General features: G+C 45.1%; 4 protein-coding genes and 1 long non-coding RNA gene across 9 annotated transcripts; 1 reads left to right on the top strand and 4 right to left on the bottom strand.

The window, feature by feature from the left end:
* Nucleotides 1-7,095: 7,095 nt before the first annotated feature.
* LOC149452225 (E3 ubiquitin/ISG15 ligase TRIM25-like) lies at nt 7,096-12,267 on the bottom strand. The gene has a single exon (XM_089689604.1). It carries the CDS (start codon nt 11,856-11,858, stop codon nt 10,308-10,310), a length of 1,551 nt encoding a protein of 516 aa, XP_089545730.1. The 5' UTR covers nt 11,859-12,267; the 3' UTR covers nt 7,096-10,307.
* Nucleotides 12,268-13,668: 1,401 nt separating this feature from the next.
* Nucleotides 13,669-16,447, bottom strand: LOC149452224 (uncharacterized). The gene is made up of 2 exons (XR_016314900.1): nt 14,057-16,447; nt 13,669-13,943 (listed from the first exon to the last, which is right to left on the bottom strand). It is a non-coding gene; the product is annotated as an uncharacterized LOC149452224 (long non-coding RNA).
* A 699-nt stretch (nt 16,448-17,146) lies between these two features.
* On the bottom strand, nt 17,147-22,395 carry LOC149452223 (E3 ubiquitin/ISG15 ligase TRIM25-like). Its single transcript, XM_089689603.1, has 2 exons — nt 18,355-22,395; nt 17,147-18,318 (listed from the first exon to the last, which is right to left on the bottom strand). Exon 1 carries the CDS (start codon nt 21,962-21,964, stop codon nt 20,414-20,416), a length of 1,551 nt encoding a protein of 516 aa, XP_089545729.1. The 5' UTR covers nt 21,965-22,395; the 3' UTR covers nt 17,147-18,318; nt 18,355-20,413.
* Nucleotides 22,396-32,733: 10,338 nt separating this feature from the next.
* TMEM220 (transmembrane protein 220) lies at nt 32,734-47,559 on the bottom strand. 3 transcript variants are annotated; one of them, XM_089689602.1, is made up of 7 exons: nt 47,343-47,559; nt 45,067-45,096; nt 39,576-39,636; nt 37,282-37,405; nt 35,601-35,660; nt 35,342-35,475; nt 32,930-33,068 (listed from the first exon to the last, which is right to left on the bottom strand). In XM_089689602.1, the coding sequence occupies exons 1-6, from the start codon at nt 47,472-47,474 to the stop codon at nt 35,343-35,345; spliced, it is 540 nt and encodes a 179-aa protein (XP_089545728.1). In that variant the 5' UTR covers nt 47,475-47,559; the 3' UTR covers nt 32,930-33,068; nt 35,342. The 3 variants fall into 3 exon arrangements, 2 of the variants coding, with proteins under 2 accessions (XP_089545727.1, XP_089545728.1); XR_016314899.1 differs by having other exon boundaries at nt 32,932-33,068; nt 35,224-35,475; XM_089689601.1 differs by lacking the exon at nt 35,342-35,475 and having other exon boundaries at nt 32,734-33,068.
* A 6,369-nt stretch (nt 47,560-53,928) lies between these two features.
* Nucleotides 53,929-66,780, top strand: ADPRM (ADP-ribose/CDP-alcohol diphosphatase, manganese dependent). 3 transcript variants are annotated; one of them, XM_089689599.1, is made up of 4 exons: nt 53,937-54,064; nt 58,389-59,000; nt 61,237-61,353; nt 65,534-66,780. In XM_089689599.1, exons 2-4 carry the CDS (start codon nt 58,424-58,426, stop codon nt 65,827-65,829), a joined length of 990 nt encoding a protein of 329 aa, XP_089545725.1. In that variant the 5' UTR covers nt 53,937-54,064; nt 58,389-58,423; the 3' UTR covers nt 65,830-66,780. The 3 variants fall into 3 exon arrangements, with proteins under 3 accessions (XP_089545726.1, XP_089545725.1, XP_089545724.1); XM_089689598.1 differs by having other exon boundaries at nt 53,953-54,136; XM_089689600.1 differs by lacking the exon at nt 61,237-61,353 and having other exon boundaries at nt 53,929-54,136.
* Nucleotides 66,781-71,393: the final 4,613 nt, after the last annotated feature.

Below are 71,393 nucleotides of genomic sequence, written 5' to 3'. Positions count from 1 at the left end.
TCTCTCATCCCCCCCCTCTCTCTCATCCTCTCCTCTCTCTCTCTCGTTCTTCCCCTCTCTCATCCTCCCCCTATCTCACCCCCTCTCTCTCTCTCTCTCATCCTCCCCTCTCTCTCTCATCCTTTTCCTCTCTCTCTCTCTCATCCTCCCTTTCTCTCTCATTCTCACCCACACCATTCCTCTCTATCTCACTCCTCTCCCTTGCCCCTCTCTCATCTTTCTCATCCCCCCTCTCTCTCCCCCCTCACCTCCTCTCTCTTACCCTGCTCTCTTTCACCTCCCCTCTCTTTCATCCCCACCATTCCTCTCTCTCGCATTCCTCCTCTCTCTCTCTCTCTCTAATCCTCCCCCCTCTCTCTCACCCTCCGCTCTCTCTCTCTCTCTCTAATCCCCCCTCTCTCTCTCACCCCCCCTCTCTTGCTTCCCCTTCTCTCTCTCATTCTCACCCACACCATTCTTCTCTATCTCAATCCTCTCTCTCTCACCTTTCTCATCCCCCTCTCTCTCTCTTCCCCCCTCTCTCTCACCCCGCTCTCTTTCACCTCCCCTCTGTCTCATCCCCACCATTCCTCTCTCTCACCCCCCCTCTCTCTCATCCTCCCCCCTCTCTCTCTCGTTTGAGGCATTTCGTGTGGTCATTTTGCCAGGGTTGAATCGGTCGGGGTCTAATGCTACGAGTGGTTAGGGGTGCCAGGGAGTCAAGGGCAGCTGACAGTGAGTCGTTGAATGCAGTAGTGGCCAGGTCGGGGCATGACAGAGGGAGGATGCTGTCATACAGACGGTCAGCTGCTGGGTGGAGATGGGTCGGGTTCAGATTGCGGAGGTTGCGGGTGATGGATAGACGCTTCGGGGGGGGGGGGGGGGAGTTGAGGGAGGGGGAGAAGGAGAATGTGAGGAGGTGGTGGTCAGAGAGGGGGAAGGGGGTGTTAGTGAAGTCGTGGGGGGTGCAGAGGTGGGAGAAAACGAGGTCTAGGGTGTTTCCGTTGGAGTGAGTGGAGCACTGAGTGTACTGTGTGAGCGCAAAGGAGGAGGTTAGAAGGAGGAGTTGGGAAGTAGTGTTGGCGTTGATTGGGATATTGAAGTCATCTAGGATGATGGTCGGTAGCTCAGAGGAGAGGAAGAAGGGAAGCTAAGTCGTCAAGGAAGGGGGATGCGGAACCAAGAGGCTGGTAGATTACCGCAATCTGTAGGGGGGTGGGAGAGAAGAGCCGGATGCAGTGGGCCTCGAAGGGGGAGAAGGATAGGGAGGGGGGGTTAGGGAGGACCTGGAAGGTGCTCAGCGGTGGTAGGAGCATACCGACCCCTCTGCCTCTGCGTCCACTCGGTCTGGGTGAATGGGTCCAGAAGAGGCCTCCATAGGAGAGGGCAGCAGGGGAGGAGGAGTCAGTGGCTTGGATCCAGGTTTCAGTGACCGCTAGGAGGTTGAGGGAGTGGGAGACAAAGAGGTCGTGAATGGCGGTGAGCTTGTTGCAAACCGAACGGGCGTTCAGGAGTGCAACCGAGAGGGGTGGGGTGGATGTGGGGAGGAGGGGGACAGATATAAGATTGAAGGGGTTGCGGTGGATGGCGTGAGTAGGGGGGTGCCGGGAGGGGGAGTGGCGAGATCGAGGGCCAGGGTTCGGGAGATGTCACCGGCGGTTAGGAGAAGGAGGAGGGTGAGGAAAGTGGCATGGGATCGGGAGGTGCAGGAGCACGTGGGTCAGTTTGTGGTGGCTTGTGGGTCGGCGGGGGAGTGGAGTAATAGGAGGAGGTGGTGAGAGCCGTAAAGGGGGGAGGGAAGAAGTGAGGGTGCGATGTAGAGGTGTTTTGGGGGAGTAGGGGGGTAGATGGAGGCAAGTTTGGGGATGGAGGAGAGGAGAACGAGGAGTGCAGGTGGCATGCTAGGCTGGGCAGAAAGCTGATCGGGTCGGAGGGGAGGGAGGTTTCAGTCAGGACGTGAGGATGGGGAGAGTCCTTTATGCCATGTCAGAGTTCATCGGTGTCCAATCATAGGAGGGGAGAGGGAGAGGTGGGCGGCTGGGGCCGCAGCTGGCTGGTTGCAGTCTGTGGGTGCTGTGGCTGGACGAGCCGTGGGACACAGTGATTGGAGGCGTTGTGGGCCCAGCGTCAGGGGTGCTGGAGGCCCGGCGGCGGGAGGCGTTGAGGGGATCGGGTGTGGATGGATGGTTTTCAGGGGCGCTTGATTGGAGACAGGCTGGAGTGCAGTGGGGTCTCTTGTTGTGGTGTTTAACATCTAGGGTTCTAGTCTTTAAGAAGAGCTGTGTCGAGCGGTGTGGGTGGTCACTAGGTGGGCGGATTTGAAGCTCTGTGTGACTGGTACTTGTCCTTTGGGTAGAGCTGAGTTGGGGTCGGTGTGTGTGGTGTCTGGGCGATGCGGAGGCTTGCTTGGCAGGGTTCAGGGTCCAGGTGGAGGTCCCAGGGTGGTGGGGTGGTGGTGGTGCTGGCGTGCGGGTTGCCTGTGGTGGTCCTTGAAGCCTTGTGCGCTGCTGTGGATCCCTCTAGGTGCTGGTGGCGCCCCCTGTGTTGGTGGTGGCAGTTTTGGTGGGGGTGATGGCTGCTTGCCCCTCGCACTGGGGAAGAGCGGCAGTGTGACGGCCCTCTCAACCCCTCTCCATCATCCCCCTCTCTTCCTCTCTCTCCTCCCCACCTCCTCTCTCTTACAACGCTCTCTTTCACCTCCCCTCTCTCTCATCCCCACTATTCCTCTCTCGCCCCCTCTCTCTCTCATCCTCCCCTCTCTCTCTCTCATCCTCCTCTCTCCAGGCTCCATGCACACTAGCGTTTTTATAAAGCTCCTATAAGCTACATAGTGTTACCTATGTGTCCATGCACACTACTTTAGGCTTTTAGCATTTTTTTGAGTTTCGGCTTCTAGGACCAGAAAAAAAAAATTGTTTTTGTATCGTTTTTCAAGCAGAAAAAAACGCTAAATGCTTCTGAACGCTCCTACATGCTACTAAAAGGATCAACTGTGGGTGAAGGATTATAATTTTTTTCTTTTTTAATGTTTGAACTGGATGGACTTTTGTCTTTTTTCAGCCAGACTAACTATGTAAGGCTACTACCAGCTTTTTTTCTAGCTTTCTCTTTTTCTACATGTACTGTAAAAACGCAAATAAAATGCTTAGGCTGGGTTCACACTGATGCAGTGTGGAATTTGCAGCGTTTTCTGTGCAAATTCTGCATCAGAATCATACCCCGTTCATGCAAACCGCTGCGGGTGTGTACGTTAAGTTAACAACACCCCGAAATCGGTGCGATGTGCAGAATCGGATCGCATAGGTGTGAATACCCAGTGTGGACCAAAAAAAGGGTCCTGCACCTTTCTGGTGCGGGTGCTGTGCGATTTGAGCCATACAAAAGCGCACCGCACACCAATCGCATGTGATTTACACACAAATGCGGTGTGGTTGCTGTACGAATCACATATGATATACCGCACCGCACATATGTGAACCTGGGCTTAAGCAGAGACACAGGAGAATAAAATGGTTGTTGCACTTTTTTATGTTGCACAATATTTGCTTTTCTTATGAAACACAAATCCAAATTCTAAGCAATAGAATACAGATAGGGAAATGCTATTGCCGAGGATACGGGGCTAAAGCAGGCCAAAGACGATGTGAAAAGCGAACGTTCCATCGATCATAAAAACGATAATAGCTCATACGATTGTGCTATCATTTGTTTAGTTTTTCTAAAAAGAAATCCAGCATGTTGGATCAGGCACTTTTGATTGCGGCAGGAAAATTGTGCATCGCAGCTGGCACACTAAGGATGCGAAAAATTAACAATTTGAAAATTTGGTTCAGTTTTCGACTCGGCTGTGACCTGCTTTACCAAGTGTCCCCCATGGGACTTGTCACCTCCCTTTTCTTTCCTGTATTGTCTTCATTGTTAACACCTTTAATTGAATTAGCACAATAAAAGATACATAATTTTTCTGTTGGTTTTCTCTGTTTATCTTTTCAGATCTATTGGCTCCCCTCCATTTCACATCCTGGTCATTGGTAAGAAGTCACAGAAAACAGCAATTACCAGAAGATCCTCACTGATCCTGGGGCAGTGAAATAAAGTAATTAAAAGCTGACATTTGAATGTCAATTGAGCAACCAATGGGGGTGAAGTGTTTTCCATTAGGCTGCATTTACACTTGCAAATGTGCCCAACAGCATTTCAATGATTGAACCCCAGTGGGGGGTGTAGGCTATTATCTTTGGGATGCAGCCTCATTGAAAGCAATGAGAAGGTGCTGGCTCCAGCAGCTAATCTCCCTCAGCCACTTGCATGTAATCACTATGCAAGGACCACCTCTGAGTGACCAGCCCTGGATGCAGAAGGTCATTGACCTCATGCATGGCTCTTCCAAGTGGCATTGCCCCCAGAACTATACAGGTACCATCAAATGGGAGGCCACTCAGCCACAGCTCAAGGAACCCTTAGCAACCTTTGGAGGAACTCTGGTAGAGAATGTCAATTGAGCAACCAATGGGGGTGAAGTGTTTTCCATTAGGCTGCATTTATACTTGCAAATGTGGCCAACAGCATTTTAATGATTGAACCCCAGTGGGGGTGTAGGTGATTATCTTTGGGATGCAGCCTCATTGAAAGCAATGGGAAGGTGTGGGCTCCAGAGGCTAATCTCTGTCACTTGCATGTAATCACTATGCGGGGACCACCCTTGAGTGATCAGCCCTGAATGCAGACAGTCATTGACCTCATGCATGGCTCTTCCAAGTGGCATTGCCCCCAGAACTATACAGGTACCATCCAATGGGAGGCCACTGAGCCACAGCTCAAGGAACCCTTAGCAACCTTTGGAGGAACTCTGGTAAAGAATGAGGGCAGTACGGTGGCTAAATGGTTAGCACTTCCACCTGGCAGTACTAGGGTTGCTGGTTCAAATCCCAACCATGGCACCACCTGCCTGGAGTTTGCATGTTCTCCCTGTGCCTGTGTGGGTTTTCTCCCACACTCCAAAGACATGCTGGTAGGTGAATTGGCTCCCATCTAAATTGGCCCTAGTATATAAATGAGAGTAAGGGACCTTAGATTGTACACCCCTTGAGGGTCAGGGACTGATGTGAATGTACAATATATATGTAAAGCTCTGTGTAAATTGACGTCGCTATATAAGTACCTGAAATAAATAATAATATAAAAAAAAATTAAGAATGACTGATCTAGATGCAAAGATCTTTAAATCCTAGATTGTAAGCTCCAAGGATCAGGGCCCTCCTATCCCTCTTGTATTTAGCTGTATTGTCTCCTGTTATATTGTAAAGTGCTGAGCAAACTGTTGGTGACATAAATCCTGTATAATAATAACCCCTTGTCCCCCAGAGGATTTCCCCCCCTTCCTGACCAGGCCATTTTTTGCTTACTAGACTGACTAGATTGTAAGCTCCCAGGATCAGGGCCCTCCTATCCCTCTTGTATTGAACTATATTGTTGCTGTATTGTCTCCCGTTATATTGTAAAGCGCTGAGCAAACTGTTGGCGCCATATAAATCCTGTATAATAATAACTGACAATTGCGCGGTCATTCAACACTGCACCCAAATTAAATTTATGTCCTTTTTTTCCCACGAATTGAGCTTTCTTTTGGTGGTATTTGATTGCTTGAGCCTTTTTTTATTTTTCTGCTCTATAAAAAAATTTTGAGAAAAAAATAATATTTTTGACTTTTTTGCTATTAATCATGTCCAGTAAAAAGAATTAAAAAATCAAATGTCATCATAAATTTAGGCCAGAATGTATTCTGCTCCATGTCTTTGCTAAATCCCAATACGTGTAAATGAATTGGTTTACGTGAAAGTTATAGAGTTTACAAATGGGGGTATAGATACTGGGATTTTTATTTTTTATTTTTACTAGTAATGGCGGCGATCAGCGACTTATAACGGGACTGCAGCAGACATTATGGCACTGGGGGGGAACTGACTTGGTGTCACTGGCATCCCCAGATGTTAGTAAACAAAACAGTTCTCCCCGTCGGAGATCGTTGGAAATCACCGGGCGCTGGCGACTGTGTTTTTATTTTTTACTAGCTATGGTGGCGATCAGCGACTTATAGCAGGACTGCAGCAGACATTATGGCACTGGGGGGAACTGACTTGGTGTCACTGGCATCCCCAGATGTTAGTAAACTAAACAGTTCTCCTCCCCGTTGGAGATCGTTGGAAATCACCGGGCGCCAATGACTGGGTTTCTTTTTTTTTTTTATTAGTTATGGTGGCGATCAGCGACTTATATTGGGACTTCGGCGGGCATTCTGACATCCCCATTGACACCAATACAACGATCAGTGCTAAAAAAAAAAAAAGCACTGACACTGTGCTAATGGCAGTGGGCAGGAAGGGGTTAACATGAGGGGCAATAAAAGGGTTAACTGTGTGCTGGCAGGGTTTTACTATGGGGCGGTGTCAGTGTGCTTCACTGTACTCACACTGCTTTGGATGGCTGTGTTGTGCACAGCCATCCAAAGCAGTGTTCCCAAGCTGACAGGGAGGAGAACGGTTAGTAAACAAAACAGTTCTCCTCCCCTTTAGAGATCTTCAGAAATCACCAGGCGCTGGTGAGTAATTACAGTCTGGGACCCGGTGATTGACGGGCGCGAATGGCAGCACAGGTAGGGCGCATGCGTGGCTCTTACGCGCCCTCTACCTGGAAATGCGAAATCACATATATATATGTGATTTTGCGCACATGTGCCGCCTTGTAGCAGTACTTCTGCTATAGGGGCGGAAGGGAAGCGGTTAAATGGGAGCAGAGGTAGCAAGAAATGTGGAAGGGACTAAGATTAGACATCTGAGCAGGAGCTATACATTGTCAGGAGGAATGGGAATGGTGAGAAAATGTGCAGAGGGAGGTGTGAAATGAGGAAGAGAGTTTTAGTCACTACTGTCAGCTGGAGAACAGCGCCCCTCCACATGACATCACTGCGCCCCACACCACTGGAAGGCCTCTTTCACACTGGCTTTAGCTTGTATAATAGCAGTGTGAACAGCGAACATTGACAAAGGATTTGCAGAGTTTTCAGCAAGAATATTTCCTATCATGTAACATGGAATAAAAAAAACAAACAAACATACATCATTATTAACATCTTGTTTATTAGAAAATGTATTCTTTGTGTCCTTACTCATACGCTTACAGCACATTCATAAAATGTAAGCCCAACATGGCGCCTGCGGTGTTCCCTGGAGTTCTCTCTTCTTATTGCAGCAGAGAGGAACCCCATGTCTGGAAGACAGCTGGCTGTAAGACTTTGACAGATCATGTGAACACTACATGTTCTAAGGCCTCCTGTACACATGAACTCTCCTAGACGTTAAGCTCTCCTGGCAGCAGAAAACCACTAAACGCGGCAAAAACGCGTATATACGCCGTACAGCGTTTAGCCACATCTAGCGCTTGGACGTTTTTTCATTTGCTTGACCATAGTATTTTCCATTGACATAAATAAATGCCCAAGCACTAAATGCGGCTAGCGTTTAGATGCGTTTTTGCAGCATTTAGTTTTTCTTTTGGTCAAAATGTTCCTCTCCTGACTGCATTTAGCACTTGGACTTTTATTCGTTTGATTGGCCAGAGTACTTTTCCATTGACATGAATAAAGTTCCAAGCGCCAAAAGCAGCTAGCATTTAGGATATCCTTAGCATAAGGATAATACACTATGTTGAGTTTTTTTAGTTTTTGAGGTATATGAATATTTGGACATTACTTGAAGATTGAAAATAAGAGAGATATTTTCTTGGAAGAAAAAAAGAGGACTATAGTTTTTTTGGAATTGCACCTGTGGACATTTGGATAAGGAGGATATTTATCTATTTTTATTTTATCTTATTTTATCATTTATTTATTATTCTTTATTTTATTTATGATAATTCTTTGGATGTATTAATATAATTTGGGAAAGGAAAAAGACTTTCTAATTTATAGTTTTGTCAGCTTTCAAGGGTGAAAGTGAATGTTTTTCCTTGGGTTTATTTTAATAATTTAAAATTAGAGTGTGCTAATTTAGTTACTTATAGCATTTAGATGGGTTTACGTGCATTTTTGCAACATTTAAGGTTTTGCAATGGGGCAGACCTGGGAACCACAGTGTAGAAGTTCCAATACCTGAGATTCTGAGAAAGAGAATACAATATTACCATCATGGCCTTTAAAGATGAAGTTTAGGTATAGCTTTTCTTGCAGAATTACATTGGTCCATGTTGGGATGTAAGTATGCGTGTACCGAGCTTGGCTGATCCCTGTGGATGTGCATAGTCACTGTAGTAAGCACCGCTACTACACTGATCCCTGCTAGTTTCCGTGTCCAGTGCTGAGTGGCTACATAGTGAACACAGGAGGTTGCTCGCTCAGCGTGCTTTGAATCCACTGAGAAAATGCAAAAAGTTCTCTAATGACCCTAGGTCATTAACCCTGGTTCACATATATGCGGCCGTGCGGGCCGCGTTTTGCACGGGCACGAGAGCCCATTTATTTGAATGGACTCCTGTGCCCGTGACATGCAGGGAAGAAGTCCCTGCAATTCTTTGGAAAACGCAGCCCGCATGGGAACCTCGGTTCCCAGTACGATTGAGTTTTCCAGTGCGGGTGGCATGCCATAAGAACTAATGGTACCTGCCCGCGGGGCCGCATTTCTCTCTGCGGATGCACGGATTTTCGTGCGGATCCGCAGCGGCACCACCCACACAGATGTGAACCTAGGGTCATTAGAGAACTTTTTGCATTTTCTCAGCATGCTCTGATTGGACAAGCTGGAGAGGTGGAGTCGGAGCTGACATCACCATCTACACCTCATCCAATTCAGAAAACGCCTTACATTCATTAAGAAAATTGCAAATCCTTGTATGAATGGCAAAGAACCCTAAAGTTAGTGATTATCACTGTAGTAGCAAAACTTACTACAGTGATTATCTGCTTAAACAGGGATCAGCCAGGTTTGGCACATACAAGTTATACATACATGGTATGTTACACATACATGGTCCAAATCGGACCAATGTAACTATGCTAACAAGCTATACCTACACTTCAGCTTGTTCAGATGCTTTTCAGTGCGTTTTTGAACTGCATGCGCAGCGTTTGCCATGTATTCCAATGGCCCTAAGTTTACACCAGTGCAGTCAGTTTCAGTGCTTTAAACAAAAATACAAGCTGCTGCTTTTTTTTTCCATCTGGAATGCATGAAAACGTGTAAATGCACCAGACTGCATATATTATTAATGAAAATAAAGATTTTTCAAATGTCAAAATATTAAAAAAAAATAAAAAATGGAGGAAAAGACATACTAGACTGCATTGAAAACACATCCAAAGCAAGCATAAATGTGTATGCAGGAACACATCCAAAACACTGAAACTGGTGTGAACAAGCCCTATAGCTAAACTCCAGGTATGATCTTTATTGCATGTTTACATTGGTCCAGCTTGCCACAATGTAAGCATGCATAGCTCATACCTAAGGGGAAGCTGGGGAAGTAGACATTCACTATTGTAGTTGGTGCTGCTACAGTGATCGCTGGTATTTTCTGGGTCCTGTGCCAAGCAGCTTCCCTACTGCACGACGAGCACATGGGGTTGCTCGCTTAGCACTGCCGCCATTTACAGAATGCCTGGTTTTGTTTTTTCAGTAAATACAAGCAAGGCCTTCTCTGCTTGGACAAGGTGGAGAAGAGAGGTAGGTTCAGGGGCGTATTTACCACAAGGCAAACAAGGCATTTGCCTAGGGCGGCATTTTTCATGGTGGCAGCGCTGCCCCCTGGAAGAAGGGACTGAAGAAGGGACACAGGCGGCATGGGGATCAGGTGGGATCTGAAAGAGGCTGTGGGCTGCTTGACGGTATATGCAGAGCCCGACTCTCCTCTCATTCCCAATAATGTCCGGAGCCGTGAATATGAGTGTCTTTCTCTCTCTCTCACCGGGTGGGGAAGGTGGTGCATGGGGGGCAATGGAAGGCTCTCTCCACGGCGGGGTGTGGGGGATGGCCGGTTTTTGTGTTGCCTAGGGCAGCACAAATCCTACATACACCACTGGGTAGGTTGGTACCCTCAGGATCTCCACCTTTTCCAATCAGAGAGCACTTTGTATTCACTGAAAAAATACAAGACATTCTGTGAGTGGGAAAGTGCCAAGTGAGCAGCCCCTCTGGTATGAGCAGGACCAATGTAAGTACGCAACAATGACCATACTTTTGGAGTTCAGATTTAAGTCTTTAGCATCCACCAGACGTTAACTCAAACTAAATCATATTTGCACGAACTGCACAGAATGAAACATGCAGCAAAATATATCCCTAGTTTATAATGGTTATCGATCCTTTCCAAACAGAAATGGCAGCATGGAGGGGCTCGGTGAAGATGGTGGTGAAGGTGTGGAGATGTCTGATCGGGTCACTCAGCTCATAAAAGGAGATCCGCCCGGCCTCATAATCCAGATAGATCCTGAATTTATGGCTGGTAGGCTTGTGTAGAAATGGAATGCGTTTACAATCATGCACCTTATTATACTCATCATGGTTACACCTTTGCAAACACCAAGAATCCTTATTATCCCCAATAAATGATTTCCTTCCCATACTGGGATAGCACAGTCCAACTCTCCAGCTATTCGAATAACTCGTGTCCACCTCCCAGGAATGCCGCCCTGAAGAATAACTTCTCCTGCTTAGAACCTGAAAGTTTTTAAATCTTTTTGGAGTTCCTGGACGATCTAATTTTGCTGATGACCAAAATGCAGTTTTTAAATCCCTTGAAATCTGTATATCATTAGCAGCTGTTTGCTCATCAAGTAAAACACCTTCTGGTTTCTGTATACAGATGTGAATGTCTTTTATAAAGTCAGATAATTGGTGTAATCTGTCTGTGATGAGATCCTCATAGAAATCACCTTCACTCGGAATCATTGTGTCCATATGATCTTCCTGCTCAGTATGGCAGATGTCCTCTCCATCTGAGTTCTGGTCCTTCAGGATGGACATTGGGTCGGTGCCTTTATACAATTTCTCAATGTGACTCATCTTCCTGGAAATCTTGTCCTTCTGTTTCTCCAGCTGTTGGATCAGATTGGACACAGACTCTGATATCTTCTCTGCCTGTGTGGAAATCTCAATCAGGACTCTCCGCTCAACTTCTTCTAGCTCTCTTCTGATATCTTGAAACAGAACATTGACTCTCTGTGTTACATCAGCTGCTTTTACTTGTACGTCTGTCCTGCGTTCCTGCAGACTCTGGACCTGTTTCTCAGCCCATGCATTATTTAAGGTCAACATCTCCAGATCTTTCCTCAACTTCTCTTTCTTCTTCTCAAAGGCTTCATCCAGTTTCTCCACTTGGTGTCCTTTGTGTTCTCCAACCGCAATACAGTAAACACAGATACAAACCATGTCCTCAGTGCAGTAATACTCCACAATCTTACTATGGATAGAGCATTTTCTGTTCCACGGGGTGTTGGTGGGATCAGATAAGACATGTTCTGGTGACTTGGCGTGGACTCTCAGATGTTTTCCACACAGAGAACTTTCACAGAGCAGGCAGGATTTTATAGCTGGTACAGGAGAATCCACACAATACGTACAATAGATTCCCGTATCTTCCTGGAGAGGCTGAGAAATGAGGAACTTCTCCGCTATGTTACGTAAAACTCTTGCACTAGAGAGTACAGGTCGCTCTCGGAACTCCTCTCTGCACTCCGGACAGACATAAAGTCCAGACGCCTCCTGAGAGTCCAACACGCTGTCAATACATTCCCGGCAGAAGTTGTGTCCACATCTCAGCGTTACCGGATCCGTATAAATGCTCAGACAGATGGAGCAGCTCAGCTCGTCTATCAGATCAGCAGATGCCATTGTAGTCGGCAGGAGGAGTCTGTTCAATTTCTGTCAAACAAGACACACAGAGTAATATCCAGGAAGAGTCAACGGAGCTCTACTTGTGCTGCTCACCTTTCAAAGACCCAGTCCATGCACAACTCCAAGATCTCAAACATATTTTAAACACGGGTTGCAGATCTCATTCCCTTGTTTCTTTGTAGCAGCTCTGGGTGGATTAAACGCATTCCAAGGCTGCAATTCCCCAAATGATCATTTCCTTTGTATCGGTTTAAACAATGATCTCGTCGCTCTTTGGATCGTTCGTTGTCTCCTGCAGACCTTTCTCGTTTGTCTGCAGACTTAGCTGCTTCCAGCCATGTTCCCGGGAACTGCACGGCAATTTATTTTTATATGTTCCAGCGAGGACCTTCTTGTCATGTGATCTCTGCCCCACCCCCCACAGAGGGAATTAAAGGTACAGAGTTGCAGCTAGGAATTAAAGTGAAGGTGACGCGGTATAACGCGGGCAAAGGGAGAATGTTACGGCTCTGACCAAACTTCACAGCAGACGGAGGCAGCAAACCCAAACAGGGTCTATTTCAAAAACTGTTGAGCAACCAGGAATCACAGATATGATCACAAATACAGGCGTACCTCGGGTTACGAATTTAATGCGTTCTCCGGGATGTTACGTATTGCAAAAAATTTGTAAACTGAAATGCGGTTTCCCATAGGAATGCATTGAAAACCAATTAATCCATTCCGGAGGTCAGCTTTTTTTTTCTTCACTATAGCTCAGAGAATCAGCTGTCACTTTCCCCCCAGCTAAAAGAAAGAAAGTTTCCTTTTAGTTTGTTTCCCAGAGTTAAAAGAAGCAATATTTCCTTTATTTCAGGTACTTATGTAGTGCTGTCAATTTATGCATCACTTTTACATATATATTGTACATTCCCATCAGTCCCTAATCCTCAAGGGGTGTACAATCTAAGGTCCCTAACTCACATTCATACATACACATACTAGGGACAATTTAGACAGGATCCAATTAACCTACCAGCATGTCTTTGGAGTGCAGGAGGAAACCAGAGTACTGGGAGGAAAACCACACAGGCACAGGGAGAACATGAAAACTCCAGGCAGGTAGTGCCATGGTTGGGATTCAAACCAATGACCCTAGCACTGCCAGTCGGAAGTGTTAACCATTTAGCCGCTGTGCTGCCCATAGCCACTGTGTGTTTCCTTTTAGTTTGTTTCCTTTAGCTCCGGGGAAAATGACAGCTAATTATATGAGCTATAGTGAAGAAAAAAAAAAGTTGGCAATTGCATTTAAAAATTGGCACCAACATACACTTCTTATTGCAAAAAAAATTTGTAAAATTTGTAAACCGAGGCAGTATTTTCATTGGATTTTCATTCGTAAACCAAAAATTATGTTAACCGAGGCACACCTGTAATCCCTAGACAGCGAGCAATCTACCACATTCAACTTCGATCGACTACCAGATTTCAGTTGATTGTGAAGTTGAAAACTGCCAATAAATGGACAGCCTTGACCACACACATATGTGGCTTCAATGCACTGGGCCTTATGCAGTGGGGCTAGAGTTGCCACCTCATCCCTTTAATCTCTATCTATCCATTCAGTTGTATCCAACCCTTGGCGATTGCACGGACCGTCATCAGTAAGCAATTTTTTCCATGAATTCTCTTAGCAATTATTTTGCAGGGTAGGTTGCCAGGTCTTTCCCCAACCCCCACTAAGCAAAATGGTAGTGTGACAAGAACACCCCTACCTGGAAAAAGAAGGTTACTAGGTGATCCACGCGGAGTAATATGAATTCAAAAATATTCCAAACAATACTTTATTTGATCACATAGATCATAAGGAGGTTAAACATGAGCACGGTGTACATATGAAAAAAGTAAATAAAATCATGTTAAAAAGCACTAGGCGTCTTCAGTTTCGGGTCATCTTAGCAAATAGAGTACCATAAGGCAGAGTTATATAGTGGTGATATAGTTATCCTGGGTTTCCATGGGTTTTCGTCTTGTATTCAAATGAACCATGTATTCAGCAAATGTGTTCCCAATATATATCAGGTATCTCCTGGTATGAAAAAGCTGGAACACAGAAGTACATAGTATATATATAGAAGTATGAAAACCAAAAAACCAAAACACATCCAAGGTTCACCAAGCCTCCCTCTGCAGTAGTCAATGGATACTACTATTACCTTCTCAATAGTGAGATTAACAGGCCAACTTCTCAAATGTAGGGACTTCCTGGATAGCCACCCCAAGTGAAACAGGGTCCACAGTACCAAATGATTCTGAGGATATATATAGAAAAATAGTGATATATAAAAATCATGGGCATCAGGTCACCCTGAAAACAAGACACACATAAAGTGGGTATATTACCATAAATGAAGATCAAGAAGACTTCTGTCGACTTGAAATAGGATCAGGTCCTTGATGCTTTTCCAAGATACATGTGGGGGTGGGGAGCCAGGTAGTCACAATACATGGATTCCAGACACATAAACTGTGTATATAGCATATGACAGGCCATGCAGGCCTGAGTTTTTATACCCAATAAAGGGTTTCCAAAAATTACTCAAAATGAGAAGATTATTGCTCCATATACTATGTGTATAGCATGTAACAGGCTATACAGGCCTGAGTATTTATACCCAATAAAGGGTTTCCAAAAATTACTCAAAATGAGAGGGTTATTGCGGTTTCATGAGGATATGGCTATGTCACAGCACAACACCTGGATAGGATAGCGTATAGCGGTTTCCCCAACCCCCACCATGCAGGAGATCCCACAAGGCCAGGAACGAAACTAGGACAATTTAGACAGGAGCCAATTAACCTACCAGCATGTCTTTGGAGAGTGGGAGGAAACCCACGCAAGCACAGGGAGAACATGCAAACTCCATGCAGGAAGTGCCATGGTTGGGAATTGAACCCATGACCCATTTACTGCATGGCAGACGTGCTAACCACTAAGCCACTGTGCCGCCCCATCCCTTTAATACCGAACACATATTGATTACACAGCTTCTGTGGCTGATTAAGGTGGCCATTAAACTCACTTGGTGCCTTATCTGCATTAAATTTGCCCCAGAATCTGTGTAAGTAACAGCTTCCCATCCGTCCTATAGCAGAAGTACTACTACAGGGTGGCACGTGTGCGTAAAATCACGTATATATATATATATATATATATATATATATATATAGGGCCCGGGGTCAGTAGGGGGCCCCATAAGATGCCCCTGGTACCTTTGCATAGGCTTTTTTGGGTGTGGTTTGAGTGTGGGGGCAAGGACACAGGGGCCCCATGATCCCCTATTGCCCGGGGGCCCCATGAGTTGTCAGTCGACCCTTGGTCTGCACCTATCCATGTTTTTTGCATATGTTGTTTTGACACTTGGATGAGGGTCATATGTCCATTCATCTTCTGATTCCAATTCATTTATTATTTATGATTTGTTTTTTATGCACTGAGTAGCGCAGCACCAATTAACTTCTCTTATTGTTCTCACTATTTTGGAATATAGTTAGGTATCTGCGGCCATTTGGGGGTCGTTATAGTTAGGTTGGCAGCGCAGGAGGACTGTTCCTATATTTTAGAAGATATCTATTACCATTCACAACCTAATGAAAGCCCAATTTGTCCTGAAAAAAAAACCCAAGGTATAATTCACCTGGATGTACAAAGTAGTTGCGTTGATATGTATGGATTTATTAACACATCAAAGTTGCAAAATTGTGCTTAGGTGTTAGGATTTGTTTTACCCTTTGGTGTAAAGGGGTTAATAAAGTTTACTTAAAGGTGGAGTTCCACCTGAAAAAAATAAAATATAAGTCAGCAGCTACAAAAACTTACCTGTCCCTCGGTCCCGCGGTGTCCTCACAAGGGCTGGTTTCACCAGCCATCTTCTCTCCCCGGCATCTTCGGTGTGGGCACCCGGCTGTGACAGCTTGCAGCTTCACAGCCCGGTGCCCACTGCGCATGCGCTTTGTGAATGGTCCCGTAGTCTTCTGGGATCTGTCACGTGTCCCACAAGACTATGGTGGGGGGGGGAGGACAACGTCCGCTTTCGATCGCCTAATAAAACTTTACCTGAAGGCTGCAACAGTACAGTCTTTGAACTGTTAGGTCCCTGACTAGCTATTCCTGGTCTTCCCAGGCATGTAGAAGTCCATTAGTGGCAAAGTCCAATGCAGGTAGGTTCCCTTAGGGCAATGGTAAATGTAGGTTACTCCAGGTTACTCCAAGCCAAGATTGAGGTTGGCTTTTCTTCTCTTTTCCAATGCCATCTCTCTGGCTCCTCGAACCCAGCCCTCCTTGAACAAGGTGGAGGGCAGAACCCCAAAATGCCCAGGAAACCGGTAAACCCAGTATTAACCCTTCCCCACCTGGGCAGCCTAGACTCTCAGACTCTCCATCTAGCCCTCTCTTATAGGCACCTGCCTACACCCTTATTGGTGGCCCTGGACATATGCATACACTTACATTGCACAAATCTGGACCAATGGAAGTATGCTATAAATATCATACCTGGAGTAGCTTTATAAAACAGTGATCATCCACCAGGGAAATTTCTTGGGGGGGGGGGGCTCTGTGGGGGGTCTCTGTGCACACTACAAGTGGTGCCTGCACACTACAGCTAACGTGGTGCCTGTAGCATGCCACCTGCTGCACATTTTTGGATGTGTTCAGAAAGTGGTCATGGTCCAGAAAGCAGATGTTTCTTTACCATGTGTGACTTGCAGTGTGTCACCTTTCCCACAAACGATGAAAACAATAGAGCTTGGAAATACTCTGAAGAGATTGTGGAAATAAAGTATGCCCGATTGGTCCCAGCAATGCTAACTTCCAGAAAGTGCAAGGGTCAGCAATGATAACTCCCAGCAAGTGTCGGGATCAGCAAAGATAGCTTCTAGCAAGTGTCATGGCCAGCAATAATAATACCCAGCAATAACCCCAGCACATTAGCAAAGCACAATGATTAAACCCCTAGGATGGCACAATAATTAAACCCCCAGCACGGCACAATAATTAAACCCCCAACACAGCACAATAATTATCTCCCAACATTGCATTCCATCCAATTACATTGGTGGCCAGTGTGCTCCTTACATTGATGGTCAGTGTGCCCATTACATTGGTGGTCAGTCAGTATGCTCCTTACATTGGTGGTCAGTGTGCTCCTTACATTGGTGGTCAGTGTGCCCCACCAGCCACTATGATCACTTGCTACATAAGCACCCTCCAAAGGCAGCTCAACTCTCCAATAAACACGGCAGTGTAATCCAAAGTGGTTTTATTTGTCAATATGCAATACATGGATGATAACGGGTCTTATCAAAGTGTGAATGAACGATAATCCTGTACATCTCGTACCCACAGTGAAGGCTAGAAACTAAGGGAACAAGAAGAATTGGAAGGGAGGGGTGTAGCTAAGGGCTTAGTCAACTAATGCAAACATGCAGGTAAACTGGATTGTACCACTTTATGGACATTACAAATTATAGTTGCGCTGAACTACTCCTGGATGTTATTACAAAGGTCCTTGTCATGTTTCACATGACTGTCATATGCCTTTAAGTGTTCTTTGTATTTTGTCTCTGCTCCTCCCTTTCCTTTAGTTTAGTTCTTGCTGTATAAATAGCCCCACCCCTTTTCCCAGTAAGGCATTTCAGCTTTAAGCCTCCTGTCATGAAGCAGATCACATTATGATCTTTTGACCTATCAAATGTTCATTGTTGTAAGATTCTCTCAGTTTATGGAATAAACTTAACAAGATCTAAAAGGTGTCATCTAGATCAAGCCACTGCCTGTGTTATTCAACTAAGATTGGAGTTACCGCTATCTCATCATAGTTGTTACAAGTTACAGAGATCACACTTTCAATGCTTAGATTGGAGAGACAGAACAGTCCTTACACACATGCATACATACAAGAACAAGGCAAACTGATGGATACACGATAAGCGTTACAGAACACTCCTCGTCTGAAATTGTCAGACTTCACGATTAACCTTTACTAACCTTTACTCGATTTTAGTCCATACTACAAGAAGTAGTCACATTACTAACAAGAGGCTGACACTGCAATGTTGTCAGGAAAATCAAGTGACTGAAAATCTGCTGCTCTGGATTAAGACATAGTCCTCATAGTCCTTAGTGTGCTTTATGGAATCTTCTTGTTCTGCTGGGATAAAACATTCTGGATTGTGACTTTCTCTCATCGCTTGTTCAAGGAATTCACTAGGGCAGCTGCTTCCTCCCTTTTCATTTGGAGAATCTTTGAGCTTTCATCTCTGCCTCTATTTTATCAAAGGAGTTCTGCACTTTAGTTGCTTCCACATTGGCGTGGGCCTCTATAAGCTTGTCACTAAATATGGCCACTGGCTGAACAAGAGAAAACTGTCCATGGCCAGCTTAACAAACTCCTGCACTGTATTGTACATTACACACCTCTGCACTATAAACACAATATTGTACATTACATACTCCTGCTCTATATACACTATATTATCCAGTTCACACCCCTGCACTACAGTATATACACTATATTATCCAGTACACACTCCTGCACTATGTATGCTATATTGTCCGTTACACACTCTTGCACTATGTATACTATATTGTCCGTTACACACCCCTGCACTATGTATACTATATTGTCCGTTACACACCCCTGCACTATGTATACTATATTGTCCATTACACACTCTTGCACTATGTATACTATATTGTCCATTACACACTCCTGCACTATGTACACGATATTGTCCATTACACACTCCTGCACTATGCATACTATATTGTCCATTACACACTCCTGCACTATGTATACTATATTGTCCATTACACACTCCTGCACTATGCATACTATATTGTCCATTACACACTCCTGCACTATGCATACTATATTGTCCATTACACACTCCTGCACTATGCATACTATATTGTCCATTACACACTCTTGCACTATGCATACTATATTGTCCATTACACACTCCTGCACTATGTATACTATATTGTCCATTACACACTCTTGCACTATGTATACTATATTGTCCATTACACACTCTTGCACTATGTATACTATATTGTCCATTACACACTCCTGCACTATGTACACGATATTGTCCATTACACACTCCTGCACTATGCATACTATATTGTCCATTACACACCCCTGCACTATGCATACTATATTGTCCATTACACACCCCTACACTATGTATACTATATTGTACTTTACACACTCCTGTACTATATGCGACAGAAACACAGGGAGGGGAAGAGCCAGGCTGTGTGTGCATGACAGGGACTGCCCGCCTCTGGAGGGGTGACACCACGTGTTACCGCACATCCGTTCCATCTTGCGGGGATCATCGGCTTGCTTTAAAACTTTTTGGTGTCACCCCGTGCGAAAGGTGTCACCCGGTGCGGCGCACACCCCACTAGGGACGTCAGTGTATGTTGGTCCAATCTGGACCGATGTAACTATGCAAAAAAAAAGCCATATCTAAGCTTCAGCTTTGAAGCTGAACTCCATGTGTGATCTCTTTTGCATAATTACATTAGTTCAGTATACATTAATATAAATATGTACTGTATATCTGAAGCCACTGGGGAAGCAGACATTCGTTGTAGTAGTCGGTGCAACTACAGTGATAGCCAGGGCTGTCTTAATGTATGGGCACTCCAGGGTACTGTCCAGGGGCCCCAGGTGTATAGGGGCCCCATGATAATCTTGCATTACATCATACTTGCTAGCAGTCCCGGATTTGCTGGGACAGTCATGATTTTTACTAAACTGTCCGGGGATGGCACAGGGAGCATTCCAGAACCTGTACTGTGCCCTCCTGATTTCAGTATTGTGCCCTCCTGACTCCCTATGTACTGTGCCCTATTGCCTCCCCTCCTTGTACTGTGCCCTTTGTGTTGATTAGTATTTAATTTAATGCACATTTTCTTATTGTTTAAAATCAATTTTTACCAAACTAATAAATATATGTCTATTTATACTTTAATTCTTGAGAGTAGGTGCGTAAATTGGGGCAGGCTGATAGGGGCTGCAGCACATTAATTTTCCCAGGGGCCCATTATGCTATTAAGATGGCCCTGGTGACTGCTGCGATCTTTTTAGCCCTGTGCTGATCAGCTTTCCTACTGCACACATGGGGTTACTCGCTTAGTACTGCTGCCATTCACACAATGCCTTTATTTTTTACAATTAATACAAGGCGCACTCCGAGTGGACAAGGTGGAGAGGAGAGGACCAGTGGCATCATGATCTTCATCTTGTCCAATCACAAAATACCTGGCAACCAGTGAAAAAATATAAGGCGTTTTTAGAATGGCGGCAGTGACAAGCGAGCAGCCCCCCCGATATGAGATATGTACAGTATACCTACACTGGTCCAAGTTGGACTAATGCAAGTATGAAACAAAGATCATAGAATTCATTTTTAATTCTTTAGCATCCACCAGACATTAACTCAAACTAATTCAGATTTGCATAGACCTGACAGAATGAAACATGCAGCAAAATGTATCCCTAGTTTATAATGGTTATTGATCCTTTCCAAATAGAAATTGCAGCATGGAGGGGCTCAGTGAAGATGGTGGTGAAGGTGTGGAGGTGTCTGATTGGGTCTCTCAGTTCATAAAATGAGACTCGCCCGGCCTCATAATCCAGATAGATCCTGAATTTATCACAGGTAGGCTTGTGGAGAAATGGAATACGTATACATTCATGCACCTTATTATACTCATCATGGTTACACCTTTGCAAACACCAGGAATCCTTATTATCCCCAATATATGATTTCCGGTCCATGCTTGGATAGCACAGTCCGACTCTCCAGCTACTTGAATAACTCGTGTCCACCTCCCAGCAATGCCGCCCTGAAGAAAAGCTTCTCCTGCTGAGAACTTGATAGTACTTAAATCTTTTGGGAGAATCTGGACGATTTAGTTTTACTGCTACTAAAGATGCAGTTTTTAAATCCATTGAAATCTTTATATCATTAGCAGCTGTTTCCTCATCTAGTAAAACACCTTCTGGTTGCTGTATACAGATGGGAATATCTTTGATTAGGTCAGATAGTTTTTGTAATCTTTCTTTGATGAGATCCTCATAGAAATCGCCTTCACTCGGAATCACTGTTTCCCTATGATCCTCCTGCTCAGTATGACAGATGTCCTCTCCGTCTGAGTTCTGATCCTTCAGGACGGTCATTGGGTCGGTGCTCTTACTCAATTCCTCAATATGACTCATCTTCTTGGACAGCTGGTCCTTCTGTATCTCCAGCTGATGGATCAGATGGGAAATAGATTGTGAGATCTTCTCCTCCTGCCTGGAAATCTCACTTATGACTTTCTTCTCAAGTTCTTCCAGCTCTCTCCTGATATCTCCAAACAGGGCAGTGACTCTCTCTAGTACACCGGCTGCTTTTTCTAGCATGTCTGTCCTGCGTTCTTGCAGACTCTGGACTTGTTGCTCAGCCCATGCTTTCTTTGAGGTCATGATCTCCAGATCTTTGCTCAACTTCTCTTTCTTCTTCTCAAAGGCTCCATCCAGTGACTCCACTTGGTGTCCTTTGTGTATTCCAACGGCAATACAGTAAACACAGATACAAACCCTTTCCTTGGTGCAGTAATACTCCACAATCTTTTTATGCATGGAGCATTTTCTGTTCCCGGGGGAGTTGGTGGGATTACACAAGACATGTTCTGGTGACTTGACATGGACTCTCAAATGTTTGTCACACAGAGAACTCTCACAGTGCAGGCAGGATTTTATAGCCGGTACAGGAGATTCCAAACAGTAAGTACAATAGATTCCCGTATCTTCCCGATAAGGCTGGGAAATAAGGAACTTCTCTGCTATGTTACGTAGAGTTCTAGCGCTAGACAGTACAGGTCGCTCCCGGAACCTCTCTCTGCACTCCGGACAGGTATAAAGTCTAGATGCCTCTTGACTGTCCAGCAAACAGTCAATACATTCCCGGCAGAAGTTGTGTCCACATCTCAGTGTTACCGGATCCGTATAAATGTTCAGACAGATGGAGCAGCTCAGCTCGTCTATCAGATCAGCAGATGCCATTGTAGCCAGCAGGAGAAGAAATAAAACTGAAAGTTTGTTCTATAAGTGATAAACAAGATGCATAGAATAATATATGAGAAGAGTCACCAGAGCTGCACTTGTCCAAGCTCACCTCTCAAACAACCAGTCCACTTAGGTACTCCAAGACCTCAAATGTTTTAATTACAATGTGCAGATCTGATCCTGGTTCCTTTGTAGAAGCTCGGGGTGGATTAAATGCACTCCAAGGCTGTGAACACGTCTGCAATTCCCCAGTTGATCATTTGCTTTGTATCCGTTCAGACAATGATCTCACCGCTCTTTGGGTCATTCATAGTCTTCCTTAATTCTATCTCTTATTTAGAAACCGTGGAGATCTTCAGCTGCTTTCAGTAGGGTTCCAGCGTTGCACTGCATATTACATTGTTATATGTTCCAGCTAGGACTTTCCAGTCACGTGTCCTTTGTCCTACCCATGGAGGGAATTAAAGACACAAAGCTGTAGGAGTTAAAGTGACAGTGACACAGGATAACATTACAGTAGGAAGAATGTTATGGCTTTGACAAAACTTCACAGCAGGCGGGGGTAGTAAACCCACCCTGGGGCTGGGAATATGGTTTACTGACAGATCACATTTGTAGAGCTTCCCTTGCGAAAGTTGCTTGTATGATGTCCCAGTTTCCCCTTAATTCGCCCCCCAGCCAGGCACAGCGTATTTCTTCAGCTAAATACACTCACACATACTTCCACTTGTTGTCTCCAATGACCAGTCTAGGGTATATTTGTTATTGGAGTTTTATTGTAGAACTGGGGATAGGGATGGGGAATTGTAGTAGGATACTCCAAAATTAGAACTATTCACACTGAGGACATCTAGCTGATCTTGTAGTAGCTACTTTAGGAATACCAGGTAAAACTAGGGCAGCAGAGTGGCTAAATGGTTAGCACTTCCACCTGGCAGTACTCGGGTCGTTGGTTCAAATCCCAACCACGGCACCACCTGCCTGGAGTTTGCATGTTCTGCCTGTGTGGGTATACTCCGGTTTCCTCCAAAGACATGCTGGTAGGTGAATTGGCTCCTGTCTAAATTGTCCCTAGTATGTGTATGTATGAATGTGAGTTAGGGACCTTAGATTGTACACCCCTTGAGGGTTAGGGACTGATGTGAATGCACAATATATATATGTAAATTGGTGGTGTTATAAGTAACTGTAATAATAAATAAACCTCTGGACACAAACTTGAGGAAAACAAACTTTTTATTAACCTCCCTGGCGGTCTGATTATGTCAGTATTTCTGTCCTCAAAGTGGTACATTGTTTTCAAGGGAAATATGTTGTTTTTTTATTGTAGTCCTGTAATTCTGAGGAATAACTCACTGAAATCTGTCCGAACAAGAGTCTAGTAAACATCCCGGGTATGATAAAATTTGAAACATGAAATAATAAATTATAATATAATAAATAATCATAAAAAATATGAATATAATAATAATACATTTAATTCAATAATATAATCAAACCAAAAACACTGAAATGTGAAATAGAGCACTAAGTTCGCACATCGCGGAGGTCAGTCGCAGAATTGTTTTCAGTGTCTGATGAGGAATTTCCCCCAGGAATCATTATCACTCAATTCTGCAAGTGGTTCTAATTTACTATCGCTGTTCTCTAGCCGGTCTAAAACTGCTTTTGACCTAAAGGGACGCCTTTTGGACGCCATGGACGTTTCTCAGTTTCCAGGCAGAAAGAACAGTAAAAATGCAGGCAGGGCGCAGGACAAAGCACTCGGGACAAAATGTATGTGAAATGGTTTGATAGAGTAATGCAATACTATCAGATTTTAGTGTATTGAGTGAACGTCAAATTTTTGAATTTCCCGTCGGTTCCGTCCCCCGTATGTCCCGATGCTCTCAGGGAATGGAACACGGAAGATGAATGCCTGCATCGACCGGAGGACATGGACGGGGACGTTGCAAGGGGGACATCGGGGGAGCGCAGGACAAGGTAAGTGCTGGAGGGATCCCTGAGCAATGCTGCAGGGTAATCCCGAGTGTAGCTCGTGGTTACTGCTTCTGGTACTGAAAGTTAACCCCGAGCTACACTCGGGAATACCGCCAAGGGGGTTAATCAGCACTGAGTGACCCAGCAAGGGCTCATGCCAGCAAGCTAAGTGGCTTGAAAAACATCTCACAGAGTATACATATCAGCAATTATGTCACAATACATATATTATCTCTTTCACTTTCTGTACATTCAAAAGGCTTTCTAAGCAATTCAGAATATAGCCTTGCTAGATCATTTATCTTCAGCTACAGATAAGAGTACCAGCTACAGACTGGAACACATTACTTCACAGGAAATAAGGGAGGGGGGAAGTGAGCTGATGACCTTGCGAGCAGAGACTGTTAGAAATGTTAAAGTTTAAAGGGGAACTCTGCAATATTTGGGTGCTGCCACAATCTCTTAGTTGAAGCAGATAGCAGACTTCCCTTTTTTTTTGTAGCAACAAGTAGTTTAGGAGTGAGCAAAGTCCCTCATTGCAGTAGTAGTAGTTACAGGTATAAGCCAGTTAGGACAGACTGTGACAGCTCAAACGTAACGTAGCAGAGCAAAGTCTTTCCAGACCCACGCTGACTATCAAACCTCAGGTAGAAGTAGCAAGCACACAGAGTGCCCAAATTCCTCAATGTCAGAACTCACAAGACTCATGGACAGAATGGTTTCCTCCATCCAATCTTCCAAGCGAAACCCTCCAGTGATACCAGACAGAGCTCAGGCAGCACCAACTCTACATGATCTGTGAGGAATCAGCTTGGGTTTGCAGCTCCATCTGTCCACTGTGGTGGAAAGTCACCTGCAATTTTCCCTTGTTGAAATTTGAGGTAAAATAAACCAAGCTTATATGCAATGTTAGCTACATTTTTGAAATATAAGTCCAGTCTAGTTTTAAACTGAGTGGGGAAGGATTAGAACCTGTTGCATTTCTATTGCTAGCTAAGGCCATCAGGAACACTGTTACTGACTTGCACTGATCTGGTGACACTGGGACTGGTGTGGTGGTGATCCGGAAGAGTGTTGCTGGCTACAGCAGTTGGGGACACTGATACTGGTGAGGTGCCAACCAAGAACACTGTTGCAGGTGTGGCGACAATCAGAAACATTGTTGCTGGCTGCACTGTTCCGCTGACTCTGGGACTAGTCTGGCGATGATCAGAAACACTGTTACTGGCTTACACTGGTCTGGTGACACTGGGACTCATGGGGTGGCGATCAAAAGCATTGTTTTTGACTTCTAGTGTGGCAGCGATCAGGAACACGATTGATGGCTAACAATGGTCTAATGACACTGGGACACATGTGGCTATCAATCAGAAACACTGTTGCTGAATTACACTGGTCTTGTGACACTGCACTGGTGTGGCAGTGATCAGGAACATTGCTGCTGGCCTACACTTACCTGGTGACACTGTCACTGGTGTGGTGATGATTAGGAACACTGTTGCTGGCTTGCATATGTGTAGTGACACTAAGACTGTTGTAGAAGCAATCAGGAACACTGTTACTGACTTGCACTGATCTGGTGGACACTGGGACTGGTGTGGTGGTGATCAGGAAGAGTGTTGCTGGTTACAGCAGTTGGGGCCACTGATACTGGTGAGATGCCAACCAAGGACACTGTTGCGGCAACAATCAGAAACATGGTTACTGACTTGCACTGGTCTGGTGGACACTGGCACTCGTGGTGGTGATCAGGAAGAGTGTTGCAGGCTACAGCAGTTGGGGCCACTGATACTGGTGAGGTGCCAACCAAGAACACTTGCTGGTGTGGTGAAAATCAGAAACACTATTGCTGGCTGCACTGTTCTGGTGACTCTGGAACTGTGGTGGCGATGATCAGAAACACGGTTACTGGCTTACACTGGTCTGGTGACAGTGGCACTTGTGTGGTGGTGATCAGGAAGAGTGTTGGATACAGCAGTGGGGGACACTGATACGGATGAGGTGCCAGCCAAGAACACGGTTGCTGGTGTGGCGACATCCTAGCTTCACTACTGGCTTGTCAGTAGTGAAGCCAGTATGAAAGCCATGGACCCTATTAAAAAATCAGCAGTATTGTTGTTTTTTCCTGTAGCTCAACAAGATCTCTTTACCAGCACAATCCCATTATCTTGTCTCAAAACCTACAGTGAAGGAACTAAGAATTTGCTCCCCTGCTGATTTTGAATGTTTGCCCACTCACAAAGAAATGATCGGTCTAAAAATCGAATGTTCGGTGTATTGTAACACAGAGACAGCATAGCAACAAAAAAAAATCTAAACAAATGCATGTCTAACAAATTACGCACTGATTTGCATGTTCATGAGGGAAATTAGTATTTGATCCCCTATCATTCAGCTGGATTTCTGGCTACCAGGTGTCTTTCATACAGGTAACAAGCTGAGATTAGAAGCAGTCTCTTAAAGGGAGTGCTGCTAATCTCATTTTGTCACTTGTATAAAAGACACCTGTCCACAGGAGCAATCAAACCATCAGATTCCAAACTCTCCACCATGGCAAAGACCAAAGAGCTGTCCAAGGATGTCAGGGACAAGATTGTAGACCTACACAAGGCTGGACTGGGATACCAAACTATGGCCAAGCAGCTTGGTGAGAAGGTGACAACAGTTGGTGCAATCATTCACAAATGGAAGAAACACAAAACAACTGTCAGTCTCCCTAGGTCTGGTGCACCATGCAAGATCTCACCTCGTGGAGTGTCAATGATCATGAAAACAGCGAGGAATCATCCCAGAACTACACGTGAGGATCTTGTCAATGATCTCCAGGCAGCTGGGACCGCAGTCACCAAGAAAACAATTGGTAACACACTACGCCGACAAGGATTGAAATCCTGCAGTGCCCGCAAGGTCCCTCTGCTCAGGAAATCACATGTCCAGGCCCGTCTAAAGTTTGCCACTGAACATCTGAATGATGCCGAGGCGGACTGGTTGAAAGTGTTGTGGTCAGAGGAGACCAAAATTGAGCTCTTTGGCATCAACTCAACTTGCCGTGTTTGGCGACCAGTAAACCGTTACCTGTAGAAACCTTCACCACCTCAGCCTTGACCTTCTTCACTCTGCTACTGAGTGCCTCTATGATAAAATTGAACCCTTGTCCTACCCAGACCTGGCCGCATCTGCCTACAACCCTCTATCATCCTCCCTGGATGCACTTGCTCCTCTCTCCACAGGCACAACCAGGCCTCGCCTGTCACAACCCTGGCAAACAGATGACACCAGAAGTCTCAAGAGACGCAGCCGTGCTCTTGAGCGAGCATGGCGTAAAACTCAATTCCTGAAAGACTTTACCCTCTACAAATCTGCTCTTCTCAAATACAACTCCGGCCTCTACGCTGCTAAACAAACCTACTACAACACTCTCATCAAAACCCTCACATCAAATCCTCGTCAACTCTTTTCTACCCTTAATTCCTTACCCCCCACTGCCTCCACCCACCAACTTACTTACTGTACAGTGATCATATCCCCCCCTTATGTATTATACATGGAGATCATATCCCCCCCTTATGTATTATACATGGAGATCATATCCCCCCCTTATGTATTATACATGGAGATCCTCTAATCTTTCCTAATAGCTGATCTCCTCCATGCCTCTTATCAGTTTGGTTGCCCTTCTCTGTACTTTCTCCAGTTCCCCAATGTTCTTTTTGTGAATTGGAACCCAAAACTGAACTGCATATTCCAGATGAGGTCTTACTAATGATTTGTACCGGGAGAAATGATATCTCTCTCTCTCTCTCTGGAGTCTATACCTCTTTTAATACAGACAAAATATCTACTTCTTAAACGATAACTCTAGAGCACTTTAACACACATTCGATTATTAACTTGAAGGCTCCATGCACACTAGTGTTTTTTTACGCTCCTAGAAGCTGTTATTATAATTTTTTTTTTCTGCTCCTAGAAGTTAAATTAGTGTTATCTACACTACTTTAGGCTATTAGTATTTTTTGAGCTTCCGCATCTAGGAGCATAAGAAAAAAAAAGTTTTGTGGAGAGTTTTTCCAGCAGAAAAAAAATTATAAACACTCCTAAACGCTCCTTAACGCTCCTAAAACACTCCTAACAGTTTTTTTCTAGCATTTTTCAACATGTACTGTATGTAAAAACGCTACTAAAATGCTAACACTCCTAAACGCTTCTAAAGGCCACTAAAAAAACAAAAACAAAACACTATTACCAGCATTTTTTCCAGCCCCATCGGCAGTATCTTTGGGAGGAACTGTGCCCCATTGTTAGTGTCACTCAGACGAATTGTGCCCCTTTGTTGGTGTCAGTGGGCCGGAAACAAGAAAGCAAAGGGCGGCTCCCGGCCCCTGGAACGTAGTTAGGTGACCACTGTTATAGACATTTCATTTCTTAATTTAATATACAGCTAGATCCCTCATATTCCTCCTGTACTGAAATGTATTGTAACTGTACTGTCTCCCTTATATTATAAGCGCTGCGCAAACTGTTGGCGCCATAAATCCTGTATAATAATAATAGATCAATATAACACGAATACCAAGGAGAAAAGAAAGAAAAAGAGGAAAGAAGGTCTCATACCGCAATGGCCCCAGACTTTAGCAGAACATTTCCCACAGTGAACCATATACTATACCCTCAGACTATGTTGATTTCCCCATAGGGAGAAGCACCATTGCTGGTGAGTAACAGGTAAACCCCATCACAGTCCCCATGAAGGTGCCCGCCTAGCTCACTTCTAGAGTCAGTGAAAAGAGAAGGATGATGGATGCACACCACAGCTGGACACTTTAGTAACAAAGTTTATTCCACAAGTATCGGCAAGAGATGCAGCACAAGATACAGGAGATGTTGACGCGTTTCACACCATAACGATGACTAAGCACTTTGTTGTGTGAAATGCGTCAACATCTTCTGTATCTTGTGCTGCATCTCTTGCCGATACTATTTGGAATAAACTTTTTGGTACTACCATCCTCCTCTTCTTTTCTATGTCAATTTCCCCTCTACCACTGCAGAAGATCAAGTGAATACTTGGGCCTACTATTTGTCCATTGCCTCCAGTGCTTATCCTATCTCTCCCATTGAAACATGGCAATGTATTGAGTTTGAAGTCCTGCGTGTATGTTATTTGCATTTATCCGGATTTGGATATGTGAGACATATTGTACATGTTCTATTTTCTTGTCTCTTGTGGCACCAATCCAATTAAAAAAAACTTTATACTTTAAAACAAAATGGGGAGAAAAATGAAAAAAGGAAAAAAAAAAAAAAAGGTTCCTCAAGGTTAAGGAAGGCAAATACGAATGGGGGGGATCCTAAACCAGGAATGATTACCAAAATCTGGTAACAAGTTGTCAGGGATCCAACCGCGGTAGCCTCTAGCACTCCACAGACCGGAATCCCCCAAGTCACGGAATCTAAGCTCTGACCTGCTTGTTCACCAGGGCCCCTGATGGTGGGGATGTACTTGGAGCAGGCCGAGACCAGGTCGCGGCCCCTGGGTTCACCCAGCTGTGGTAGAGGCACCCTTGAAGGTGTATAGCGGGTAAGAGTCTGATGTGAGGAGGTAGCTAGAGCAGCGTCGGGCAGGCCGGGTTGGTAACAGTGGTGGCGGTGTGGTACAGAATCAGCAGGCAGGAGGGATAAACAGGTCACAAGCCGGGTTCGTCAACAGGAGGTCAGAACGTACGGGGTTAAGCAGGAGAATGGTCAGACAAAGCCAGGGATCAGAGCAGGAGACGGACAGCAAAAGCAGGATCAGGCAGGGTCGGCAACAACAATCTACTCTCAGGAACTCAGGAACACAGATAAGACCATACGGCAATTCATTGCAGTCTGATCTTGTTTTAAATAGGGCGCCCTGATTGGCGCCAGACTCGTGCCCGCGATCGCGAATGCCGCTGCAATCGTGGGTGCCCTGGTCGCAATGCTTGCACGCTAGTGCGGCTGGGCACACCGTGCATGCGCAGATCCGCACGCAATCGCGGCAGCCGCTGGGGTCCCTGAGACAAGTACAGCGAAAGACAAATTTGCTCTACCTGGTAGTCAATCTGCAGGTAAGTACAGTCATTATAAGGGCAATTGTGTGCTCATGATAATGTAAGAGCACAGAAACAGGCAGAAGCTCTTTGAACACACCCAGAAGTCCACAAAGTAAGGGATCAGTGCGATCTGCAGCCACTAGTGTTTCCATTGTCATCATCTCATAGCCACATGTGTAGCCACAAGGCCGTGTCTCAAAATTCCCTTCTTATTCTTAGAAATGGACCTGGAGATCATTGAAAGAAGAGCTACTTCTTGAGAAGCCGCAATAGCAATAGGCATTTTGTTATACAGTGGGGATCGAAAGTATGGGCACCCCAGCTAAAAATTTGTATTAATGTGCATAAAGAAGCCAAGGAAAGATGGAAAAATCTCCAAAAGGCATCAAATTACAGATTAGACATTCTTATAATATGTCAACAAAAGTTAGATTTTATTTCCATCATTTACACTTTCAAAATAACAGAAAACAAAAAAATGGCATCTGCAAAAGTTTGGGCACCCTGCAGAATTTATAGCATGCACTGCCCCCTTTGCCAAGCTGAGACCTGCCAGTGTCATGGATTGTTCTCAATCATCGTCTGGGAAGACCAGGTGATGTCAATCTCAAAGGCTTTAAATGCCCAGACTCATCTGACCTTGCCCCAACAATAAGCACCATGGGTTCTTCTAAGCAGTTGTCTAGAAAACTGAAACTGAAAATAGTTGACGCTCACAAAGCTGGAGAAGGCTATAAGAAGATAGCAAAGCGTTTTCAGATGTCAATATCCTCTGTTCGGAATGTAATTAAGAAATGGCAGTCATCAGGAACAGTGGAAGCTAAAGCAAGATCTGGAAGACCAAGAAAAATATCAGACAGAACAGCTCGCAGGATTGTGAGAAAAACAATTCAAAACCCACGTTTGACTGCACGATCCCTCCAGAAAGATCTGGCAGACACTGGAGTTGTGGTACACTATTCCACTATAAAGAGATACTTGTACAAATGTGGTCTTCATGGAAGAGTCATCAGAAGAAAACCTCTTCTACGTCCTCACCACAAAAATCATCGTTTGAACTTTGCAAATGAACATATAGACAAGCCTGATGCATTTTGGAAACAGGTTCTGTGGACCGATGAAGTTAAAATTGAACTTTTTGGCTGGAATGAGCAAAGGTACGTTTGGAGAAGAAGGGGCACAGAATTTAATGAAAAGAACCTCTGTCCAACTGTTAAGCATGGGGTTGGATCAATCATGCTTTGGGGTTGTGTTGCAGCCAGTGGCACAGGGAACATCTCACGAGTAGAAGGAAAAATGGATTCAATAAAATTTCAGCAAATTTTGGATGGTAACTTGATGCCATCTGTGAAAAAGCTGAAGTTAAAGAGAGGATGGCTTCTACAAATGGATAATGATCCTAAACACACCTCGAAATCTACGGGGGATTACATCAAGAGGCGTAAACTGAAGGTTTTGCCATGGCCTTCACAATCTCCTGACCTCAACATAATTGAAAATCTATGGATAGACCTTAAAAGAGCCGTGCGTGACAGACAGCCCAGAAATCTCAAAGAACTGGAAGACTTTTGTAAGGAAGAATGGGCAAAGATACCTCAAACAAGAATTGAAAGACTCTTGGCTGGCTACAAAAAGCGTTTACAAGCTGTGATACTTGCCAAAGGGGGCAGTACAAGATATTAACTCTGCAGGGTGCCCAAACTTTTGCAGACGCCATTTTTTTGTTTTCTGTTATTTTGAAAGTGTAAATGATGGAAATAAAATCTAACTTTTGTTGACATATTATAAGAATGTCTAATCTGTAATTTGATGCCTTTTGGGGATTTTTCCATCTTTCCTTGGCTTCTTTATGCACATTAATACAAATTTTTAGCTGAGGTGCCCAAACTTTCGATCCCCACTGTACATAGTGCAGCGGTCTCCAAACTGCAGCCTGGAGGCAGGATATGACCCTTCGCTTGCCTTCATTCGACCCTTGGGGCACTATTCTTCCCACCAACACCAACAAGGAGGCAAAATTCCTGTCTTTGATACCAACAATAGGGCACTATTCCTCCCACTGCCATCAATGATGGTGCACTAATCCTCCCACTGACACCAATGATGGGGCACTATTCCTCCCACTGCAATCAATGATGGTGCACTAATCCTCCCACTGACACCAATGGCGGGGCACTATTATTCTCACTGACACCAATGATGGGGTACTATTCCTCGACTGATACTGATGATGGGGCATTTGGAACTATTGCCTGGCATTCTCACCAAATGTTAAAGTATGTCCCTTCCCTGTCAAGACATTTCCAACAAGATCTTGGATTTTAGAGTATATTCGATTGAGTTCCACAGGAGCCCTGAACCACAGGGAAACGATCTTGTAATTATGTTGAGAAAATGTATTTAATTTTTATAAAATGGAGCATTACATGTTTACATTTCATAGCTCAGTTCCTTTGACACACCATTTTGGAAATCATCAGCCTATATGCCTTGGATAATCAATTTGCAAGCAGATGGAATTTTTCGTTGAACTGGAAATCCAGATCCTGGTCATCTTTGAGAACCTTATGGTGGCCAACAAAACTTTGTCCTCCAGCTCAGACAGCAGATGAGGAGAAGGCTTCTTGAGGGAACTATTCCTGAGAAAAAACTTGCACTTGTCTCTGAACAGTCTGCCAAGGCAAGGATACTTCTTCAATAGTTAATGAAGGTGAAGTCACCTACAAATACACTGGCACAAATCACAAACATGTGACCTGCCCTTGGTTTCAAGACTCTGTGGTCCTATAAAATATATACAAAGTGACATCGTGTTCCATAAAATGTCCCCATCACTGCTTACTCCAGTGGACCTTGGAATTACCTACATGATCACAGTGCTTATACATCTTTCCAGATATTCAACAGAAGTCTGTATGTTTCTAGGAATGTCCATACAAGCTCTCCAGGGATACCAGCATTTTTTCCAACCGTATGCAGAGCAGGAATGTAAGGCCTTCAAGGAAATCAATGCAGATCGTCCATTTATTCTATGTGGTTCTTTGTTCCTAGGTAAATAAAAAGACAGAATTGTTAAAACCTGTCCTGAACAGGCAGACTTACTATGTAAAAGTCTATCTAGTAACTAAAACCCAACAAATACAATTATTATTGTATTATGGGCAGCACAGTGGCTAAAAACAATCCCCATTGTTTCCGTGGAACCCAAAACCTGCAACTAATCCAGAGGATGGCAAAACAAAACAGTTTATAATCCCAATTAGCTTTGACGTGCAAAGCTATTTAATCCAGCCATAAATGGTGTGATTTTCTTGGGGGAATCCCTCCCATGGAGCTATTGTGTTCTCCCGGTGGGAGGAGCTGTCCCTGCCAGGAGAACACAGTGATTTCTGTTGGCGGCTAAAAAAGTCACTAGCAATAATTGCATGTAAAACCTGACAGGCTGGTTGTACCCAAGTTGATCGATTGATCAACTTGGGTACCTTTAGCCTGCTGATACATGGTTCAAATCTCGGATGGTCCCTGCTGAACTGGCTGAGATTCTAACCATCTATGGCCGGCTTTACTGATCTCCAAAGACAATTAGATACATCCCAGAACAACAATCTACAGGTATTTCCATATGGATATTAAAGTGTCACTAAACCCCGGACCCTGCATTCACTATATCCGCTCTCCCCGGACCCTGCATACACTATATCCGGTCTTCCCGGACCCTGCATCACTATATCCGGTCTCCCCGGACCCTGCATTCACTATATCCGCTCTACCCGGACCCTGCATTCACTATATCCGCTCTCCCCGGACCCCGCATTCACTATATCCGCTCTCCCCGGACCCCGCATTCACTATATCCGCTCTCCCCGGACCCCGCATTCACTATATCCGCTCTCCCCGGACCCCGCATTCACTATATCCGCTCTCCCCGGACCCCGCATTCACTATATCCGCTCTCCCCGGACCCCGCATTCACTATATCCGCTCTCCCCGGACCCCGCATTCACTATATCCGCTCTCCCCGGACCCCACATTCACTATATCCGATCTCCCCGGACCCCGCATTCACTATATCCGATCTCCCCGGACCCCGCATTCACTATATCCGCTCTCCCCGGACCCCGCATTCACTATATCCGCTCTCCCCGGACCCCGCATTCACTATATCCGCTCTCCCCGGACCCTGCATTCACTATATCCGCTCTCCCCGGACCCTGCATTCACTATATCCGCTCTCCCCGGACCCCACATTCACTATATCCGCTCTCCCCGGACCCCGAATTCACTATATCCGGTCTCCCTCGACCCCGAATTCACTATATCCGGTCTCCCTCGACCCGGCATTCACTATATCTGGTCTCCCACAGTACACACAACATGTAAATGCAATTATTTTAGTAAATATAAACTGCATCAGCAGTATACAGCAGTCTTGTGACTTCTATTAGTGTCCAGCAGAGTACTGGTAAAAGCTTGTAAGAGGATTTTTAATTCTCCCCTGACTGTCCTATGAGGCTGCAGGACTCCTGGCTCTCTGGACAGCGCTGATTGGCACTGTGCTGATCACATGCACACTTCCAAGAAAAAAAAAAAAACTCTAGAGGTACACACCAAACTGCATGTGCAGCTTGCCCCCAAGGCTCTGTTCTATCAGAAGATGGATTGGGGACAGTAGAAGAAGGGAAGGATCAGAGAAGACAGGATAAAACAGCTTTTTTACACAATGCAGATGATTAACCCCTTAGGTTCCACAGTGAGTATAACAAGCATGCTTTACTGCATCTACAGACTGATTGTACTGTTGTGGGTTTAGTAACACCTTAATAGACGTTTAGCTTTTTTTAATTCGTTTTAAAAAAGTTCTAAAGAAGTTCTGCTTTAAAAAGTTGGCAATAGAGCTAGATATGAAAAACATATTTTGTGATATTATTCACAAGTACACTGGATTGTTAAATGGGACAATGGATCAGTTAATAGAAGGGAAAACTCATATGCTTGGGAAAAGCGCATGAATGGCATTGGAACCTGGAATCCCGAAATAGTCTCTCTGTCCCCATTGGAGAGATTCTGACAGGAACTGAGGGCATATATCCTCAATACCATTATAGAAGGTAATGCCTGATAACTTTTTTTACAGCCTGGTTAGATGGTACATTCTGTACGATATCCTTTAGGTTTACCAAAGGAAATCATGTTAGGACCTACCTATTCAATCCACTGAATCTGTAAGTATGCAGGCAAATCCTTGTACTACATAGACGTTGGTAGATCTGAAGGAGACTATACAGACTGTAACATGTACTGTGAGCTACGGTTCTTCTACCTCAGATTACGGTTTTGCAGTGTTGGGGCCATGATGTCCTCATCTCCTTGTTGAAGTAGATATAAAGCCAGGTTATGAAGGGGAAGATTGAAATGGAGATGGCGATCAGAAGCCTCAGGCCACCCACGGACTGCCTGGAAGACATTTGGTGTAATATGGGAATGTGCTCTATACAATGTTACAGGTCAGTACTTAGCAGACAGGGCCACCATAGTCATGAAGGTCATAAAAGAAAAAAAAAAAAAAAAAAGACACTCACCTTCCAGAATTCCGGCAGAGGAGAAGCCACAATACGATAATGGCCAATCCAGAGAGCTCCCTGGGGAGACAAATGCAAATAAGCTGACACCTGGTTGTATGAATACCACAGGAGGCCTCTCCTGGCACCCATCTGACATTAGAAGGAATGGCTAGTGATCCCAAATCTAATTTCATGAAAGGTCTGGAAGTGTAGGGAATACTGTAGACCTGCTCTGAATGCCCCCTGGCCTTTGTAGGGAAGACAGGGAACCAGAGACTGTATTCAGAAGTACATTCAATCCTCAACAGAGGTACTGTATGTTTCACAGAAGAAAATATAAATACCATGTGATCATAACAGTAATACTTACAGTGAACCTGTCACAGGTTTGCTGAGGGGTCAGGTGTCTTCAGGCCACCAAGTGTCTTCAGGCCATCAGGTGCCTTCAGGCTATGAGGAGTCAGGTGTCTCCAGGCCAATGAGGCTTCTTCAGGCTATCAGGGGTCTTCAGGCTAGGAGGGGGGGGGGGGGGGGGAGAATCAGGCGTCTTCAGGCTATCAGGCGTCTTCAGGCTAGGAGGGGGGGGGGGGGAGAATCAGGCGTCTTCAGGCTATCAGGCGTCTTCAGGCTAGAAGGGGGTCAGGCGTCTTCAGGCTAGGAGGGGGTCAGGCGTCTTCAGGCTAGGAGGGGGTCAGGCGTCTTCAGGCTAGGAGGGGGTCAGGCGTCTTCAGGCTAGGAGGGGGTCAGGCGTCTTCAGGCTAGGAGGGGGTCAGGCGTCTTCAGGCTAGGAGGGGACAGGGGTCTTCAGGCTAGGAGGGGACAGGGGTCTTCAGGCTATCAGGCGTCTTCAGGCTATGAGGAGGTCAGGCGTCTTCAGGCTATGAGGGGACAGGGGTCTTCAGGCTATCAGGCGTCTTCAGGCTATGAGGGGACAGGGGTCTTCAGGTTATCAGGCGTATTCAGGCTATGAGGGGACAGGGGTCTTCAGGCTATCAGGCGTCTTCAGGCTATGAGGGGACAGGGGTCTTCAGGCTATCAGGCGTCTTCAGGCTATGAGGGGACAGGGGTCTTCAGGCTATCAGGCGTATTCAGGCTATGAGGGGACAGGGGTCTTCAGGCTATCAGGCGTCTTCAGGCTATGAGGGGACAGGGGTCTTCAGGCTATCAGGCGTCTTCAGGCTATGAGGGGACAGGGGTCTTCAGGCTATCAGGCGTCTTTAGGCTATGAGGGGTCAGGCGCTTTTGTCCATCATGGCTATGACTGCCATAACACTGACACTAACAACTTTGATCTCAGTTACTCACGGTTATTTCTGGCTTATATAATCTGTGTTAAATTTTATTTTTTTTTGCACTCAACAAATATAATTGTGCAAATCATTGATGACTGTATACAATATATTATAAGATTGACCCAATATATTTGAAGATTCTAATGTACTTTAAAAACAAAATGCACTAAATTCAGGCTGGATTGTACAGTTTTGTACCACGTCTGATGTTAGTTTTGTACCACGTCTGTAACCAGTATAAAAATATACAATGTGAGGAACAAGAATAGCGCTGGAAAACCCTGGTTACCATATGAAAAATGATTTGTATCCGTACTTCCCTCCAGAGCAGGACTGGATGTTAGGTGACTGCCTATCATGGCAATGCACACTATGGTGCTGGAAGATGCCCATCTGTGAGGACCTACCTGCCCTCTTCCTCGTGGAGTATGTTTTTCTTGCCATATAGAAGTAAAAAAGCTAGCAGACAGGAAGCTCCAACCAGACAGACTAAGGAATGGAGGTCCGAGAGCGCCTTCCAGATCACATGACCTGCACAACAAATCAGAATAATGTCACGTTAGAATGTGGGCAACAGAGGTCCCAGTGATGATGGACTTTATCCTCAGTCGCTTCAAACCAACCTCCACCACAATTTGGAGACTGAAACATCTCTGAGAATTTGCCGTTTGTGGTTTTAGAGAAGTGAAAGCCAGAGAGCCAAAAGCATCGTACCGAGTGCCAATTTTTATAATGTATTTTCAGATAGAGTAGGGGATGGTTAGAAACCTTGGTCAAGCTTTTTGTTTTGTGAACGTGTCCCATTGAAGACATTTCCCTTCATTTCCTATCCTGGAGATACTACAAGAAGGAGAGGAAATCTCTTCAAAGTGGGAGGAAATCCCTTATTAGTTGTCACCTCATCCCATTTTCCTATGGCACCCCTAAACTTCTTGCTTTGCCGTCACTTTCTCATTGTCTCGGTATCATTGGAAAGACAGAATTAATTTTCCCAGCAGAGACACATACTGTACAGCAACAGTATCTTGACATAAGGTCCAATCCTTCCACTCTCCATCCAAAGCCAAGAAAAAAAAGGTTTGGGCTTTAGATAATGCACCTTCTGTTCTGTTCAGTTCCTGCACATATTCTCTGAGAAAAAAAAAAGCTCTGGGGAGGAGAAATGGCAAATTTATACTTCTGTCTGAATCACTGGGACAGGAAATGAGAGGAAATATACTCAGTGGGGACACACAGCTGATGGAGGTTCCACACCGTCCTTACTATGTCTGGAGTAGAGATTTGCTTGAAAGCCATTTATGATGTTTATGAACGCCTTGTGATGTGGAGACCAGCATGTCTTGTGTGGTTTTTTTCAACTCTATAAAGACAATTACCAGGAAGTGGCTCATGTGAGAATCTGATAAAAGGTTTAATGGTAAGGTAACCAGATCGGATTGGTTAGTGGTCCCCCCCCATCACAATCACCGAGCAATCATATCGAATGCAAAAGTCCAATACATGAAATCATATGATGCGATTTTAATTTAATATACACACCGGCCACTTTATTAGGTCCACCTAGAAAATCTCCCACACACCATGACACCACCAGCCTGAACCGATGATGGCGGGATGGATCCATGCTTTCATGTTGTGTACGCCATATTCTGACCCTACCATCTGAGTAGATCAAAGAATCCCCCCATAGACCAAAGAATCCCCCGCGCTCAAGAGTGGTGTACTGATGATGGATGAATGTCAGGTCCTTAGCACTCCAAATGCCGGCACAGGCTTTGCTGCCCTCTAAGGGTCGGTGAAACCAACGAAAATCACTGTAAAACAAGGGAAGAAGGGCGCACCAGCCTAGTGAAACTTTAGTAGTATAAAAATAGATATATACTCACAAACAATTGTGATAGAAAAGAGTTTATCAAAAGTCCCAAGCCACCTAGTCAACTCCCAAACCAAGGGAGGACCCTCCAGATGGCTAATGCGTTTCAAGGAGAGCTCCTCTTTCTCAGAGCCAGTCACTTCACTGGGTATATGGAAGGGTTTACAGACACTTTGTTGAAAGGAGGCTGGGAAAAGAATTGTTCTCCGTGTGCTCCGTTCATGCCATACAAGTGCATTGGATAGAAATGCAGCATATCTATACTCACTGCCCAGCTTGCTAGTGCCAAGAAAATCTCCCCCACACCATGACACCACCACCACCAGCCTGAACCATTGATACAAGGATGGATCCAAACTTTCATGTTGTTTACGCCAAATTCTGACCCTACCATCTGAATTTCACAGAAACCAGTCTGCCCATTCTCCTCTGACATCAACAAGGCATTTCCCTCCACACAACTGCCTCTCACTGGATATTTTCTCTTTTTCTGACCATTTTCTGTAAACCCTAGAGATGGTTGTACATGAAAATCCCAGTAGATCAGCAGTTTTTGAAACTCAGACCAATCCGTCTGGCACCAACAACCATGCCACGTTCAATGTCACTTAAATCCCCTTTCTTCCCCATTCTGATGCTCAATTTGAACTTAATCAAGTTGTCTTCACCACATCTACCGTACATGCTTAAATGTATTGAGTTGGTGCCATGTGATTGGCTGATTACCAATTTTTTGTTGCCAAGCAATTGAACAGGTGTACCTAATAAAGTGGCCGGTGAGTGTATATGGGTGATGGAGTTCAGTCCCTGTGATGTTGCATCTCTTACCCGGTATGTCTGGATTTATGCTGAGCAGAAGAATGAGACTGGCTGGGATCAGATAGATCACCTGCAATGAAGAAAGCAGAAGATTGTTTCATTTTCATTTACCCTAGGTTCACACTTTCAGATTTGTGGGTTTCAGTGCATTTTCCAGTTTGCAGAAACATACTACAGTCCATATAACAAGATTTCCTATAAATCTAGTTCACATCTGTGCTTTTAGAGCCGATGCGGATTTTTGAAAGGGTCGGGGACTTTTTTTTCCGCAGCAGATTGCTTTTTGCATGTAATAGACTTCAATGGCACTGTTATGATCCGTCAGGTGGTGCCTCTGGCAGCCTACTTGACAGACCTACCCAAAGCGTGGAGTCTAAGTCCCGGTCTGTGCTTTCACCAGGGCCCCTGATGGTGGGGATGGACTTGAAACAGACCAGGACCAGGTCACGACCTCTGAGCAGGCCCACCAGTGGCAGAGGGAACCTCCGGGGATGTATAGGTACCGGGAGAGCCAGATGTGAGGAGGCCGGCAGGACCTAGCAGGATAGGTCACGAGCAGTGGTCCCGTGGGGTAGGCGAGGTACAGAATCGGCAGGTGGAGAATCGTCAGGTCACACGCAGGGTCAGCAGGATAAGTCAGTCCGTAGATAGGTCAAAACAAGCCGGGAGTCAAGAGGGGAGAAGGCAGAGTAGTCAGGACAATCCGGGTCAAACACAGGAGAAGGCAGCGTAATCAGGGTCAATAACTTAGGTACAGGACTCAGGAACACAGATAGACTTTGCGGCAATATTGACAGTGCAGGGCATCTTTAAATATTGCGCCCTGCACTGTCATTGGCCGTCCAGGACGCGCCCCCGGGCTGTCATTGGCCACCCGAGGCGCGCCCGCGGCTCCTACTGCGCATGCGCGGCGTCCTGTCATCTGCGGCTCGCCGGGACCTGGTGCTTGTGTCCCGGCGTGAGCCGTCGCCAGTGCGCGTGCGCTGGCCGACATGACGCCGCGCTTCCTGACAGGCATGGTTTTTTTTTGCATTTGTGTGTTGTGTTTTGTGTGACTTTAAGCTGGTTGTTAGGGAGTGGGCGGCCGCCACTTCCTTAACAACCGATGTGTCATCAACTGTCAGTGGGGTGCCCCGCTGGCAGCTGAATACACTGCTCAAAAAAATTAAAGGAAGACTTTGAAAACCCATCAGATCTCAATGGGGAGAAATCTCCTGCTGGATCTCTATACTGACATGGACGGGGTGATGTGTGAGGAACGTAAGGATGTCCCATCGTTTGATGGAAATGAAAATGATCGACCTACAGAGGACTGAATTCAAAGACACCCCAAAAACCAAAGTGAAAAAATGATGCAGCAGGTGAGTCCATTCTGCTGAAATGTCATTGCATCAACTCAGAATGGTCCCCAGTAATTTGTATGGCACCCAGGTGCTTGTTTGCATGCCTGACAATGTCGGGGGAGGCTCCTAATGAGACCACAGATGGCATCCTGGGGGATTTCCTCCCAGATCTGGACCAGAGCATCATTGAGCTCCTGGACAGTCTGAGATGCAACCCGGTGGCGTCAGATGGACCGAAACATGACATCCCCGAGGTGTTCTATTGGATTTAGGTCAGGAGAGCGTGGGGGCCATTCAATGGTATCAATTCCTTTATCCTCCAGGAACTGCCTGCATACTCTTGCCACATGAACATAGGGTCTGACAATGGGTCCAAGGATTTCATCCCGATACCTAATGGCAGTCAGGGTGTCATTGTCTAGCCTGTAGAGGTCTGTGTGTCCCTCCATGGATATGCATCCTCAGACCATCACTGACCCACCACCAAAACAGTCATGCTGAACCATGTTACAGGCAGCAGAACGTTCTCCACGGCTTCTCCAGACCCTTTCACGTCTGTCACATGTGCTCAGGGTGAACCTGCTCTCATCTGTGAAAAGCACAAGGCGCCAGTGGTGGACCTGCCAATTCTGGTGTTCAATGGCAAATGCCAATCGAGCTCTATGTTGCCGGGCAGTGAGCACAGGGCCACGAGAGGACGTCGGGCCCTCAAGCCACCCTCATGAAGTCGGTTTCTGATTGTTTGGTCAGAGACATTCACACCAGTGGCCTGCTGGAGGTCATTTTGTAGGGCTCTGGCAGTGCTCATCCTGTTCCTCCTTGCACAAAGGAGCAGATACCGGTCCTGCTGATGGGTTAAGGACCTTCTATGGCCCTGTCCAGCCCTCCTAGAGGAACTGCCTGTCTCCTGGAATCTCCTCCATGCTCTTGGGACTGTGCTGGGAGTCACAGCAAACCTTCTTGCAATGTCATGTATTGATGTGGCATCCTGGAGGAGTTGGACTGCCTGTGCAACCTCTGTAGGGTCCAGGTATGGCCTCATGCTACCAGGAGTGACACTGACCCTAGCCAAATGCAAAACTAGTGAGAAACAGTCAGAGAAGATGAGTAGGGAAAAAAATGTCAGCGGCCTCCACCTGTAAAACCATTCCTGTTTTGGGGGTTGTCTCATTGTTGCCCATCTAGTGCACTCGTTTATTTCATTAACACTAAAGCAGCTGAAACTGATTAACAACCCCTTCTGCTACTTACCTGACCAGATCAATATCCCAGGAGTGTCATTGACTTGATGCTAGACTCTGGTTAAAAAGTCTTCCTTTCATTTTTTTGAGCAGTGTGTAAACAAACCTATTGCTGACAATATCAGGTGACCCCACCTCCTTGTGACGTCTTCAACCGAGGCACGCTGGGTCAATGACATCACAAAAGGAGTGACATCACCATGGACCCCCACAACCACAGCCCAGGGTTATGGGAAGAGGCCCTTGTCCTTATCAACATGGCGACGAGCTGTCCAAAAGCACCGCCCCCCATGTTGAGAGATGTGGCCTGGTATGTTTCAGGAGGGGAGGGGTGGCGCACACTCGACCCTGCCCTTTCCTGACCTGTTGGGATGCATGTTCGGATAAGGGTCTGGTATCAAACTGGGGGGACACCACGCCATAAAATCCATACCAGACCTGAAGGTCCTGGTATGCAATGGGGGGGGGGGGGGGCACTCCACGCTGCTTTTTTCCCAATTTTTAAATTTTCTTATTTGCTGGCAATAGGTTTGCTTATATTCAGCTATCACACAGCTTATGACTCATTGGTTGTCAAGGATGCGGCGGCTGCCCGCTCCTTAACCACTCGCCCTCCTGAGGATTCCCCCCCCCTTCCTGACCAGGCCATTTTCTGCGTTACAGCGCTGCGTTACTTTAACTGACCACTTGCGCGGTCATGCAACGCTGCAACAAATATAATTTACGGGCGCTGGCGAGTAATCACCATTAATTGACAGCTGCGGACGCGAATTGCGGCGCGGGTAGGCGTGCGCCCTACACAGAAATGCAATATAAGTGAATATATACGTGATTTTGCGCTGCCATGCCACCCTGTTGCAGTATTTCTGCTATAGGGCAGACGGGAAGCGATTAACAACCATGTTGTCTACAGGTTAAGGACGCTGGATGCAGGCAGCCACCCGCTCCTTGACAACCAGGTAAAGTCAAACAAAGCATAAAATGCACAAAAATACATCCAAAACGGGTGTGAAAATGACTCAATGTTTATTAGCTTCATAATAATTTATTAGAATCATACTGATGATGGTCCAGCATTGACAGGATCCGGGAAATATGATTAGACACCTCAAACATGCACAACAGGATTATCTAAACACACATACAAAAAAAAATGATTGATGGTTGGATGGGAGAGTCTATACAATGTGACCCCAATAAATGTAAAGTTCCGTGTGCTCCTACACACAATATACACAGCACTTTGCAGGAGTCCAGAAAGTCTCATGATGGACAGAAGTATAAATTTCTGGGGGTTAAGCTTGCTATACATTATATTGCCCAGACTACTTCATTATGTACACTGTGATATACATTACATTCTCATGGATGTTGCACTGTGTATGCTAATCTATACAGTACATGCACCAGACAGCTGAACTCTGCACACTGTTATCCTTTACATTCCCCAGACTGTTGCACTACGTACACTGTGCTATAAATTACATTGTCTACACTGTTGCACTGTAAATGTTGTGCTTTGCATTACATTCTTCAGGCTACTGTACGCTGTTCTATACAGTCCCCAGACTGCTGAGCCATGTATGCTGTGCTATACATTACATTCTCTGAAATGCTGCACTGTGTATGCTGTGCTATACATTACATTCTCTGAACTGCGGCACTGTGTATGCTGTGCTATACATTACATTCTCTGAACTGCTGCACTGTGTATGCTGTGCTATACATTACATTCTCTGAACTGCGGCACTGTGTATGCTGTGCTATACATTACATTATCTGAACTGCTGCACTGTGTATGCTGTGCTATACATTACATTATCTGAACTGCTGCACTGTGTATGCTGTGCTATACATTACATTCTCTGAACTGCTGCACTGTGCATGCTGTGCTATACATTACATTCTCTGAACTGCTGCACTGTGCATGCTGTGCTATACATTACATTCTCTGAACTGCTGCACTGTGCATGCTGTGCTATACATTACATTCTCTGAACTGCTGCACTGTGTATGCTGTGCTATACATTACATTCTCTGAACTGCTGCACTGTGTATGCTGTGCTATACATTACATTCTCTGAAATGCTGCACTGTGTATGCTGTGCTATACATTACATTCCAAACAACAAGAGAGAAAAGTTCCCAGCTTCACTTGTCAGCCAGCCAGTTTGCAAACAAACCGAATTAACCTGTCTTAACAGTATGCGTTACAAACAGGTGTTTAGTTAGCACACATTTGCAAATACATGCGTAAGCTACAGAGCCTCATTACGGCACCCCGATAATTTGTAGTCCTAACTCTACAAATTTTGAGAACCCCCATAGTAGAGGCACAAGTATTTGATGGATAGACTAAGGGCAGGTGGACCTGAGGGAGCCCACCCCTCCTTAAAGGTACAGGAGCGCACTGGACACCCAGCATGTAGCACAATGGCTGCTAGGGTGTCCAGTGCGCCTCCTCGACCAACAAGTCAACAGTACAAAAAATGGCCACTGCCCCAGTGTTGATTGACATGCGTCGACCTCTGCACACTGTGCTGTTTATTTCATTCCCCAAACTGCTGCATTATGTACACTGTGCTATATATTACATTCCAAAGACTTGCTGAACTCTGCACACTGTGCTGTTTATTACATTCCCCAAACTGCTGCATTATGTACACTGTGCTATACATTACATTGTTTAGACTGCTGAACTGTGTACACTGTGCTATACATTATGTTCCTCAGACTGTTGCACTTTGTGCAGTGTGATAAACATTACATTCCCCAAACTTCTGAACTATGCAAGCTGTGTGCTATACATTACATTCTCCAGACTATGTATGCTAGGTTGTACATCTTTAGCAATCTGGTATTTCATCTCATCCAATGAACAGGCACGCTTTTGCTAGTTTTTGCAGATACACTTACAATCCACATGCCGGCATCGGGATCATTGATCTGTAAGATAAAATACAAAGTGTTGGGTGTCAGGAGAGGCCGTTGTATAGCATAATGAATAAATCTACAATTTTCGCATTCTTGGGACAAGACAGAGAGCGAGTCATACAATCTGGACAGGCATTGAGCGGGGCAGACTTCAGACAATGAAATAATTGGAGCAATCGCAGAATTGGACTGACCTGTAGCCAATCAGCACAATAAGCAGGCCACAGGAAGGATAGGAGGAGCCATAACCACATAATCCAGAAACTGCTGATGGGTTCTGGTGCTGTCTGGGGACTTTTATGGAGACAATACACGCTTCAATAAAGATTTTTTTTTTGTCCACCAATCTCTCCAGAATAATTGATAACCCATTCAATCGATATGCCACACACAGGGATGTTGATTTTCATTGATAGCTAGAAGATGTGACTGTAAATTATCAACTGAATCTATACATTTCCCATGTAATCTCTTAATCTGATTGGTTGATAATGATTTCAATCATGAGTGCATAAACTCTGCTGAACTCTGTGTTGTCCTTTAGATTCCCTGACAGCTGCATTATGTACACTGTGCTATACATTACATTCTCCAGACTGCTGTATTATGTACACTGTGCTATACATTACATTCTCCAGACTGCTGCATTATGTACACTGTGCTATACATTGCATTCACCAGACTGCTGCATTATGTACACTGTGCTATACATTGCATTCACCAGACTGCTGCATTATGTACACTGTGCTATACATTACATTCTCCAGACTGCTAACATCTGGACATTGTGTTGTCCATTCCACTCCCCAGGCTGCTGCACTATGTACACTGAGCTATACATTACATTCCCCAGACTGCTGCATTATGTACACTGTGCTATACATTCTACACCCATATCTACTGTCTCTTATAAACACAGAAGTGCGGCTGAAGTGACAGCGCCATCAGCTCCCACAGAACCCCCCCACCTCTGTACTCGCCGCCCGATCCCGCAGAACCCCCCCACCTCTGTACTCGCCGTCCGATCCCGCAGAACCCCCCCACCTCTGTACTCGCCGTGCGCTCCCGCAGAACCCCCCCACCTCTGTACTCGCCGTCCGCTCCCGCAGAACCCCCCCACCTCTGTACTCGAAAATAAGACCTAGTGTGTTTTTTTGAGCCCAAAAAAATATAAGACAGTGTCTTATTTTCAGGGAAACACAATATGTACACTGTGCTATACATTACATTCTCCAGACTGCTGCATTATGTACACTGTGCTATACATTACTTTCCCCAGACTGCTGCATTATGTACACTGTGCTATACATTACTTTCCCCAGACTGCTGCATTATGGACACTGTGCTGTACATTCCATTCCCCAGACTGCTGCATTATGTACACTGTGCTATACATTGCATTCACCAGACTGCTGCATTGTGTACACTGTGCTATACATTGCATTCACCAGACTGCTGCATTATGTACACTGTGCTATACATTACATTCTCCAGACTGCTGCATTATGTACACTGTGCTGTACATTACATTCCCCAGACTGCTGCATTATGCACACTGTGCTGTACATTCCATTCCCCAGACTGCTGCATTATGTACACTGTGCTGTACATTACATTCTCCAGACTGCTGCATTATGTACACTGTGCTGTACATTACATTCCCCAGACTGCTGCATTATGCACACTGTGCTGTACATTCCATTCCCCAGACTGCTGCATTATGTACACTGTGCTGTACATTACATTTCCCAGACTGCTGCATTATGTACACTGTGCTGTACATTACATTCCCCAGACTGCTGCATTATGTACACTGTGCTGTACATTACATTCCCCAGACTGCTGCATTATGTACACTGTGCTGTACATTCCATTCCCCAGACTGCTGCATTATGTACACTGTGCTCTACATTACATTCTCCAGACTGCTGCATTATGTACACTGTGCTGTACATTACATTCCCCAGACTGCTGCATTATGTACACTGTGCTCTACATTACATTCTCCAGACTGCTGCATTATGCACACTGTGCTGTACATTACATTCCCCAGACTGCTGCATTATGTACACTGTGCTCTACATTACATTCCCCAGACTGCTGCATTATGCACACTGTGCTGTACATTACATTCTCCAGACTGCTGCATTCGGCGGCCCAATACTTCTGGCCATGTAGTGAATGTCTATATATATATCCCATAATTTCCTATCATCCAATAACAATCTGTAGGTTACAATGTTGCAGAATCATCTCACCTGGACATAAGCTGCCAGAGCAAAAAACATGGACATCAGGAGATTGCACCCCCTCCAGAGTCTCAGCTGATACTCTGCACGCAGGATGGGGCTCAGGGACCCCTTGCCTGTCCCCCCTGCAGTCCTCTCCATGGTCCCCTGTCCTGGCTGTGCACAGGGAGGGAAGCAGCAGCCTGTATGCAGATTGTGTTCCTGCTTCTCATTCGCTGACACATATCCTGCCTGTCACAAAGCCCCACCCCCTGTGTCATAAGCCCTCCTATCACCATTTCCTCTACGCCACAATTTAACTCATTCATGCCTAAATACCAAATTTTATTTTTTTTTTTTACTTTTCTTTCCCTTTATTGTCTGTATATTTTTCCATGATAACATTACAGTATTTGTTCTCGTTTTGGATGGAGTGGAGGGATTAGACCGCCTGTCGGGGTTTTTATTGCTGTCCATGTCCCCGTTAGGCTTGTTTTACACCTAGTGCGACTTTTCATGCGCCCTTAAAGTCACATGACAAGTCACATCCAGATGATTTCAATGGCACCCGTTGAAATCAGTGCGACTTAAAGTTGCAGCGACTTTGAAAAGGTGCTTGCACTACTTTGATCCAGAAAATGTAAAGTCGGATCCAGGGGCGGACTGACCATTTGGAAACTTGGGCACTGCCCGAGGGCCCGGGGTCAGTAGGGGGCCCCATGAGATGCCCCTGGTACCTTTTTCATAGGCTTTTTTGAGTTTGGGCAAGGACACAGGGGCCCCATGATCTCCTATTGCCCGGGGGCCCCATGAGTTGTCAGTCCGCCCCTGGTCGGATCAAAGTCGTACGCTTAGGCTCCATTCACATGTATGTGACTTGTCATGTGACTTTGGGGTCCAAAGTTTGCATGACAATTCACCCCCGCCACCATGTTTCCCAATGAGTTCCATTCATATCTGTGCGTCTTCAAGTTGCAGCGACTTCAAAGTAGTTCCTGCACTACTTTGGTCCAAAAAATGTAAAGTCAGATCAAAGTCACACGCTTAGGCTTCATTCACTCTTATGCGACTTGTCATGCGACTTTGGGGTCCAAAGTCGCATAAAAAGTCACCCCCGCCATGTTTCCCAATGGGTTCCATTCACATCTGCCCGACTTCAAGTTGCAGCGACTTCAAAGTAGTTCCTGCACTACTTTGGTCCAGAAAATGTAAAGTCGGATCAAAGTCGCACGCTTAGGCTTCATTCACACTTATGCGACTTGTCATGTGACATTGGGGTCCAAAGTCGCATGACAAGTCCCCCCCCGCCATGTTTCCCAATAGGTCCAATTCATATCTGTGCGACTTCAAGTTGCAGTGACTTCAGAGTAGTTCTTGCACTGCTTTGGTCCGACTTTTATGCGACTTGAGGGCAAACTCTCCAAAGTGAAAAGTTGCACCTGAATGTTGTACTTGCGACTTGTGTGCAACTTTGTACAGCAGAAGCAATTATTCTTGGTCAAAGCCAAAGTCGCACCAAAGTTGCACTCATCCAAAGCCACATCAAAGTCGCCCCAAAGTCACATCAAAGTTGCACTCATCCAAAGTTACATCAAAGTCGCCCCAAAGTCGCAGCAAAGTTGCATTATAGTTGCGTAAAGTCGCAGTGAAAATTGTACGATTTTGAAGTTGCACAAGTCTGGATGGAGCCTAAGGGTCAATTCACACTTGTGCGACTTTGTGTAATTTTCATTGCAACTTTACAGTGTGACTTGATGTGAGTTTGATGCGACTTTGGACAAGTGCGACTTTGGCTTTGACCAAGGATGATCGTTTGTGCAGTACAAATTCGCACAAAAGTCGCATGTACACCATTCAGGTGCAATTTTCATTTTCATGTGACTTTGGAGGGATTACATTGAAGTCTATGGCTCTCAAGCTGCATGAATGTCGGACCAAAGTAGTGCAGGAACTACTTTGAAGTCACACAGATATGAATGGTACCCACTGGGAAACATGGGGGGGGGTGACTTGTCATGTGACTTCGAACCCCAAAGTCACATCCAGGGGCGGACTGACAACTCATGGGGCCCCCAGGCAATAGGGGATCATGGGGCCCCTGTGTCCTTGCCCAAACTCATAAAAGCCTATGAAAAAGGTACCAGGGGCATCTCATGGGGCCCCCTACTGACCCAGTGCCCGAGCTTCCAAATGGTCAGTCTGCCCCTTGTCACATCACAAGTCACACCAGTGTGAATGGGCTCTAAATCATGAGAATAAAAACATCAAATGAAGATGTCACCACCCAGGGAGGATGGATCCAAAAGGCGTGGAATCCAGAGCTACTACACGAGAAGGGGGAGAAGCAAGTGACAGTTGCTGGGGCCACAGATGTGGATCTCATGGTGTGACCAGGGGCGGAATGACCATTTGGAAACTCGGGCACTGCCCGAAGGCCCAGGGTCAGTAGGGGGCCCCATGAGATGCCCCTGGTACCTTTTTCATAGGCTTTGTTGAGTTTGGGCAAGGACACAGGGGCCCCATGATCCCCTATTGCCCGGGGGCCCCATGAGTTGTCAGTCCGCCTCTGGGTGTGACAGTTCTTGAAAGAGTATCCTCCAGGATTTAAGAATGGTCAAAGAACCTCCAGGAGAAGCATAGAGATGAGGTGCCCCAATGCGACTTGAACAGCAGTCCAGGCTGACATCCCTCCAGATCACAATGGCAGTGCCAAGGCTAAGATGCGGATGGCTTGAGCTGCCTAGTCTGTCCCCAGGATTCAGGTGTATTGGTAGCTGGAAGCTCGGGTAATAAATGCACGTCATTTGCAGGAAAAAAAAAAGTGCATTTATTAATTCCTTTATTCCTGATCCTGGAGAGCATTGCAGCTGAGATGTCAATCTTCTGCAGAATCTCAGTATCCGCCTCTACCTCCCAGTACTGAACTACAAGCTGTCTGTCGCAGTGCCAGATGGTATTTGTAGTTCATTCATTCACAGATAGCTGAGTGGGTAGAGCCTGCTGTCGCAACAGAGGATGAGGGAGGTGTGGGAAGGTGCTCTTTGGTAACATGTTATACCCCAAGTACAGCTCAATCTCAGTCCCGGGAAGTCTGAGTCCCGGGAAGACAGTCCCATGAATTCTGAGCCCCGTGAAGCCTGAGTCCCGGGAAGACAGTCCCATGAAGTCTGAGCCCCGGGAAGTCTGAGCCCCAGGAAGTCTGAGCCCCGGGAAGTCTGAGCCCCGGGAAGTCTGAGCCCCGGGAAGTCTGAGTCCCGGGAAGACAGTCCCATGAATTCTGAGCCCCGTGAAGCCTGAGTCCCGGGAAGTCTGAGTCCCGGGAAGACAGTCCCATGAATTCTGAGCCCTGTGAAGCCTGAGTCACGGGATGATTGAATCTCGGGAAGTCTGAGTCATGGGAAGTCCCGGGAAGCCTCGGTCCCATGTAGTCCTGAGAGTCCCATGATGGCTGGGTCCGTCATTTTCTTTTTTTGGATAGATTGGAGAGAGATTAGAATCTCTGTCAGTTTTTATTGCTGTCTGTGTCCCCATTAGGGACATGCACCCTATTTGCCCTTTCAGCAACAGTGAAAGAAAATCTCAAATTTTGGGTTAACACCAGAACAGTAATAAAAGGGAAATCTTCCAATGGGGACACTAGTTCTGGTGACACCCAGGGAGGGATTGCCTCACTTTGGGGGATTTCCTCTGACTTCCTGTTTTGGCTATGGGACAGGAAGGAAGGGAAATCTCCCCAATGGGGCACAGACGGCAAAAAACATACAGGGGTTATAACCCTCCTTTACGCTATCCAAACTGAAAGAAGAAAAAAAAAAGTTTTGCCTTTAGTTCTACTTTATTATGGCGTTCGTGGGAACATGTTTTTTTATTTGGTAAAGATCAGTTTTTGGTCACGCTGTCATGTGATGATGACTGTGTTGCGGAGCTGTCTTAATGTATCACGCGTTAGGTGCACAGGTGTTGGGGGGCATTTTAAGCCCTCATGCACACGGGACGTTTTGATAACGCTGGTAACATTAGCTGTGTAAAGTCACGTTAAACATAGTAGTTTTTCAGCTTTTTTCAGCGTTTTCTCGCATTTGCATTTTTAGCATTTTTAGAGGTTTTTTTACAAAAAAAATATTTTTTGCTCAAAAAAATGTCCAAAAACACTAGTTTGCAGCATTTTTACAGCTAAAAAACTCCTCTAGAAATTTGCTAGTCCCGGGTTTTTTTTCCAGCCAAAAAAATGTTGATTCCAGTCTATGTGTGTATGGACACGTAGGATAACATGCTGGGGGGTTTACTGGCTGTAGGAAAAAACGTCAAAAGCCAAAAACAGCCGCTGTAAAAACGTCCCGTGTGCATGAGGACTTGTGCTGAAAAATGTGGTAAAATGCCGAAAACTGGCGTTTTTGGACTTTTATTGACCAGAAAAAAATTTTGGGTTTAAAAAAACACTAAAAAAACCACAAACGTGGGAAAACGCAGCAAAACTTCACTAAATGCTAATGCAAAGATGCTAAAAAAAAGCTGAAAAACTCAGGTTTTTAACATGACTTTACACAGCTAACGTTACCAGCATTATTAAAACGTCCCGTGTGCACGAGGACTAAAAATGTCCCATGCGTATGAGGACTAAAAATCCCGTGTGCAGGAGGTCTAAAAATGTCCCGTGTACATGAGGACTAAAAACGTCCCGTGTGCAAGAGGTCTAAAAACATCCCGTGTGCATGAGGACTACAAATGTCCTATGGCCATGAGGACTAAAAACATCCCATGTGCATGAGGACTAAAAATCCCGTGCGCAGGAGGTCTAAAAACGTCCCGAGTGCATGAGGACTAAACACGTACTGTGTGCATGAGGTCTAAAAACGTCCCGTGTGCATGAGGACTAAACACGTACTGTGTGCATGAGGTCTAAAAACGTCCCGTGTGCATGAGGTCTAAAAACGTCCCGAGTGCATGAGGACTAAACACGTACTGTGTGCATGAGGTCTAAAAACGTCCCGTGTGCATGAGGTCTAAAAACGTCCCGAGTGCATGAGGACTAAACACGTACTGTGTGCATGAGGTCTAAAAACGTCCCGTGTGCATGAGGTCTAAAAACGTCCCGTGTGCATGAAGACTACAAATGTCCCGTGTGCATGAGGACTAAAAACGTCCCATGTGCATGAGGACTAAAAACGTCCCATGTGCATGAGGACTAAAAACGTCCCGTGTGCATGAAGACTACAAATGTCCCGTGTGCATGAGGACTAAAAACGTCCCGTTTGCAAGAGGACTAAAAACATCCCGTGCGCATGAGGACTAAAAATCCTGTGTGCATGAGGTCTAAAAACGTCCCGTGTGCATGAGGACTACAAATGTCCCATGGCCATGAGGACTACAAACGTCCCGTGTGCATGAGGACTAAAAACGTCCCGTGTGCATGAGGACTACAAATGTCCCATGGCCATGAGGACTACAAACGTCCCGTGTGCATGAGGACTACAAATGTCCCATGGCCATGAGGACTACAAACGTCCCGTGTGCATGAGGACTAAAAACGACCTGTGTGCACGAGGACTAAAAACGACCTGTGTGCACGAGGACTAAAAACGACCTGTGTGCACGAGGACTAAAAACGACCTGTGTGCACGAGGACTAAAAACGACCCGTGTGCACGAGGACTAAAAACGTCCCGTGTGCATGAGGACTAAAAACGTCCCGTGTGCATGAGGACTAAAGCAGGCCATAGACGGGTCGAACATCAGCCAATTTAAAAAAAAAAAAAGAAAAATCGGCCGACGTTACCACCGTTAAAAAAATCGTCCGATTTTCGACCCGTCTACGGCCGGCATTAACCCCATAACTTCTGTCCCTTGCAGAGACGGGGGAGCGCACCATACAATGTGACAGCAATACAAATACAGTATTTGGATTACAATGTTTTTATTCGGATATAAATGGATACATTGTTGCAACCGCAAGACTTTTCATATAAAATATAATAGCGGACTGGACTTCCAGTTCGTAGGAAGGATTCAGGTGTCTCCCATTCCTATGATCGATTCACTTTAGCAGAATAAAATTACTTTTTCTTCTTTTTCTTCTTCTTTTCTTCTTTTCTTCTTCTTTTTCTTCTTCTTGCAGGTCATGGCTCATTGACAGATTTTTGATCGGTAAAATGATCAGCCGATTTGCCAATCATTACCGCGAAAATCGGCCGCACATTTTCTACGTTTACCAATAAAAAAAAAATGTGCCAAAACCCCAAAAAATGGCCGACCAATTAACCCACTAATGGTGCCAAAGTCGACCGATTTTTTTTTCGGCCAAAAAATCGGCCGATTTTCGACCCGTCTATGGCCTGCATTACAGTTAAAAAACTCCTCTAGACAACCACTAGTTCTGTTTTTTTTTTCCAGCCAAAAAATCGCTGATTAAAGCCTCTGTGTGTATGGACACATAGGATAACATGCTGGGGGGTTTACTGGCTGTAAAAAAAAAAGAAGCCAAAAACAGCCGCTGTAAAAGCGTCCAGTGTGCATGAGGACTCATGGGGCTGACAGGTGCCGAGGAGGAGCTGACACTTCCATGCTTCAGGTTGCAGATCGCCCCAGCCTGCTGTGTCAGTGAGTGTGACGTGGGGGAGGGGCTCATACCAGAGTCATGTGGCTGCTGGGAGTGCAGCGACTCCTCTTCCCTATAAGAAGATGCAGGGAGTGACTCTGCACTGCAGCCTTCGCGTCTTCTGCCGTAATAAGACTTGACGTCAGCCGGCATGCCGGGTAAGACGGAGCGCGGCGCCGCTGTGTGTGTGCCGCAACGTTGGCCGTGTAACCCTCTCTGGCTTCCATGCAGTAAGAATAGCCGTTCTCTCCTCTCTTTGTCTTTGCTGTGATTGTGTTCTCTCTCCGGAGGAAGTGTTTGTAGCAATGTGTTCCATCGTAGATCTGCGCACTGCCACGCGTGTCGGCAATCCTAAGTTAGAAGACGATTCCTGGCGCCGCCGGCAGGACTGTTGGCAGAGTGTAAAAAGAGACCCATGGAAGAACCGATATGATCGGTTGTCCGCGGGGGCCGGAGGGTGGGCATCATTTACCAGGGGTTTTTTTTTTGTATAAACCTCTTCCCCCTTCAGCGCTGTCTCCGGGTCTGGCAGATTGGCACGTGCGGCTGTCTGTGCGTTGCGTTGAGGCGTCATTCACTTTAAAGGCTCGTTCACATCAGATGCGTTCAGCTGCGTCGATCCACATCAACACAGACTTAGTGCCGGTCATACCGGAGCGATCTCAGCTGGGAATTGCAAATTGAAATCGCACCTGAGATCGCATCTCATAATTGGGAATGTCGGTGTCTTAACACGTGCGATTTGCTGCCGCGCGATTCCTAAAGTAGTTCTTGCATGAATTCTGCAGTTTTGGTGCGATTTCACATACATAGAAAATAATGGAAATCACACTGTGAATTGCAAGAAAATGTTGAACCCCCCCACAAGAAAAAAAAAACAAACAAAAAAAATAGACAAACACACAAAACCAGACACACACAGAGGCTGTTCTACCTAGCGATAAATGGTTTCTTTAAGTGCCCGGTCATACCGCTGCGATTTCAGCTGGGATTTGCGAATTGAAATCACACCTGAGATCGCATCTCATAATTGTGAATGTCGGTGTCCTAACACGTGCGATTTGCTGCAGCGCGATTCCTAAAGTAGTTCCTGCATTACTTTTTCTGCAGCTTGGTTGCGATTTCACATACATAGAATATAATGGAAATCGCACTGTGAATTGCAAGAACCCCCCCACCCCACAACAAAAAAAAATAAACACAAAAAAAACACACACACACTCAGAGGCTGTTCTACCTAGAGATAAATGGTTTAAGTGCCCGGTCACAACAGTGTCATTTAAGGTGCACGTTGCGAATTGTATGGCTCCAATCGCACCACACAGAAATCGCATGTGATTTGCACAGAAATGCGGTGCGATTCCGGTGCGACTCACATGCGATATACCGCACCGCATATATGTGAACCTGGGCTTAAACTGAATGGGTTGTTTTACAGGGTGAAGGTTCACATATACTGTAGCTTCCCTAGCGGTCTGATTATGTTTCTGCTCTCAAAGCGGTACATTTTTTTGCATGGAAATATGTCATTATTTTATTGTAGGCCTGTAATTCTTGGGAATAACTCACTGAAATCTGTCCGAACAAGAGTCTAGTAAACATCCCGGGGAGGATAACATTTTAAACACGAAATCATAAATTATAATTTAATAAATAATCATAAAAAATAATAATATAATAATAAATTTTATTCAATAATGTAATCAAACCAAAAACACTGAAATGTGAAATATAGCGCCAAGTTTGCACATCACTGAGCAAAGTCGCAGAATCGTTTTCAGTGTCTGATGAGGAATTTCCCCCACGAATCATTATCACTCAATTCTGCAAGTGGTTCTGATTTACTATCGCTGTTCTCTAGCCGGTCTAAAACCGCTTTTGACCTAAAGGGACGCTTTTTGGACGCCATGGACGTTTCTCAGTTTCCAGGCAGAAAGAACAGTAAAAATGCAGGCAGGGCGCCGGACAAAGCACTCGGGACAAAATGTATGTGAAATGGTTTGATACAGGAATGTTATACTATGTGATTTTAGTGTATTTAGTGAATGTCACTTTTTCACATTTTTAAATTTCCCGCAAATTCCGTCCCCCGTACATCCCGACGTCGCAGGGAACGGAAACCCGGAAGACGGATGCCGGCATCGGCCGGAGATGGCTGGGGACACTGCAGGGGGGACATCGCGGGAGTGCAGGACAAGATAAGTGAAGAAGAGATCCCAGAGCAACGCTGCAGTGTATTCCCGAGTGTAGCTCGGGGGGGGTTACCGCTTGGGGTGCTGAAACTTTGCCCCGAGCTACACTCGGGAATACCGCCAGGGGGGTTAAATCTGAAATTTAGTTATTGCAATTATTACATAGTTGCACTGGTCTAGATTGGACCAAAGTAAGTATGTAACTGTGGGATCGCTCTAGAATGGTCTTTCTCAACCTTTTCACCCCATAGGAACCCTGAAATAATGGTCAGTCCATCAAGGGTCATTGGGAAAATGCCTCTTCCATCGGTGGTGGTAAATGAGAAGAGTGTCCTATTTACAGTGGTGGCCAGAATGACACCCTTTCAGTAATACTGCTGGCTCTGGCAAGTGGTGTTGGACCTGGAACTATGCAGGCACCACACAGTGCCTTGAAAAAATCTTTATACCCCTTGAAATTTTCCCCATGTTGTCATGTTACAGCCAAAAACCTAAATGTATTTTATTGGGATTTGATGTGATAAACCAACACAAAGTGGCACTCCCAGCTTTGCACATCTAGAGAGGGACATTTCTGTCCATTCTTCTTTGCAGAATCGCTCAAGCTCTGTCAGATTGGATGGAGAGCGTCTGGGAACAGTAATTTTCAACACTTGCCACAGATTCTCCATTGGATTTTGGTCTGGACTGTGACTGGGCCATTCTAACACATGAAGATGCTTTGATCTAAACCATTCCATTGTAGCTCTGGCTGGATGTTTTGGGTCGTTGTCCTGCTGGAAGATGAACCTCCGCCCCGGTCTCAAGGCTTTTTCAGACTCTAACAGGTTTTCTTCTAAGATTGCCCTGTATTTGGCTCCATCCATCTTCCCATCAACTCTAAACAGCTTCCCTGTCCCTGCTGAAGAAAAACACCCCGACAACATGATGCTGCCACCACCATGTTTCATGGTGGAGATGGTGTGTTCAGGGTGATGTGCAGTGTTAGTTTTTCTACCACACACAGCATTTTGCTTTTAGGCCAAAAAGTTCCATGACCAGAGCCCCTTCTTCCACATGTTTGCTGTGTCCCCCACATGGCTTGTCGTAAACTGTAAACGGGACTTCTTATGGCTTTCTTCCAACAATGGCTTTCTTCTTGCCACTCTTCCATAAAGGTCAGATTTGTGGGGTGCACGACTAATAGTTGTCCTGTGGACAGATTCTCCTCCCTGAGCTGTGGATCTCTGCAGCTCCTCCAGAGTTCCCATGAGCCTCTTGGCTGCTTCTCTGATGAACGCTCTCCTTGCCCGGCATGTCAGTTTAGGTGGACGGCCATGTCTTGGTAGGTTTGCAGTTGTGCCATACTCTTGCCGTTTTTGGATGATGGATTGAACAGTGCTCTGTGAGATATTCAAAGCTTGGGATATTTTTTTATAACCTAACCCTGCTTTAAACTTCACCAGAACTTTATCCCTGACCTGTCTGATGTGTTCCTTGGCCTTCATGATGCTGTTTGTTCACTAACAAACCTCTGAGGGCTTCACAGAACAGCTGTATTTATACTGATATTAAATTACACACAAGTGGACTCTATCTACTAATTAGGTAACTTCTGAAGGCAATTAGTTCCACTATATTTTACTTAGGGTATCAGAGTAGAGGGGGCTGAATACAAATGCATGCCACACTTTTTGAAAGCCATTTATCATTTTCCTTCCACTTCACAATTATGTGCCACTTTCTGTTGGTCTATTACTTAAAATCCCAATAAAATACCTTTTTGGTTGTAACATGACAAAACGTGCAAAGTTTCAAGGGGGATGAATACTTTTTCAAGGCACTGTAGGTCAAAGAACCCCTAGCCACCCCTGGAGGAACCCTAGTTGAGAATGGCTGTTCTAGAAGTTTGCAATTACTACAGCAGACAACGCTACTACAGCTATCTTAACTTGCTTCCAGGTCCTTTTCCAAGTAGATGCACCTATGCGTGTTCTGAATGTGCCTGTGCCGAGGGGGTAACCTGCTATATTCACAATGCAGGAGAGCACTTGAAACTAGTGGAGATCATTGGAGTTGGGGTGTCTACTACAGTGATTTCCAGCTTCCCCAGAGGTATGGGATATGGCTAGTTACATCAGTCCAAGCTGGTCCAATGTAACTGTAAAAATTGCCATATCTAAACTTCAACTTTAATTATTCCTGTGTTTATCGGAAACTGGAGAAAAAAGGTTTTGGCTGGAGTCTGGCTCTGTCATTGGTCCAATGATAACTTGTCAGAAATGTAATTTCTCTTTTTTTATGTCTTTAGGGGCAGAAACATTTAAATAACAAGAAAATAATCAAATGGACGAAACTCAGGAGCCGCTATTCACCTTTGGGGTCATCGCTGACATCCAGTATGCAGACAAGGATGATGGGTATAATTACGTAAAGACGAGGATGAGGTATTACCGGAGCAGTTTGTCTTTACTACGAGATGCAACCCAAGAATGGGCCTCCGAAAGTGCCCGGCCGGCCTTCATCATCCAGCTTGGTGACATCATTGATGGCTTTAATGTTCCCCTGAAGACATCAGAGTCATCTCTGACAAAAGTTCTGGACGAGTTTGAAAAGCTGAAGATCCCCATCCACCATATTTGGGGCAACCATGAATTCTACAACTTCAACAGGAAGCAGCTGATGGAGTCGAAACTGAATAGCACGCCACTGGGGGAAACGCAGGTTATATCTCCAGAGAGCCACGATGACCTGGAGTCATTCTACGCTTATCATTTCAGTCCTTTCCCCAAATTTCGGATACTCTTGATTGACTCTTACGACTTCAGCGTCATCGGAAGAGATCCGTCAAGCCAAAAGTATGTAAAGTCCTTAAAAGTTCTGAAGCAGAAGAATAAAAATGCAGATTTGAACAGTCCTACAGGTATACAAAGGACTTCTCTAAAACAATGTAACCTGAAATATATCATTTTAAATATGCAACGATAAGTCTAGTCAGCTCCGGGGAAGAAGTCAGATTAACATTTTATTATATTAACACTTTCATTCCTACATTTATCAGTCCTATACTCTCTAGAACAATGGTTCATAATGTGTCTCACTGATGGGCTGCAGCCTCTATCCTCTTGGGCTATAGGTATCTCCAGATCCCCCAAACTTCCACAATGCCTCTCAGCTCCCATAGTGCCTTGCAACTTCCCATAGTTGTCCAAAGTGTCCCTCAACCTCACACACAGTGAGAGACACCTCACAGTGACCCCAGAGCCCCTAAGAGCCCTTAGTTCCCACAATGCCCATCAACATCCCATAGTGCTCCCTCAGCCCCCCGGCAGTGTCCCTAGCTTGCTGCAGAACCTTCACTTCTCATAGAGCCTCATACCGTGTCCCACATTGTCCCTGCAAAACCCCTAGCCTCCTGGAGATATCCCAGGCTCCCCAGAGGACCTATTCGCCTACAAGGCCACCTAGTCAGCTTCAAAGTCCCCTAACACCCCTCAGAACCTTCAAACCTACCTAAATCAAGGTAGGCTAGGATCATCAACAGGCAAGTATGGTGGTTCATTGATACAGAAAGCAGAGTCAGAAAAGTAAGCCAAGGTTAGTAACCAGAAAGCAGAGATTTGAATGTAGGTAGGGCACGATAATTCAAATTCAGGTTGGGAATGGAAGCCAGGTAAGTACAGCAGATCACCCAAATCCATGGGTAAGGTCATAAGGACATGGCTAAAGATGAGGATCGGGCTGAGAATTAAATGACCAGTTCAGTTACATCAGGGGTTTCCAAACCTTCTAAACAAAGGGCCAAGTTTACTATCCTTCAGAATTTATGGGAGCTGGATTGTGGCCAGTGGAAAGTAGAAAATCTCCTGACATCAGTGAGAGTAAACAATGCACCATTGTTGGTGTCAGTGGAAGGAATAGTGTCCCATCATGGTGTAGGTGGGAAAGTGGGATGACTAGTGTCAGATTGTTGATGTCAGTGGGAGGAATAGTGCCCCATTGTTGGTTTCAGTGGGAGGAATAGTGCCCCACTGTTGATGTCAGTGGCAGGAATAGTGCCCCAATGCTGGTGTCAGTGGGAGGAATAGTACCCCATCATTGGTGTCAATGTAAAGAATAGTGCCCATCATTGGTGTTGGTGGCAGGAATAGTGTCCCATCATTGGTGTCGGTGACAGGAGTAGTGCCCCATCATTGGTGTCAGTGGCAGGAGTAGTGCCCCATCATTGGTGTCAGTGGCAAGAGTAGTGCCCCATCATTGGTGTCAGTGGGAGGAATAGTGCCCCATTGTTGGTATCAGTGGGAGGAAAAGTGCCCCATCATTGGTGTCGGTGACAGGAATAGTGCGCTATCATTCTTGTCAGTAGCAGAAATAGTATTCAGTCATTGGTATCAGTAGGAGGAATAGTGCCCCATCATTGGTATCAGTAGGAGGAATAGTGCCCCATCATTGGTATCAGTAGGAGGAATAGTGCCCCATTGTTGGTATCAGTGGGAATAATATTACCCCATCATTGGTGTCCGTGGAAAGAATCGTGACTCATTCTTGATGTCAGTAGAAGGAATAATGCCTCATTCTTGATGTCAGTGGAAGGAATAATGCCTCATTCTTGATGTCAGTGGAAGGAATAATGCCTCATTCTTGGTGTCAGTGGGAGGAATAATGCCTCATTCTTGATGTCAGTGGAAGGAATAATGCCTCATTCTTGGTGTCAGTGGGAGGAATAATGCCTCATTCTTGATGTCAGTGGAAGGAATAATGCCTCATTCTTGGTGTCAGTTGGAGGAATAGTGCCTCATTCTTGGTGTCAGTTGGAGGAATAGTGCCCCATGGGCTGGATAAAGGCAAGCTAAGGGTGCATTCTGCCCCTGGGACACAGTTTGGAGACCCCTGAGTAACACAAAAGAATGTTGTGTCCTTGCTGGGATCTTATGGTTTCTGTCCTCTGTTGAAGGATTGGTTTAAAGGACTTCTGATCAGTGAATTTCTCAGGAAGAACAGAGAAGGTGCCAGAGTCTCCTAATGAAATTTTGGTTCTTGTTTCAGTACAAAACTGTGGTCCCCAATTCTTTTTTTTGGTATGAAAAAGTAAAGCACATCTCCAGTGGGCTCCTTGGAGTAGACGTATGCATTTTAATATCTTGCTTTTTGTCAATCAGATCTTGATGAACCCCAGTTTGTGCAGTTTAATGGAGGAATCAGCAACGCTCAGTTAAACTGGATTGGTGGCATTCTCCAGTCTTCAGACAAAAATGGAGAAAAAGTGATAGTGGCAGGTGAGAATTTAATATATTGAAACAAGTGAGAATTATCAGGGGATGATAATCTTCCCAACCACATCGGAACCTTTAGGATGGCTCCACATGTATGTGTTACCACAATTCCCATTAACACATACAGTAGCATTCTCGGTGGTGCCATCCATCCCAACACACAGTACAGTGAGTGTACATGGATCCACACATACAACACAACACACGTACTGTGGTGCAATGCTTCCTTGAAGCCTAACGCCAAGAAACTTGTAAATTCTCCCTTACAGTGGGGCCATGCCCACTCTGTAGGGGGTTAAGGCCTCATTTAGGTCTAGGAGGCATGGAAAAGTAGATTTGGTTACTCAATCCTCCATACTGCTAGACTGGCCCTTGCAGCATGTTCCACCCCATACTATAGCGGTCCTGCATCAAGACCAATGCAGGGTTCACAGAATGATCATTCTGAGGAACAGTCCACCGCTAGAGCATGTGGGGCAATGTCTGAAAGGGGAGTGAAGGATTGGGTAAGTAAAAGGGAGTTTCCTAGACAGGGGCCTCCAAACTTTCTAAACAGAGGGTCAGTTTATTGTGCTTCAGACTTTAGGGGGGCCATTGCCAGTGGAAGTAGAAAATGTCTAAACAATATCCTTTCTTTGGTATTAAGGGAATTATTAGTGCCCTATCGTTGGTGTCAGGGAGGAATAGCACCCCGTCGTTGGTGGCAATGGGAGGAATAGCACCCCATTGTTGGTATCCGTGGGAGGAATAGCGCCCTATTGTTGGTATCCGTGGGAGGAATAGCGCCCTATTGTTGGTGTCAGTGGAAAGAATAGCGCCCCAATCGTTGGCATCAGTAAGAGTAATAGTGCTCCATCTTTGGTGTCAGTGGGAGGAATAGTGCCCCATTGTTGGCATCAGTAAGAGGAATAGCGCTCCATCTTGTGTGTCAGTGGGAGGAATAGCGCCTCATCACTGATGTCAATGGGAGAAATGGCACCCTATCGGTGTCATTGGGTGGAATAGCGCCCCATCTTTGGTGTCACTTGGAGGAATAGTGCCCAATCGGCGTCATAAGAGGAATAATGTTCCATCGTTGGCATCAGTGGGAGGAATAGTGCCCCATCGTTGGTATCAGTGGCAGGAATAGTGCCCAATCATTGGTATTAGGAGAAATAGTGCCCCATCATTGGTCTCAGTGGGAGGAATAGTGCCCCATCATTGTTGTCAGTGGAAGGAATAGTGCCCCATCATTGGTATTAGGAGAAATAGTGCCCCATCATTGGTCTCAGTGGGAGGAATAGTGCCCCATCATTGTTGTCAGTGGAAGGAATAGTGCCCCATCATTGGTATCAGTGGGAGGAATAGTGCCTCATCATTGGTATCAGTGGGAGGAATAGCGCCCCATCATTGGTATTAGGAGGAATAGTGCCCCATCATTGGTATCAGTGGGAGGAATAGAGCCCCATCATTGGTGTCAGTGGGAGGAATAGTGCCCCACCATTGGTGTCAGTGGGAGGAATAGTGCCCCATCATTGGTGTCAGTGGGAGGAATAGTGCCCCATCATTGGTGTCAGTGGGAGGAATAGTGCCCCATCATTGGTGACAGTGGGAGGAATAGTGTCCCATCATTGGTTTCAGTGGGAGGAATAGTGCCCCATCATTGGTCTCAATGGGAGGAATAGTGCCCAATCATTGACATAAAAAAAGAAATAATGCTCCATTGTTGGTATCAGTGGGAGGAATAGTGCCCCACCGTTGGTGTCAGTGGGAGGAATAGTGCACCATTGTTAATGTCAGTGTAGAAATGGTTGCGCCATTGCTGGTGTCAATGGGGGGCATAGTGCCCCAGGGGCTGGAAAAAGGCAAGTAAAGGGCCACACTTTGGAGACCATCAGTTAAACGCTACTGCACTGGATCATTTTTGAAATTTGGAGCTGGGCCTTAAAGCAAAGCATGTTACCACACAAGCAATAACACATAACAGTGCAATGAATACGTTTAAAAAGGGCCCTAAAATTTAGAGAACCATGGGCTGGTTGCAGAAAAACAAAAAGAAACCTTGTGTTACCTTCACATATCTTGAAACTTGTTCTTCTGCCCCTCGATTCCAGAATATGGGGGTGTTCCAACATTCAAATACCTCCCCTTCTTGGGTGTATTTATAGCTGGTCTTTCCTGCAATTCCAAATAATTATAATAAAGGGTGATGAACATAGAGATTGAGCAATGTGAAGGTGCGGGAGTTGAGGGGTTGGTTGTATTGCTCTTCACTTTGGCAGGAAGTGCCTGTAGGCAGGTTGTAGGTAGGTGCAGTCCATATTCCCCATTGTAAATGGCACTAAGCTGAAGTGTCAATACAGAAGAGGAAGGAAGTTGTGGGTTCCTGTATGATTTCCCATGGTCACCTGGGAGCAGCTGTCTGATTGGACTAGTAAATAATTTAATAATGTTAAAACAGAATTTAGGCCACTCATATTTTGAGAGTAAGATACAGGCTCATATAATGGGTGGGTGATTGGATCGTTCAGATGTCCAGGTCCATGCTAGGTGTCAAACGGCGTGAAACAGAGAAGCTGGCGGGCACCTCTCTCCCAAGAAGCCGGAGATGGAACACACTGTGGAGCGCAGACGTTCAGCGTCGTGACGTCACCCATGGAATAGCAACGCGTTTCTGAGCATGCATGAGGTCCGAAGCTAGGGTACGAGCATATTGAACGGGTTTCTTATTGTTCAATATGTTCATACTCTAGCTTGAAAAAGGAGAAAGGAAAGGATATACAAGAGAAAAATTTCTATATATCTGATTGGACTCTGGGCCCTTCATTACCTCAGCGGCCAGTTCGGGTGAGGGCAGAGCTTATTTAAGTCCATGGCCACCTGATTTGGCATGCGTTGTGTGCATGGCTAGTGTAGCGACAGGTTCCCTGCCAGTTAGGGAAAGCACATAATAGCAAGGAAAGGTTCCAGAGGAGTAAGAAAAGTGTAGGGACCACGTTACCCTCTGAAGAAGCCTCCCAGGTGGGTTCGATCGGCCAGACCACAATCTACTTGTTGCAGAAGCTGTCAGCATCGATTCAACATGCAGAATTGCCATTGTGCATTTTGTAAGTGGCTCTGGTTGGGTGTGCTCACCCATCAGGGCTGGTTGTACCTTGTTGGAACGTATAGAATATACAGCTAACCTTCCCTTTGCTCACACTGTGCATGCAGTCTTCCCACTTATAGGTGGCCTATTGCCGTCATTGTATGGGAAGAGGGGGTCTTTGGAATTGGTCCATGGGGGATTTCATTTGATGCCTCAAGAAGAGACATTGTCTGATTGGACACAGAATTCTTGGGATATTTGGTGGCCATTTTGGGTGAGGGAACATTTTAAATAAGGGAACCCACATCACTTTGGCGCACTTCTGGGCTTGTGGTTGGACACAGACAAGAACCAGCATGCAAGGAATGATATTTAGAGTAGGGAGAGGTTCCAGGCATGCAGGGATAGCTCAGGGAAGGCTCCCCCAACACTTCATTCCCATCAGTCTGGTCTCATCGTCCTCTGGTAACACACCTTGTCACATACTGGTTATTTGCTGAACTGTTGTATCAAGTGCCAAGGACTTGCCTAGCAGTGGTACAAGCAAGCCTGCTAAAGGTCAATACAGAATATATAAGTGCACTATATACTGTGTGTGATTCTTCCCAAAAGAATACCTTCACTTAGACCTCACCTACATGTCAGTATTCCATATTAGTGAACCCCAGGATTTGTCTGCATGTTTTTCTGCAGCCAGGGCAGGCCTCCTAGTATGGTGAGAACATTTGTGGTCTCCTTGCCCATTGGGTTGGTCCAGATCAAACAGAAATGTTTCCCATGGACCAATTATTCTCCACTTGGACCTCACGGTAGCAATGATCCATCAGTGAAGCCAATATGTAATCATTATTTTTCCACCAAACGTGGTCAGGTTTAGTCACATTCCCAAATGTCGATTGTAGAGTCCTCTATACCAGATCTGATTTCTCTGCCAGTCCTTCTCTATTGAACAGTTGGGAAATATTAGAGAACACTGAGGGTAGGGTACAACTACAAGAACCTAAAGGGGCACATGGCCATGTTATAATTCTCATGATCCCATTTATGGTGCCTTTCCTCTGGCTACTTTTTTTTTTTGTCCTCTGAATCTCTTGTAACCCTTGTATCTTTTTGCAGGACACCTCCCGATCTACCCTCCCTCTACAGACCCCATCTGTCTCACATGGAACTACCTCGATGTCCTGTCAATGTTACAGGTCCATCCCTCTGTGGTGGCCTATTTTGCTGGACATGACCACGATGGAGGTTACTGTCAAGACCCACATGGAATTCACCACATAACCTTCAATGGAATTATAGAAACTCCGCCGGACAGCCAGGCCTTCGCCACCATGGAGATCTATGAGGACAGGATGGAGCTGAGGGGCAGAGGCCTCGTCCCCAACAGAACTTTGATTTACAGGAACAGCTAGTATACCAGCCACATGGAAAACATAGATTACCTTAACAAGCTGTTGACAATCTGTTCTCAGTCTCCTTTATAAAGAGATAATTCCTAAATGATGCATAATATAGCTGAGACAACAAAATAACATGATTTTGTCTAAAACAAGCATGGCCAAAGGGTGATAATGCAATGAGAAAATCCAGAACATATAATTTAGGGACTGTAGACTGTAGCTAGACCTGTACACCCAGATTCCTGCTCTGGTCTGTTGTGATAAAGAATGCCTCTGGTCACATGCTGAGTGGAATTTTCATGCCCCGCACTGAAGAGCCCATGTAGAGCAGGAACAGGCTGTTTGAATGTGTCCACCTTATGCCATTAGTAACCAACAGACACATCACTGATCCAAAGAGCTGGCTTAGACCTGCTAGTGCTCTCCCTGGAATTTCTTTCTGTTAGATGATACGTATATTACTTTTGCCACGTCTCAGACTCATACTTTATGTATACCCAGGGCTTTTTTTTCTCAGAGAATAGGTGCCGGTACTCCCCTGTTCCCAGTCACCGCTTGTCTGCACCACCTACCCACCTCTGAGCACTGTCCCTTGGTTCCACCTCATACCCACCTCCCAGTTTTGCCCCTTAGTATTGTTTTGTGGTGCTAAGTAATTTGTATGGAATTTGGTAACAAGAAAAGCATTAAAACAGATCCCCTGCAGCCAGCAACAATAGATCCACTCAGCAACAGTAGACCCCGAAACCCCCCCCCCCCCACGATAACAATAGATCCACCCAGCAAGAATAGACCTCCCCAGCAAGAATAGACCCCACTTGCAAAAATTGATCCCCCCAGTGATAGATCCTCCAGCAGCCAGCAACAATAGTATATAATTTGTTAATGGTAACAAGAAAAGCATTAAAACAGATCCCCTTCAGCCAGCAATAATAGATCCACTCAGCAAAAGTAGACCCCAAACCCCCCCCCCCAATAACAATAGATCCGCCCCAGAAACAATAGACCCCACTTGCAAAAATTGATCCCCCCAGTGATAGATCCCACGGCAGCCAGCAACAATAGTATATAATTTGTTAATGGTAAGAAGAGAAGCAGTAAAATAGACCCCAAGCAGCCCGCAACAATAGATCCACTCAGCAACAGTAGACCCCGAAACAACCCTCCATAACAATAGATCCACCCCAGCAACAATAGACCCCACTTGCAAAAAATTATCTCCCCAGTGATAGATCCCCCAGCAGCTGGAAACAATAGTATATAATTTGTTAATGGTATCAAGAAAAGCATTAAAACATATCCCCTTCAGCCAGCAACAATAGATCCACTCAGCAACAGTAGACCCCAAAACACCCCCCATACAATAGATCCACCCCAGCAACAATAGACCCCACTTGCAAAAATTGATCCCCCCAGTGATAGATCCCCTGGCAGCCAGCAACAATAGTATATAATTTGTTAATGGTAAGAAGAGAAGCAGTAAAATAGACTCCCTGCAGCCAGCAACAATAGATCCACTCAGCAACAGTAGACCCCGAAACAACCCCCCATAACAATAGATCCACCCCACCAGCAATAGACCTCCCCAGCAACAATATACCCCGCTTGCAAAAATTGATCCCCCCAGTGATAGATCCCCCAGCAGCCAGCAACAATGGTATATAATTTGTTAATGGTAACAAGAAAAACATTAAAACAGATCCCCTTCAGCCAGCAACAATAGATCCACTCAGCAAAAGTAAACCCCAAAACACCCCCCCATAGCAATAGATCCACCACAGCAACAATAGACCTCCCCAGCAACAATAGACCACCCCTTCCAAAAATTGATCCCCCCAGTGATAGATCCCCCAGCAGCCAGCAACAATAGTATATAAGTTGTTAATGGTAACAAGAGAAGCAGTAACATAGACCCCCTGCAGCCAGCAACAAAAGATCCCCTCAGCATCAACAGACCTCCCTTGCAACAAAATACTCCCCATAACAATAGATCCACTCCAACAACAATAGAACCCGCATGCAACAACAGATCTCCCAGCATTAACAGACCCTCAGCAGCAAGCAACAATAGACCCCTACTACAACAGTAGATCCCTCCCAGCAACATGAAACCCCCAACCAAAAACAGACCTCTCAAGCAACAATAGTTCTCCCCTGAAACAACCCCCCAGTGACAATAGATCCCCCATCAGCAACAATAGACCTTCCAGCACACCTCACCACCCCTCACCACATTCAGTGCTGCAGGTGCCAGAACTGTGTTCCCTTGCGTTTGCTGAAAAAAAAAAAAGTCCTGTGTATAACAGTTTAATTACTGAATTAAGCGCACCATAAAGTCAGGATAATACCCACATGGAAGAAAAATATATTTGAAATATTACAATTTTGGCTGTATTCAATATATTTCCAAATATGGAAAATATTTTAAAAAATACATTTTTAAATATACTGTACGTCTTTAAAAATACATTTAATCAACATTTTTGGAATGCATTTACAAATATATGTAAAAACATATGTTAAAATGACTTTTATATGTTACAAAAATATGAAGAATATATTTAAAAAAATAGACTTTTAAAAATATTTTTCATATATTTTGTAATATATAAAAACGCATTTCAACATACAGTACAGTGTGTGTGTATGTATGTATGTATGTATGTATATATGTATATATGTATGTATATATATATATATATATATATATACAGTATATATATATATATATATATATATATATATATATATTTAAATATATTGAATATGGCCAAAATTGTAGTATTTGGGAAGAATATATTTAAAATATATTTTTCTTCCATGTGGGTAACACCAACATTGTTACAAAATCTACATTTCTGCACCCGGGGGTTGGAAATGATTATTAAAATTATATCCAATGGAGCAATTCTGATCTTAATCCCAGATTAATATCTGTTTTACTGAATATTATATTAAACATGGTTTTTGTTAAATAATTCTGTGGATGTATGTGTGTGCGTTCAAAATGTTTTGAGAAAGTGTAACGTGAACCCGATGTCTATGGTTTATGGACAGTTGCTATTGGGCACATTACATTAATACTGCATTTTCTCTATAGTCTTTAATGTAAAGTTTTCGTTTCCTTGAGTTCTTTTTTTTTTGTTTTGTAAACAAACGGTATCTTGTGGGGCTACATGCTGGCTCTGGAAATTCCCGACTCCAGGCTCTTGGTGGGCTCTCTCTCCCAACTTTTCTTGGGGGCTCTCTCAGATGTTGCTGACTTCATGGCTTCTTCTTGACCTCTATGTTCTTCTCAGGAAGGAAGCTCCCTAGCTCTGAGCCCTCCCCATGCATTTCCCTGACTTACAGCAGGGGCAAGACTCAGAAAGCCCAGGTAAGAGTCTAGACACAGTTAACCCAGGGGTGTATTTACCACAAGGCAAACAAGGCACTTGCCTAGGGCGGCATTTTTCAGGGGGCAGCACCTCCCCCTAGAAGAAGGGATGAAAGAAGGGGCACGTGTTCCATGGGGACCAGGTGGGATCCGAGAGAGGCTGCGGGCTGCTTGATGGTGTATGTAGAGCCTGACTCTCATTCCCAGGGATGTCCGGAGATGAAGAGGAGTGTAGGGGTAGTGGAAGGCTCTCCCAGGTGGGGGGCAGGCATGTTGTTGGTCAATGTCAGGCTCTCTCCATGGGAGGGGGAAGAGTGGAGTTGGTGTTGGTCAATGTCTGTGGGGGCAGACGATTTTTGTGTTGCCTATGACAGCACAAAATCTAAATACACCAATGAGTTAACTCCTTCCTATCCTTGGCAGCCTGAACTAACTACATTACTGCAATTAATACAACAGTAAAAATACATACAATGACATCCCACAAGCACCTGCATACAAGCAAATAAGTAAAACAGTAGAAAAATAGAGTCTAGACACAGTTAACCCAGGGGGTGTATTTACCACAAGACCCCTTTGAAAACGAGCGGTGCGCTCAAAACATGTTAGGGGATCCACCCTACTGACGCCTATACCACCAGGGAACCACTAACCACCAGGGAATTCTTTTACTGGATCTGGGTGGCCATTTTTAACCCTGGGATCAATTGGATATATATATATATATATAGTGGGGATCGAAAATTTGGGCACCCCAGCTAAAAATGTGTATTAATGTACATAAAGAAGCCAAGGAAAGATGGAAAAATCTCCAAAAAGGCATCAAATTACAGATTAGACATTCTTATAATATGTCAACAAAAGTTAGATTTTATTTCCATCATTTACACTTTCAAAATAACAGAAAACAAAAAAATGGCGTCTGCAAAAGTTTGGGCACCCTGCAGAATTTATAGCATGCACTGCCCCCTTTGCAAAGCTGAGACCTGCCAGTGTCATGGATTGTTCTCAATCATCGTCTGGGAAGACCAGGTGATGTCAATCTCAAAGGTTTTAAATGCCCAGACTCATCTGACCTTGCCCCAACAATCAGCACCATGGGTTCTTCTAAGCAGTTGTCTAGAAAACTGAAAATAGTTGACGCTCACAAAGCTGGAGAACGCTATAAGAAGATAGAAAAGCGTTTTCAGATGTCAATATCCTCTGTTCGGAATGTAATTAAGAAATGGCAGTCATCAGGAACAGTGGAAGTTAAAGCAAGATCTGGAAGACCAAGAAAAATATCAGACAGAACAGCTCGCAGGATTGTGAGAAAAACAATTCAAAACCCACGTTTGACTGCACGATCCCTCCAGAAAGATCTGGCAGACACTGGAGTTGTGGTACACTATTCCACTATAAAGAGATACTTGTACAAATATGGTCTTCATGGAAGAGTCATCAGAAGAAAACCTCTTCTACGTCCTCACCAGAAAAATCATCGTTTGAACTTTGCAAATGAACATATAGACAAGCCTGATGCATTTTGGAAACAAGTTCTGTGGACCAATGAGGTTAAAATTGAACTTTTTGGCTGGAATGAGCAAAGGTACGTTTGGAGAAGACGGGGCACAGAATTTAATGAAAAGAACCTCTGTCCAACTGTTAAGCATGGGGTTGGATCAATCATGCTTTGGGGTTGTGTTGCAGCCAGTGGCACAGGGAACATCTCACGAGTAGAAGGAAAAATGGATTCAATAAAATTTCAGCAAATTTTGGATGGTAACTTGATGCCATCTGTGAAAAAGCTGAAGTTAAAGAGAGGATGGCTTCTACAAATGGATAATGATCCTAAACACACCTCGAAATCCACAGGGGATTACATCAAGAGGCGTAAACTGAAGGTTTTGCCATGGCCTTCACAATCTCCTGACCTCAACATAATTGAAAATCTATGGATAGACCTTAAAAGAGCAGTGCGTGACAGACAGCCCAGAAATCTCAAAGAACTGGAAGACTTTTGTAAGGAAGAATGGGCAAAGATACCTCAAACAAGAATTGAAAGACTCTTGGCTGGCTACAAACAGCGTTTACAAGCTGTGATACTTGCCAAAGGGGGCAGTACAAGATATTAACTGTGCAGGGGGCCCAAACGTTTGCAGACACCATTTTTTTGTTTTCTGTTATTTTGAAAGTGTAAATGATGGAAATAAAATCTAAC

The sequence above is a fragment of the Staurois parvus genome, unplaced genomic scaffold (genome assembly GCF_062004578.1).
Source record: "Staurois parvus isolate SC_StPar_1 unplaced genomic scaffold, SC_StPar_1.0 ptg000487l, whole genome shotgun sequence".
NCBI classification, from domain to species: Eukaryota; Metazoa; Chordata; class Amphibia; order Anura; family Ranidae; genus Staurois; species Staurois parvus.
This window is presented reverse-complemented; position numbering and strand designations above follow the sequence as displayed.

Coding starts and splice junctions, on each gene's coding strand:
- LOC149452225 (XM_089689604.1), bottom strand. CDS start 11,858: ATGGCATCTGCTGATCTGATAGACGAGCTGAGCTGCTCCATCTGTCTG.
- TMEM220 (XM_089689601.1), bottom strand. CDS start 47,474: ATGGAGAGGACTGCAGGGGGGACAGGCAAGGGGTCCCTGAGCCCCATC. Junction 45,097..47,342: donor CTCTGGCAGCTTATGTCCAG/GTGAGATGATTC, acceptor TTTATCTTACAG/ATCAATGATCCCGATGCCGG. Junction 37,406..39,575: donor CATAAATCCAGACATACCGG/GTAAGAGATGCA, acceptor TTTGTTGTGCAG/GTCATGTGATCTGGAAGGCG.
- ADPRM (XM_089689599.1), top strand. CDS start 58,424: ATGGACGAAACTCAGGAGCCGCTATTCACCTTTGGGGTCATCGCTGAC. Junction 59,001..61,236: donor AGATTTGAACAGTCCTACAG/GTATACAAAGGA, acceptor TTTGTCAATCAG/ATCTTGATGAACCCCAGTTT. Junction 61,354..65,533: donor AGAAAAAGTGATAGTGGCAG/GTGAGAATTTAA, acceptor ATCTTTTTGCAG/GACACCTCCCGATCTACCCT.
- LOC149452223 (XM_089689603.1), bottom strand. CDS start 21,964: ATGGCATCTGCTGATCTGATAGACGAGCTGAGCTGCTCCATCTGTCTG.